The sequence below is a fragment of the Felis catus genome, chromosome A3, assembly GCF_018350175.1.
Source record: "Felis catus isolate Fca126 chromosome A3, F.catus_Fca126_mat1.0, whole genome shotgun sequence".
NCBI classification, from domain to species: domain Eukaryota; kingdom Metazoa; phylum Chordata; class Mammalia; order Carnivora; family Felidae; genus Felis; species Felis catus.
Window position 1 is genome coordinate 74989488 of NC_058370.1, and position 72089 is coordinate 75061576.

At 38.9% G+C, this 72089-nt stretch overlaps 1 long non-coding RNA gene across 1 annotated transcript; it reads right to left on the minus strand.

Annotated features, from left to right (window-relative positions):
• Positions 1 to 7208: 7208 nt before the first annotated feature.
• On the minus strand, positions 7209 to 15245 carry LOC123384216. The gene is made up of 4 exons (XR_006594944.1): positions 15213 to 15245; positions 10353 to 10472; positions 10075 to 10133; positions 7209 to 7781 (listed from the first exon to the last, which is right to left on the minus strand). It is a non-coding gene; the product is annotated as an uncharacterized LOC123384216 (long non-coding RNA).
• Positions 15246 to 72089: the final 56844 nt, after the last annotated feature.

Genomic DNA, 72089 nt, shown 5'->3' on the forward strand with positions numbered 1-72089 from the left:
TGTGGCCATTTTAAGTCTTTTATCATTTACAGATGGTTATACTTTCACTGAGATGCTTTACAACAGCTTCCTACAAATATGTTTCCTCTTCAGTGAGACTTATAGAAAGAACTCCAAGTACAGGTTTGTGATAACCTTTAGATCATAAAACTAAAGTAGGTAAGAATTTCTAAAACTAGTGAAACAGTTAAACTCAAGCAGAACAAGAATTAGTAACATGAGTAACATCCTCCAAGGAGGAGGATAGTTTTTATAACATTTTTGTTTGAAATACTGCTTATTTTTTTAATGTTTTGGTTTTCCAGATTTAAGAAAACTTTTTCTCTTAACTACGACTTACAGCAATTTGATAAAATATACCTTTGTGAATAGGTATATTCACAACTGATCTCTCCAAAATTCAGAAACTCTCCATGAATATTCTTGTATTGTCATGACAATATATTTATTATATTTCAGTAAAAATCTGTTCTCCTTATGATTGGACACAATTGAAAACATTCATTATATTATCAAGGCTTTGACATGAATGCCATATTTGAGGAGATATGACTAGACAGTTTTTAGGAACTAAGGTTGACTGTATGGAATCAATCAATCCTCTTGGAAAAACAACCTTATACCTTGCTTACAAGTGTTGGGGAGGAAGAACTCCCTTTACCCTTCAAGGTCCTTCTAGCTGGATAAAGAATCAAATTGACATGAGACAGATTAGCAGGAGAAAATCAAATTTAAGAGTGGACATATTGGGGAATCCACACATACATGGAAATTCCAAAGACAGTGAAGCAACATGATCCTATGTGAGCTAAAGAGAGGGGTATGGGTTTGAGGATACAGAGAGGAGAAAGACCCTTAGCAACAGAGGAAAGGAGATGTTTGGAAAACAAAGTTACTCTATTATGCAGAGAAGTTTCTTAGGTCATGAGGACTCTGTTAATAGCTCTTTTCCTGGTACAAGCAGGCAGTTGAGGGGGAGGTAAAGAGATTTCCTGATTCTGCTCCATTTGGATGCTTTTAACTCAAAATAATGTTCAAGCCAAAGTAGCCCATCTTAGGGTGGTCTGCCTTTGGTCCCTACACAGGGTTTCCTGGAACTTTATCAGAAGTATAAAGGAGGTCTCTGCCTAGCAGGTGCAAGAACTTCAGGATATCTGGGGGACCTGAGAAGAAAGGAATTCATCCAAATCTATCTGAAGCTGTTTCAAGCCCGACATCTAAAAATCTTCCTGACTGGCTAATGCTCAGAACTCCAAAACTGGTTTTTAAATTTAATCCAACTATTAACCATTGGTTTTCTTTTGTTTCCGTAGAAATACCTCTTATTTAATACCTGATTATTTGAACCACAAGCCTAAATTTGAGAACACACTTGTATCACCACTTCCTGATGAATTTAATGGAATTTACCTATTGTGAGAACTAAAAGAATGGTTCAATGAGACAGAACAATCTACCAACTCAAACCTCCAGGAAAGTTGGGGCCAAAGGCAGGCCACCTAAAACGTGCTACTTTGGTGTATTATTTGAAGTAAAAGTACTTAAGATACAGTCTGTGCAGGAAGGACATCAGACCCTTCTCTATACACCCTGAAAACAGAAAATAAGTTTCCCTCTCTGTACCAGGAGGTAAAGAGACATCCTTATCACCAAACAAAAGGAATTCAGGGTCCAGAAGGCTGTATAAGCAATACTTGTTACTTTTTACTAATTTACTGCCACAGCCCAAATTCTGTTTAGAATTTCTTAGCAATTGAAGCTCCTAACATTAAATTCTTTGTCCTGTTGATTCTTCAAAGGTTTATTGCCACTGTCTAAAAAAGTATAAAAACTGTCTCATTTCTTTAGGTCTCAGTTTCATTATTGGACATCTATATGCACACAGTAAACCTTTGGGTTTTTCTCCTGTTAATCAGTCTCATTTAAATTTAATTTTTCATCCATCTGGAAGACTTTGAAGGGTAAAGAAAGACTATTTTCCTCCTTACACACACTTTGGAGAAAAATCTTTTCTTGGCATGCTCCAGGGAGATGAAAACATCAGATTTTGTCAACTGAAAAGACATCACCACAAAGTTGCCTTATAACACTAATGGAAAGGACCCTACTGGGTACTCTTAACTAACCCTTATGCAGCTAAACTCAAAGGCATGGATTCATATTTCTCATTTAAAGAAAGCTCCATCCCTACACCGGGCATCAGAACCTATAACAGACCTAAAACTCAAACTGACCCAGAGTTGAAGCAGAGGACATGTTGGGAGACACCTTTCCCAAAACAATGGACCAGTCCTGTGTATTTCCATATTGTTTTTTAGAAGAATAACTTATTGTCTTTATAACCCTTCTTCCTTATCTTACTGGGAAAGCTCTTTAGTCAGCTTTTCTCTGAAGAAATAGGATGTCAATGGTTACATGTATTCTTGTACTCCTTTTAGACCTCTTTGCCTGAAATGAAGAATGCCAAGAATGGGTTTGTGCTTTGCATTTTAACTTGGAGAGCACCCTAAGATTCTTAGGGAAATCAGTCATTAACAACTGTTGATGGATCTGAGTTTGTCCTAATCAGTATCCTAATACTTTTTGCTACATTATACATATGAGGCCTCCTTAATTGATAAAGCCTTATAGTATTAGAAGAACTTACTACTTTCCTATTGGTTATTTGCCCCATAAACTGAATCTAATACTTTTTGTTGCTCTGTCCTGCCTGGAACTCCTCTTAGCCAACATATCTTTTTCCTCAAGTTTTTCTTACAAAGGCCTCTGTTGTTAGGACTAATTTTCGTCACTGGATTAACAATTTTTCATGTGACCCTCATTACTCATGGTTAAACCTTATTATATCCTTTTGTCCCTACCCTGCAAAAACTTTGATTTTACAAACCTAAATGTTGGATTTGTGCAAGAGAAAAATCATATTTATGAAACGCCTGAATAATAGGCTGGCCTCAATCCCTAGAGGGATGGAAAATTTAGCCATCAAAAATGTAAGATTCTCCTTTGCTGTTGTCAGAAGGATTTTCCCCCTTCAAGCTCCTTCTTATTGGACTAAGAATCAAATTGCCAGGAGACAGATTAACAGGAGAAAATAAAATTTAATACATATAGAGAATCCATACAGACATGGAAATTCCAAAGGCAGGCAAAATGAGGTAGGTCATTGTAAACTAAGGGGATAAGTGTCTGAGACTTTGAAGAGAAGGAATAAAATTTCCAGGCAATAAGAAAAGAAGATGTTGGGTAATTCGGTACTTGTCTTGCTATATAGATGGGTCACTCAGATAAAATTTGTCTCTGGTAATAATTATAATTCTGAGAAAGACCCCCAATGGGAACTCTTCTATGGAGTTAAGGGAGGGATACAAAGTTTCTCTTGAGACAGCAGAGTCCTCATTGCCTTTAATGAGCTCAAAATAATCCCAATGTCAAAGGTGGCCTACCCTGTGCCCCCACAGTTCCCTTCTATGAAACTTCCCTGAAGTTTCTCATATTAAAATTTAAGCCTTTTGGGATGAACACTGGGTGTTGTATGGAAACCAATTTGTCAATAAATTTCATATAAAAAAAAAAAAAGAAAAGTAAAAAAAAAAAAAAATTTAAGCCAGGAGTTTGGTTCAGTAAGATGAAACAGTGTTGACAATACTTCAGTTTAGTTTGATCTCCTTTCAGGTGTGTTTTCAAGCAATCAGGTATTAAATAAGATGTATTTCTATGGAAACAAAGCAATGGTTTATGATTGGCTCAAATTATAAACCAGTTTGAGTTCTCAGGGGAGCCAGTCAAGAAGCTTGTAGAGGTCAAGCCTGAAGCATCTTCAGCTACAGTGAGGGCAGGCAGTGGCAATCTGATCTTCCTTATTTATAGTTCAAGGTCTCTGGTGATCTTCGAGTGGCCTACAGAGCAATAAACCCAAAGATGGCCTATACTAAGCCATCGTAGTGATTTGTCTCAAGTTTATATTACTTAGTACTCATTTCGCAGGGCTTCAGAAAAAAAAGGGCAGTTTTAGTTCTCAGATGATTCCAAGTCAGTAATGTAGGAGAAAAAAAAATTTTTTTATATGAAATTTATTGACAAATTAGTTTCCATACAACACCCAGTGCTCATCCCAAAAGGTGCCCTCCTCAATACCCATCACCCACCCTCTCCTCCCTCCCACCCCCCATCAACCCTCAGTTTGTTCTCAGTTTTTAAGAGTCTCTTATGCTTTGGCTCTCTCCCACTCTAACCTGTTTTTTTTTTTCCTTCCCCTCCCCCATGGGTTCCTGTTAATTTCTCAGGGTCCACATAAGAGTGAAACCATATGGTATCTGTCTTTCTCTGTATGGCTTATTTCACTTAGCATCACACTCGTAGGAGAAAAATTTTAAACGTTAGTATTGAGAGTTGCAGCCAGGCATTGGAAAACACTAGAAGAAATTAGGATCCAGTCTAGTTTATAAGAAACAGTACTAGGGGCGCCTGGGTGGCCCAGTCGGTTAAGCGTCCGACTTCAGCCAGGTCACGATCTCGCCGTCCGTGAGTTCGAGCCCCGCATCGGGCTCTGGGCTGATGGCTCGGAGCCTGGAGCCTGTTTCCGATTCTGTGTCTCCCTCTCTCTCTGCCCCTCCCCCGTTCATGCTCTGTCTCTCTCTGTCCCAAAAATAAATAAACGTTGAAAAAATTAAAAAAAAAAAAAGAAACAGTACTAAAATGTAATACTGACAAAAGGTGTTACATTTTCTCCCTAAAATCATCCTCATTTCTACCCAAAATAGCCAGATTAATTGTTTGCAAAATAAGTCTAGTCTCAAAAGAAACACTTTGATTATTTGAGCCCAGCAAGAAGAGCAATTGATCGTATAGGCTCTTTCAAACCTGCTCTGCTGGAACTTTTCATAAGGAATCTCTAGACTGAACTTTTTAATAGCCTCTCAAGGCCAAAATCCAAGCCAAATACTTGCCATAAATTCATTTCGTCTCAAGGTCCCTCATATCTCGAGGTTCTTGCACCTGCCAGGAACTGACTTTCTTTACGCACCAAATAAGGCTGCTGGAAACCCTGTAAGAAAGGCATCAGACTGATATTTCCAAGAGGATTTATCAGCTTCATAAAGTGAACCTTAGTTCCTTCAAGCTGTCTGGCCATATCTGAGTCTATACAGGTCTCTCTCAATAGGACATTGTAATCAAAACTTTGATAATGTTTTCAGTTGTGTCCTGTCATAAAGAAAACCGATTCTTATTGAACTTATGCAAATATACTACCATAAAAATCTAAGAATATTCAGTTTCTGAATTCTGGAGGGCTCAGAATGATTTCAATTTATTCACAAAGGTGTATTTTAACCAAATTGCTTAGAAGAAGTTAGCTTAAAAGAAGATGTTCTTAAATCTGGAAAAACAAGTTTGTTTGTTTGTTTTTAAGTCTGCCAGGTTTCAAACAGCATAAAAACTAGAATTATCCTCCTTAGTTTATTAAGTCCCATGTTATTAATTCTTGTTTTGTTTGAATCCAGTTTTTCCACTACTTCTGGAAAATTTTTTTTTACTTAATTGAGTTTTATAATTTTAATGCTTATTTATTTTGAGAGAGAGAGAACATGCACAGAGGGAGGGATGTAGAGGTGGAGAGGGAAGGGGAGAGAGGTAGGGAGGGAGGCAGAGGGAGAGAGAATCAATCACAAGCAGACTGCTGTCAGTGCAGAGCCTGATGCAGGGATCAAACCCACAAACTGAAATCATGACCTGAGCTGAAATCAAGAGCCAGAAGATGCTTAATGGAGCCACCCAGGTGCCTCGAGTTTTATATTTTTAATGTTATCAGAAACCTGTGCTCAGTTTTTTTTCCTCCTTGAGTATCACTGAAGCACATTTGTAAAAAACTTTTATACAGCTTTCAGAGCATGTTTCATTTAGTTTCCCATGAAATTTTTAAAAAAAGTTTTATGTTCATTTATTTTTGAGAGAGAGACAGAGAATGAGCAGGAAAGGGGCTGAGAGAGAGGAGACACAGAATAAGAAGCAGGTTGCAAGCTCTGAGCTGTCAGCACAGAGTCAGACATGGGGCTTGAACTCAAACTGTGATATCATGACCTGAGCTCAAGTTGGAAACTTAACCAACTGAGCTACCTAGATGCCCCTATCATGAAATTTTTGAAATGTTTCATAGGCCCTTTGGAACACATTAGATTGTGGTCAAAAGACTTTTAGAATTTTGGAAAACAGTTAAAAATATTAGAAGTTATGGAACATTTGATTAAATTGATTACAGATTATGAAATAATTTTCCACTTAACCAAAGTGACAGTAAAAGATATCAAAGGCAAATACAGAAGGTTGCATAGTTGTAAGCAAACTTTAGTTCTTTTAATATTAAGACTCAGGTTTTGTTTGTTTGTTTGTTTTTTAAATAATCAAAGACCTGAAAACAGGAAGTTTTGGAAAAACATAGAATCCTTTTTTTTGTCAGATAACTTAAAAGGTAAAGAAAAATTTTTGTTTAGAATATCTTAAAAGCATATCAATAGTTCAAGGTTGTTCTTTTAACAAAAACAATTTTATACCAGTGTACTTTTGATATTAAAACTCATTTACTTAAATTTTTCCCAATCTTAGCCAGTACTAATCACATAGAAGATTTCTTTCAAAATATACTTTCTCCATAAACCTTCTAAAACTTTTTTTTACATTCAGATTTTGTTCTAAGTTTTCCTTCTTTAAATAATCAGTCTCATTTTAGGACCAAAATTTTTTTTTTTGATCCTCAAAAATATATTCCTCATACTTTCTTGCCATAAACTCTTAACTTTACTTGCATAGAGTTTTATTATTTTCAGTAATCTTAACTACATTTATTAGATTTCTTAATGCTTAGAGACTCTTATTTTCTAAAGAAAACCAAATAAACAATTGTGAACTATGTGTCATCAGAATTCTTTAGATTAGCAAATATACAAATATATTCACAACTGTAGAACCATGTGCTTTTTTCATAGTAAACCTGTTTTATGGGACATTGAAAGAATGTACTAGCAGACACAGATTTACCTTTAGTTTTTCTGTAGTAAGATGAAAGTAGATAAACTTATGTTGAGATAAAATAATGAAACATTAAGTCTTTATTTAGAAAGGAGATAGATATTTAGTGAATTTAACCTTACTGATTTTTAACTCAGCAAAACTTTACAGTTTGAATTTTGGAAGCCATTTAAAAGTTTGCCTATGAACCTTTTTGTTTTATTTGTTTGTTCTTAATGATGTTTACACTACCCACAAACCTATTGGACATTAAGTTTAACATTCTAAGTTTTTTCCTGACAAATTTTACAACAGAGATAACCTGAACTTGTTTGACTTTCTGTAAACATATGCTGAATAAGTTTTATATTTAATGCTGATAACCCTAAAACATGTCTATTTTAATTAAACCCACAACCTTCAATTAGCTTTAGTGCTGAGTTCTCAGATCACATGAACTTGAAAAACATTTAGGTTGTTTTCATCTTTCTGAATTTTAGAATACCCAAACTTCACAAGTAACCTTGCCCTCAAGCCAACTAAATAAAACTCTTTTCCAAATTAATTTTAGCAACACCATCTGGAGGTAGAGAAAAATCACACTTACAATGTATGTACATGGACACACATACAAATACACGGGCACAACGCTAACAAAATCTTAGAGCTTTTGTTTTAATTTGTGGAGATGACATTGCAGGCTCCATTTTCCAATACCGTTTTTTTTCCCCTGATGAAAAACTTCTAAATTTTGCATTTCAAGAAATGGTTCTTAGGTCCTAGAGAAGATAGGGGAGGGGTAGAAAATTTACATCACAAGGCACAGAGAGAGTATCTAAGTTTTCTCCAAGGTGCATAACTGGACAAATCTACCTCTTATCAGAGATGCTCCAGCCTGGGCACAAGAGCCCTTTTAGCAGTTTGTATTTTAATAAGGCCTCTTCCCACCTTTTTTTCTTCCATCAGCCTCAGGTAATTGTGGGCGATTTCAAAGGCGAGGTTTATAATTTCAAGGGACAGATAAAGAATGTAAAAAAAAAAAAAATCCCTCTAGGGAGTCAGGGTAATTTCTACTTAAAATTCATCCTTTTCCCCTTAAATAGGACAATTTTGTTCCAGTATCCTGATCTTTTATGATATCCGCAAACATTTTGAGAGGAATAGGTGAGATTTCGAGATTAGTAAAGATAGGTGGGCTTTGGATTAGTTTCTAGAGTTGTATTTCTGGTTGTGTAGGGATTTTTAAGAAAAAGACTGTTGTTTCTATTTCCCCAGAGACCTGGATTACAGCCTGAATATTAAGGGGCAGGTCTTTTTAAACTAAATCTGCTTCTTTATAGTGGGGGAGATTTTTTACCTAAAATGAGAATCAAAAAGATTTGTACCTTTGTCAGGTTTATATAAAGCATTTTAACAAAAGACATTTTTTTTTGGATACACAATTCAAACTTAGCTTCTTTTACCCCATGAATACTGGTCTTCCACTCATCATTTTTGTAGGAAGGCCCAAGAGAAATTTTGGTCACCTATTTCTGCTGTGAAGGGAAGATTGTGAATACAGTCAAATAATATCTCTGCAAATCTTGTAGGAAAAGGCAAGATGAGGCTAGGTTTTAAGAAGGGGATTTTACATTGGATATGGACATTTTTTATCTTAAGTTTAATTTCTGTTCTTTTATCTTGTCAAGGGAGTCCCTAAGGCTAGCTATAGTACTAATAAGACAATTTAGAGCTCTTTATAAAAATATATATTTTAAATACTGCCAATTTAAAGGATCCATCATTTGGCCATTGAAGAGTAGGATCTTATTAATTTCAATAGTAACTCAAACCATTAAGTCTTTTAATGACTTAACCAAAACCACAAGAAGTATCCAGAGAGAGCATAGATGATGCAGCCCCATGATCCAAAAGTTTACTTCCAAAATTAGTCTGTGTTAGAGGTAGTTACGTTCTCCCAGGACACCATGAAGCCGGCAAAGAAGAAGTCAGAGCCAGTCATTGGGAAAGTCAGAGGTCTGTCCTGGCAGCACTCTCAAACAGAGCCACAAGAAGCCAGATCAAACCACACAGGCACAAGATGGCTGACAAAGTAGTCCAGAAATCCCTGACCAAATAAGGGGGGGAAAGGCATGAAACCCTGCTTCTAAGAAATTACCACCCCAAGTAGTGAATATTCCATCCCCTAGTTAACAACTGTCAATAAAAGATAGAAACTCAAAACCCAGGGCATGGAGGTTGTTCTCTCTCTTGCTCTCACGCTCTCAGGATGTGAGAATAGGCAAGGTTGAGAGAGTGTACTTTTCATTTTAATAAACTTTCCTGCTGGTGTTATTTATCCATTGTGTTTTGTTGGTCCCTGAATTCTTTGTCTTGATGATTCCAAGGGCTTTTGCCAACATCTTTGGGATGGGCTACGTTGAGGCCTCAGGGCCAAAGATATCCCCAGTTCACATGGCAACATATGAAAAGCAAAGGCCCTTTTTGTACAGGCAGTAAGGATGATGCAGTGAAAATGGAGGTCTGGTCTGTGAAAATGTCAGACACCTTCAGTCTCACCCACCTGCTAATGTTGTACACCAGGCAAGTGATATTTTCCAGCACTAACAGGCAATGAAAGTTCCTAAGGGCTGGGACTTCTCATGACAGTCTCCTGATAACTAGTATGGCTAGACTCAGACCTCCATTCTATTCAACTGGCCACCAAGGTACACCCCAGTAAGTACCCTCTCCAGATGGTGCAGACTAGAGAGATTATTTTCAGTAGTCACAAAACCAAGCTCTTAGAACATGAGCAAGACAAAAAGAAAAATCTTATCATCTGGTATATACACACTAACAGCTTTATCGAAGCCTTGCATCTCTCAGAGCTAAACCAATACCGAGAAGGATGTCCTGTGGGGTTGGGGATTGTGTGTTGCTTCACAGTGTATTTCTATGCATGAAAGTTTTCTTAAGGTTGGCAGATGACCTAGTGTCAATCTAATCCATTCCATGTCCAATTTACCCTAACTAAACTGGAATTGGTTGGCAAGTTCTCTAACACCTTTTAAGTGTTCAACCAGTGCTCACCAGTTTTGTGGCTTTGGTTTCCAAGAGGTCCATTATCTCCTATGCACATTATCACAGACCTAGAAGACACAAAGAAAAACGAAGACCATCTCTGGAAGAAAATGGATCAGTGGCCAGAGAGTACTCTACCATATTTAACCATAGTCTTTAAGCCCGAGGAACTAGTTCCACAAATATTTTCTCCTGCTAACCTAACTTTAGTGAAAAAGACTCTCAACACTGTCACTCCATCAAACTCCACACAGATTGAGGGACACTGACTTGGTAAGAAATCTTACCTTCTGCTAGCTGTATGTCAGATGCCCCAAGGATCTCTCAGTTGTGGCAGTGTCTAGTGGGTTAAAGTATCTTAACAGTCAGGAAGAATTTCCTGTCCCCTTCTAGGTCCTTCTACTGGACTAAGAATAAAATTGGCATAAGACAATTAACAGGAGAAAATCTAATTTCCCATGTACAGGGAATCCACACGGACATGGAGATTCCAAAGATAGTCAGGCAAAATGAAATATACATACGTCATCCTGAACTAAGGAAAGGGAGTAGGAGTCTAGGACTTTGAAGGTAAGGAATACAACTCTCAGATGATAAGAAAAACAGATGTGTGGTAACTAGGTGTTTGTTCTGCCATACAAATGGGTAATCCATAAAATTTATCTCTGGTAATAGCCACTATTCTGTGGAATACCCCCAATTTAGATTCTTCTTCTATGTAGTTAAGAGGGGACAAAAAGTTTCTCTTGGGCCTACAGAGTGAATCGCCTTCAACTCAAAATAATCTTCACGTCAAAGTGGCTCATCTTGGAGTGGCCTGTCCTTGTCCCCTAGTCTTTGAAAATACTTACCAACTTCTGTCTGGAAAACATGCCTCAGATATAATTGCCTTCCACTGGGTTACCCTTGCTTATAAGAGTACCTCTCAAATCTGGACATTGACTAATGATCTTTCCTCATGTTTTAAAAATAAAAATGGCATTGGTAGCACATTAGGTTATCTTCCCTTGAACAGTTGGTTTTTATAGAATTCAGATGATCATGAATTCACTCCACATCGAAGTCTACACAACTGCTATGTAGTTTCTTTTAATGTATCCTTATGGTGGAGAAATGAAATTTATAAACGAACTAGATATTGGGAAGCAGATGTGCTCCCCTTAATGGACAATAGGGAGAATTAATTAGAAATCTGAAAAATGGTAGCAGCTTAATTACACTTAACTTTTTCCTGGAAACAGCCCATATCTTAACCCAAATCTGACTCCCAAGAATCAAACTCATTTATTACTTCAAGTACACAGAAATAGAAGATGCTCCTACAATCACTCACATGATTCTAATAAATCTTATTATGTACTATGAAGATGATTACATTTTTGATCATGACATTTCTTTCTTTGAAACTGATATAAGAGTGGTCAGAAGAACCCACTTATGCCTTGTTCCCCAAAGGTTCTGGTATTTCTATTGGGATTTCTGTGCACCAATATTTACTCCAATCTTTCTATTATATGGAAAAAGTGTGTTGGGGTTGCCCTTGATGCCATCATTAGACTCTTCCTTCTACTGCTCATATACAAAAGAGGAGATCCTTCTCTTATTAATCCAAAAGGCTTTGAAAAAGCTGCAAAGGTTATACTTTTGGATGGATGTCAACCAATAACCCAACTGTAGACAGAAAGGGCCTTGGTCATGCCCCTGCCCAAGACTTCTCTCCTTGGATTGGAGTATCAAACTTGGAAAACGCAATATACAACCTATCCATAATTATGGCTGCCACATTTAGTGTTTCTGTTCAACCATTTGAGTAACAAAAAACTCAAATTGATATCATGGCAGAAGTTGTCTTATAAAATTTGTCTTAAAAAATAGAAGTGCACTTGTTATCATAATGGCCCAACAAAGATATACTTGTGCCCCTTTAGAAGAATTCTGTTTTGGGCCACTCAGGTGGCTCAGTTGATTAGGTTTCTGACTCCTGATTTGGCTCAGGTCATGATCTTACCATTTGTGGGATCAAGCCCCACATGGGTCTCTATGCTGACAGCATGGAGCCTGCTTGGCATTCTCTCTCTCCCTCTCTCTGCCACTCCCCTGCTCTTTCTCTCTCTCAAAGTAAATAAACTTTAAAAAAATGTTGTTTTTAATGTTAATCTGGCAAAATAACACAAGAACTAAAAAATATAACGGATATTATCAACCTATTAGCTGTGGCAAAGCACATGCCAGGATTTGGAGATTATTTCTACCTTTTTAGTTGATTATCATCAGGAATAGGATCATGGTTAAGAAGGATGGCACAAACTGGTTTATTACTATTAATCTTTTTTTTAATGTTTATTTATTTTAAACCCAATGTGGGGCTCAATCCACAAACTGTGAGATCATGACCGGAGCTGAAATCAACAGACACAACAGACTGAGCCAGCCAGGAGTCCCTACTACTATTAATCTTAATATGTATTGTTAGGTTAATAAAAGGCTTACTAAAAGTTGTAATTACTGCTGTAACTCCCCCAACTGCACAGCTTATGTTTACACAGATGACCAAATTAAACGCTTTTCATCAGGATGGATATGAACCAAAAGAATTGAAGGAATTAGCAGTTGGCTTTTTCCCCCAAGACTCTCCCTGCCCCACCCCTGACCCCCACCAAGGGACTAAATGGACTGGAGCTGGTAAGGAAACCATTCTGGCCTCAAAGAATTGAGGTGTTCTCCAGGAAATCATAAGCAAAGAGGAAAAATATGTGAAAAGAGTTGCCAATGACTCCATTTTTTACTTTGGGCCGAATCTTATTAAAATGCAAAGTATGAATTTGTACTGGCTTCGCCAACTTGCCAGCAATTGACACGACGTTTTACTTCCTTAGATTTGCTCTATCACACTGAAATCTACTGAGTCTTTAGATATTTAATAATCAAACATTCTTAACACCCTAGATTGATGCCTGTTGTCCGCAGTGTTTTTAGATTATTGCTAATTGCTCTCATGTTCATCACCTTGCTAAGAAAGATCTGATTATGGTCACTCCATGATTTGATTCACCTAAACCTCCAGGCACCTTAACGAAGCCCCAGATGAGGACACTTCCAAAGAACCATTTTCTGACTACCACCTTGTTGCTCAATGTGGTCTGACTCTAATGACAGTGACTCTTTAAAACAAACCATTCAACGTTTAAAAATCTTCCTGATGTGGGATAGGACTTCCTTGGACAGGTCCATTCCAGTGACATGGGACTAAATAAGTAGTTGATCAGACATTTTCCAAGAAAGATCTTGATCAAACGGGGGAGATGTGAAAGGTGATAGTTTGGGGTCATTTATGTCATGGGGTTTTAAAATGGAGCCAGGACTGAGGGTTGCTGGAAGGGAGGTAGGTGGGCAGATGGGCATTAAGGAGGTCACTTGTTGGAATGAGGGCTGGTTGTTATATATAAGTAATGAATCACTGGGTTCTACTCCTGAAACCAACACAGCACTGTATGTTAACTAACTTGAATTTAAATATTTTTTAAATGGAGCTAGAAGACCACTAATAAGATGAGCTTTATGCACATCCTCACCAGAGGAACCATGGTCTTTCAAACCGAGCCAAACTGCAAATATTCCAAGGACACAGCCTAAACACAAAGCAACTTGCTACAGTAGGAGACTTTGCTTAGTGATAGTCTTAGCAACCAATTATATTCAATCAAGATTAGTTTTCTGCCACCAATACCAATCAAAATTCTTTGTAAATAACATACAACATAGCATTCCCTTTTGTCTTTAAGAACCCTTGACTTTTTTTCCCCCAGCGTGAGGCAGGGGGAGGATTATTTGGATTATTGTCCAAAATCTGTGTTCCCTGAATTACAATTCTGAGACCCCAAAATAAATGCTTTATTATAGCTCTGCCTCTTTTCTTGGTCAACAAATTACAGCTTCTGGAACAATGCACATCTTATCCAACCTAATGACTCCCCAAAACGTGAAGATAGTGCCTGGGCATTGAATTTTCTGTGGGTTCAATGCCCACCCCCTTCCTCACATATATTTCCAGCAAAAGGCCAGGTTGTGTATCCAGGTTTGGTTTGTGTGGCTATGGGATATTGGGTGGAAAATGGGCTTTCTCTGACAGTGTAGAAGGACAAGAAAATGACCACACATCCTTCCTGAAGGCAGTGTCTGCAGGGTGCTGGGGTGAGGAGAGGGGAGTTCAAGGTACTCATTCCTTATGGATTGGATTATTCTAGCCTGTAGAGAAGTTTGACCCTTGAAGGGGAACTCTCTGGGCATGTGAGATCCTGGCCTTTTCCTGGAACTTGGCTTCTGTATCCTTAAGTTCAGCAGGCATATATTCTCTCATCACGAATGGTGTCTGCATTGGGGGTTGCCTGCTAGCTGGGGTTGTTATTGTTGCTGCTCTTGCTTTCCTTTGCATCAGGGATGGGACAGCATGTCACATTTTATCTGTTTCACCATCAACACAACATCCTCCTGTTCACTCTCCTCACTTTCCCAGGGGCTCCACCTCTCTGCATCCCAATCAGTCTTTGTCACAAGCACTCAGACCTTAATCTGGGGCAGCTTGAGCACCCTCCTCGTTCTATAAAATGGCATGCGAAGGTCTCCAAGTTATCCTGCTCTCCTACCTTGTCTAGTAGCCCCAAAGGAAAGTAGCGGACGTATGCAAGTCCTTCACTAACCTCAGCTCTTCTTCTAGCTTTCCAACCCAAGCTTCAGCCTCCTGCCCACAGGAAAGCCCAGCTCGCTGCAGCTTCCCTTAGTTTCCAGCCCAGCTCTCTTAGTTTCCCTTCCCTGCACAGTACTCTCTCTGCTTTCCTCACACTAGCACATTAGACCAGCTGGCATTTTTGAGACGTTCCTCTACTCATGTGGGGATCCATAAGCATCTAACGTACCAGCCACCCCTCCCTAGACAGAGGTCAAAACCAAACTCAGGATTTCCCTCCAAGACCCCTTTTTCCCCAAGACCCATTCCTCTGATTTCTTTGCCAGGTCCCTAGTTGTTTATCTGCAGTCTCTGAAAATCCCTGAGTGAAATCTGAAACTGGCTTCACACACAGAAAGACAGAAGAAAGGGGCAGGACACTTCAAACTGTTAAGTGGCAATTTTAATAAGCAAGAGAACTTACAAGACTTGTCCTGGGTGGCTGCAGACTAGGTAGATCTTCACACCTGCCTGCTCGACTCTTAGGATTTTATAAAGAGGCCTTAATTGGGCGAGTCACGTGTTCCATCCAGATGCTCTCAATAGCACATTTCTCTCTCAAAGCTACAGTACTTGAAAATGGATCCAACTGTGGGAACAGTGCTGGGGGGCTGCAGAGGAGCCTCCAATTGCCAGGTTCAGCTCTGGGATCAACCAGAGGTCACATCCTCTCCTTGACCTCCTCCAATACTCACTGTATTATTTAAAATTGCGGCATCTTCCTTATATCTTGATATCTTGTTTTTCTTCAATTTTGACTCTCTTCTATAGGAGTTTTAGAGGTTAATTTATCAACATTTATAAGTAATCCTGCTTCAGAGTTTGATTGGAATTGAGTTGGATTGATCTAGCCATCTAAAATAGAGCATTAAGTTTCCCCACCCATGACTCCTTGATTTCATTTAGATTTGTTTATATCTTTTCATAATGCTTTGCAGTTTTATTCATGAAGGTCTTACACATCTTTTGTTGCATCTATTCCTAGATGCCCTACAGTTTTTGTTGATTTTATGGATGAGATGTTCATTTCTATTACATTTTTTCTAGGTGGTTATTACAGAGGTATGAGAGCACCGTTTATTTTCCTCTGTTGATCTTTTAGAAAGTAGCCCTGGAGAATGCTTAATTTGTGTATCCTGTTGAATTTCCATTGTAGACAGTCATGTGATTATATGATAAGTATTACATGATAAGTGTGTTTTTCCCATTCTAATTCTTATAGCTGTTCTTTTTAAACATAGTGGTTAAGAGCACAGTCTTGAAATTACACTGCCTGAGCTCTAACTCCTTATTAGCCTTAGTGACCTTGAGCTTCCTACTTCAGTATTTTCACCTGTATAATGGAGATAATAATGTCTGATTCATGTATTTTTTTTGAAGATTACATGAGTTATTTGTAAAATGCTGGAAACTATGCTCCACAAGTAAGTTTGCAATAAATAATGCTATTATCATTACTATTCTTGTTGTTATAGCTAAAGCATACAGGATCATGTAGAAATGGAAGATGCTATCACTGGCGTCACTGTAGTTTCTGAAAAAGAAAAAGTGCTGTAAGCTAACATCATGTCTTGCAAAGTAAGAGCATCAAAGTCCATGGCTTATTTAAGTATTGGATGAGATCTAAAATCTTTTCCTAACAAGACTTATTGGTTTTCTAACAAAAGCTCACCTGTGGGCATCACTTAATCACATAATCAAAAGACAAATGGTAGGTTGTCCACCAGTAGCTATAAGAAAAGATCAGTTTATCCACCTGCTCATTTGGTTTCCAAAAAATGGGGAGCTTTCTTCAATGCACAGTCAGTATAGAAATTTGCTTTTCAATCACTAGTCAGTATAATCAAACTTTTCTCTCATCTAGCTCTAAACAAAAGCCTGGCTGAGAAAATTTACACTTAAGAAAAATAAAATATTCTCTATTTTTGGTAATTTTAAACTGTTAGTAAGACAAATTAGATCACCAGAACTTGCCATATATGCTTGGTTCATAGAATCACCTTCACTCCATTGCATTAAATAACCAAGTATGGCTTTGTGAAATGACAATGTGTTAGCTATAAAAATGTTACCAACCATAATGTCCACTGATCAAATAGGATCTCTTATATACAATTTCAGATGAAAAATTCAGTCTAAAATTTATAATTGGAAGATGCTTCTGTCTCATATAATGAATTAGTTAAAGATTTTTTCCCCCTCTCTTATTTGGTGTGTTTAAACTTACCTTTTGTCTGCCTGTCAAGAAGTCTAGATCCAAGTTTAGAAGTTCAGTCATATAACATTAACCACTACTGTTAGCATCTTTGAATTCTTATTTTTTTCTCATCCTTATTTTCCTCTCCTGATTTATTAATGTCTATTAACCTTTCCAGTGTCTTCTTTTTTAAGCTCATTGACTATTTTTGACAGAACTGTAGTATAAATTCAAGAATTTAAAAACTTAAACATCAGGCTGCCTTTATCAAATGACCATCAAGCCACAGGAGCAGCATTAAGGAACTTCCAAATCAACCACAATGAAAGCAAATCAAAAATAGGACAGCACTGCTAAGAACTATAGGATTTTATTTCCTTTTTACATTTGCTTCTGCGAACAAACATTTCATCTGAAGTTTGGAACACGCAAATTATATATTTTTAATACAATTAATTTGCATTTATACTTGAATAAAGATTTGATTACTGAGTTAAAAATTAACTGAGTTGTCTTTTCTTTTAGTGGGTAAAGTCAAGCATAGTCTTCATCTTTTCTCAGCTGGATAGCTATTTCTAAAATGTTAGCGTGAGGCTTTTATAAAGAATATATCCTCACAGACAATATACAATGACTTTTTCCTCCCTAATACTGTTCAACTTGCAGCAGGGACCCTAATTTCTTTTATCTTAGCAAAGTTTCTTTGGCTTCCAAAGGAAGATGGTGCAAGTTGGAGCCAAGATCCCATGATTAATGAATACATCTTTTTCCATGTGACAGCTCAAAAATGGCATTTATATTGCATGAAGTGTATTCATTTCACAGAGGAGGAAGAGGACTTGAAAAAAGATTTAAAAAACAAAGAATTCAAATTGGCTTAGTTTAGTAGTTGAAATTCTAGACAGACTAGTGGAGAGAACTGACTGTGATTTTTTTTTTCCATGTGTCCTTCTCTTCTGTATTCTTTGCCTTAAAATTATTCAGGAAACCCACTTGCAGCAATATGGTATCATTAAATGACTGAGAACACACACCAAGAGATTGTCAGGTCCTTTTCTGTCCAATGAAGAGCTCCCTGTGTGTCAGTTAATGTACAGGTTTTCTCTCCTGTATTTACTGCTCTAATGACCTGAACCATTTGCTGAGGCCTCGCTCAGCAGACATGAGCAGCAGCAGTGGTGACTTGGGGCTCTCACCATGTGTTATGTCTTGCTGATGTTGTTCAAATAATCAGATATTCTGAACATCCTTTAGTTTATTGTAGCTATAAGGATGGAACCTAAGGGGAAGAATGACTAGAATAACTTTGGTACCCAGTGTGATTGGGTAGCTGCTTGGCTCCTATCTTGATACTGTCTTCTCTTTTAAGGAAAGTGATCAGAATAGACAATATAAAGAATGCTGAGAAGGTTGAAAACTGACAAGCATATTCCTAAGGCCTTCTATTTTGCAGTAATAACTCTTGTGTGTCTATCTTATTTCACTGAATCTACTTTTTTAAAAGGGCATTGTTTCCTTTAAAAAACTTACATGTCATTAATTCTCATTAATTAATATTGACCCTCTTGGCTTGTTCATTCATTGTTCAGCATGTATTTGAATCTATGTGCTGCAAACTAGGTTAGACATAGGAATGCAGCAGTAGGGGCAACCCAGTCCCCCCTTTAAGCAGTTTGTACACTAGTAGAAAGATAGATTCTGACTAAGTGATTGCCTATGTGTTGAGTAATGTGAAGTAGAAGTGCAAAGTGCAATGAAAGCTTACAGCAAAATGTTTTAGGTTAAGCATCCCAGAAGCAGACTCTAAGCTAAGAATTGTTGTATAAGGGAAGTGCTCTGCAGGGTAACCAGGAATTAAATGAAGGAGGCATGAGAAGAAGGGAGAAGAAAACAAGCAAGGGCATAATTTCTGGAGGTACCTTTAGCCTAATGCTGCAGGGGAATTCTGGAGTATAAATCACACCTTAGAGTGTGTCCTGAGCCAAGGCAGGTAAGCTGGGCTTTCATCCTGCCACACCATGTGTCCCTTGTGAAGGAGCAGATATGGAGCAAGGGTGCAGGCATGGTGAGGGGGACAATGTAAAGTCCAGATACTTCTAGCTTTCTGCACAAGTGACGCTGGGAGCCCCAGGAGAGCAGGCCAAAGAAGTGTCACAGGTATAGCCCACTGGAGGTGAAATTGCATAAAAGCTGGAAGGTGGGCAGACAGAAATGATAAAGGGATCCAAACAGGATCTGGGTATAACATGAACAATTTCCATCAGTGTTGCATCCTCTGCATTGTTCTGATCATTTGCATCTAACATTTAAGTCACAGCTTTTTCGAGATGGTGGTCATCATAATTTCTAGGGAAAAATTTACAAGAATTAACAGAATGAGCTACCACCCTTATGGCTGCAGTAGGTCCCAAGACTGTGGTTGATTTTCATTATCTTTTTCCTCAATCACCTATTTTAAATTCCTCTCAATCTTAGCTAGTATTTCTGCTAGTCCAGGTGGCTTACCAGGTGATATGACCTGGATTTTCACCTTTCCTTTTCAGTTTTGGAAATTTTTATTGTCCTATTCTCAAGCACAGAGATTCTTTCCTCAGCTGTATCAAGTTTGCTAATGAACCCGTCAAAGGTATTCTTCATTTCTGTTACAGTGTTTTTGATAACTAGTATTTATTTTTTATTCTTTTATAGAATTCCATATCTCTGTGTTCACGTTATCCATCTTTTCTTGTATGTTTTCTACTTTTTGCATTAAATCCCTTAGCATGCTAATCATTGTTTGTTTTTTAATTCCTGGTCTAGTACTTCTAACATTCCTGTCCTTTCTGGCTGGTTCTAATGTTTGTTCAGTCTCTTCAAACTGTTGTTGTTGTTTTTCTTTTAGTATGTCTTGTAATTCTTTTTTTTGTTGTTGAAAGCTGAACATGATGTACTAGATAAAAAGCCTTTAGTAATGTAGTAGTGAGGTGTGAGGGGGAGGGTAAGCACCCTAAGGTCTATGAATAGGTCTCAGACTTACAGTGAGCCTGAGCCTTCGACTATCAATTTTACCAGCGCTTCTCAACATAGTTCTTCCCTTAGGTGAGACAGAATAGCTAGAGGGAGTAGTTGGGTATTCCCCTTCCTCCAATAGGCTGTGCTGTGATAAAACCCCAGCAGGTTAGGGTCTAGTGAAATAGTTTTCCCTAAAGGCAAGCCTTATTAAGAGCAGAATGCTCTGGTGTATTTAAAAATGTTCCCTTTCTCCTTCCCTGCTGAAAGCACAAAGGGATTTTTCTCTGATGTTTACTGTGAGGACCTGGTAAGTTCCTGGAAGTAAAACTCACACAAGTGTGTGGGTACCCCATGGCTGGGTCCCCTGACGTTTTAAACTCAAACTTGCCTGCCCTGAGGCTCCAGCAATTCATCAATTGCAGGTCAGGTTTTCTTACACTGGCACTGGTTCCCACGGTGCTTCTGCTCATGGATTTCTTCTCCAGTGAGTTGTGATTCTGTGTATTCATCTGTCTGTCTCCCCAATTTTGAGTGCATCTCTTTGCCCTGTGACCTTGCATCCCTAGTGGATATAAGAAGAGTTGTTGATTTTTCAGCTGGTTTAGCTTTTTACTTGTAATGGAGTGCTGATTTCTGAGCTTCTTACATGCCAGATAAGAAGCCAGAAGCCCAATCTCCACTTTTTATTAGACTTCTTGCTCCATTGAAATCTACTCTTTGGCTACGTGTTGTACATGTGATGACACCTCCATCCTGCTGGTTGCTTATGCCAAGACCCTCAGGCCTGTCTTTGACTTCTCTTTCTTTTTTCTTTGCCTCAACCTATCAGCAAATCCCATAGCATTACCTTTAAACGTATCTATTATCCCAGCACTTATTGTTTCCACAGCTACTTGTCTGATCTGTGCCACCATGTTCTCACACCTGAACGTGTCAGCAGCTTTCCATCTGACCTTCCTTGGAGCCTTGCCCTTTCTGTTGTCACCACAGAGCAGCCAGAGTGAAGCCATTATGACTTAAGTTAGATCATTTTTGCTTCAAAAATGTCCAAAGGCTTTCTGTCCTCCTAAGAGTAAAATCCAAACCACTTGTGGGGGCTTGCAAGTCCCCCCATTATCTTCTGACCCTTTCTTCTATTCCTTGTCCCCTCGCCCACTCCATTATAGGAACACCAGCCTTCTTTCTCTTCCTTGAGCTCCGGAGACATAATTCTACCTTAGGGCACTTGTACTAGATGTCTCCGAGAGTGCTCCTTTCTATGGCATTCCCCCTGCTAACTTCTTTGAGTCCTTTGATTCTTTCCTCAAAGGTCACCACGATGAGGCCTCTCCTCCCCACCCTGTGTACAATTGCAACTGCATCCACTCTTGTTCCACTTTTCTGTGCCCCATTTTATTACTTTGATCATAGCACTAATCATCTTTTTTGCATACTAACCTACCATTTACTTTTTATTTACTAGGTTGTATATAAAATATAAGCTCGAGAACTCAACAGTCTTTTCCTGTTTGTGTCCTGAGTGCCCAAAACAGTACCTGGAATGTGATAGGTGCCTAATAAGTGGGGTTTTTTGATGAACAAATTAATTATTGTGGTCTCCAAGTAGATTTTTTAAAATATCAACTGCAGGGGCGCCTGGGTGGCGCAGTCGGTTAAGCGTCCGACCTCAGCCAGGTCGCAATCTCGTGGTCCCTGAGTTCGAGCCCCGCGTCAGGCTCTGGGCTGATGGCTCGGAGCCTGGAGCCTGTTTCCGATTCTGTGTCTCCCTCTCTCTCTGCCCCTCCCCCATTCATGCTCTGTCTCTCTCTGTCCCAAAAATAAATAAAAAACGTTGAAAAAAAATTAAAAAAAAAAAATATCAACTGCAAAATAACAGTTAAAATTAACATAGCAGACAAAAGAGCAAGGTGTGTCCAAAAGAAGTCAATGGAACTGGAGTTAGATAAAACCTTTCCAGTGGCCAAAAGCAAAGAAACTAAACTGATAAGAACAGAAACAAAATCCTATATAACCAATAAACAACAACAACAAGGGACAACAAAACTCCATCCATCGTCGTGCTGCCATAGTGTTTTATCACTATAGCTGTTGATTTACATTGTAAATTCTCCTATAGAAAATATTTCCATGGCAAGATGTTCACTTTCTAGCTTATGATATAAACCTATAAAAACAACATCAGAACTACTCCCAGACCACAGAAAAACATAACAAATAAAATTTTGTAGCCTACAGGTGATTATATATATATATATATATATATATATATATATATATTACTATAAAAAAGAAAGTAATCTATATACAGCTATACATTCTACTCATTTTAAACTTAAGCCATTTAGGGGCACCTGGGTGGCTCAGTTAGTTAAGCGTCCAACTTTGGCTCAGGTCACGATCTCACAACTCGTGAGTTCGAGCCCCGTATGGGGCTCTGTGCTGACAGCTCAGAGCCTGGAGCCTGCTTCTGATTCTGTGTTTCCCTCTCTCTCTGTCCCTCCCCAACTTGCGCTCTGTCTCTCAGTCTCTCTCTCTCTAAAAAAGAAATAAACATTAAAAAAAGAAAATACATTAAAATTAAATAATTTATAGCAAAGAAGGAACAAATTAGTAAGTACTAATGCTTTTAAAAATGCTATAATCGGGGCACCTGGGTGGCTCAGTTAGGCGTCCAACTTCAGCTCAGGTCATGATCTCACAGCCTGTGAGTTCAAGCCGCATCATGGTCTGTGCTGACGGCTCAGAGCCTGGAGCCTGCTTCAGATTCTGTGTCTCCCTCTCTCTCTGCCCCTCCCCTGTTCATGCTCTGTCTCTGTCTCAAAAATAAATAAAAACATGAAAAAAATTTTTAAATGCTACAATCTATTTTTTCTATCAGCATTTGAAATTAAATACTCATAGCATACTGACACTTTATATGCACATGTTAACTGATTATGTCGGTTCTGATTTCCTACAGAAAGATTTCAATCCTGAGTGAAAGATCAATGGCATCCAGCAGGGATTGTCTTTAATTATCATTTCTTTCACAGTCTAAAGGGACTGTTCTGACTACAGAAGTAACTAACATTTTATTTTGACAGTTATTCAAATTATAATAAAGAATACGAGGCTCTTACATGATACATTCACGGCTTTAGAGAAGCAATCCATTGAGAAATGCATTTTGTGTAGCTTCATTCGAATTCAGAGGGTCCTCTACAAAAGAGGAAAAAGGGGGAGTTATTAGAAGATACGCAAGTCTTTTTATTTTTAAAGTGGTGCTTTTGGTCTTTGATCATATTGGATAACAGTTATATCATTCATCTCTTCACATAGCAGTCTTCTTACCTGGAATGAACCACTTCTTTTTTCACAGCTAAGTCAAGCCTTCTTCATTTTCAATTCCCCTTCCAAAGTTGTGCAAACAGCAAATAATATTATTATTATTTCTGGTGTGTGTATACACATGTGTGTGTGTGTGTTGTGACTATTGTGAAGGCTCTTGTGTCTCTCTCCTTCTATAGGACCAACTCTGAAATTTTTCCTGGAAGTCTAGCAGATCACGCCAGTTATTTCATGATGAAAAACCCCAATACCACTTCTTAAATTTCTCATTTAATGTACCAAAGCTCTGTGGGGTTTAGGATTAAATGAGGTAGGCTTTGGAACTCTCATGTGTGTGGTTTTCTCTGTTACACAAAAGTAGCTTGTGTTAAATCCCAATTCCTTATAAGGGTTTACTCTTTCCCCCTTTTCCCCCCTTTCAACAGTCACTACCATGGAATTGGAGTGGATCGCAGCTGGGGCTGCAGACAAAATTGAGTAGGAGATACCACACTATGCTTAAGATTTGCTTAATGTGTAAAGCTTGCCTTTTTCCCTTAGAAATGACAGTCTTTTTTTTAAGTTCGTTTATTTATTTTGAGAGAGAGATAGAGAGAGAGCACATGAGCAGGGGAGGGTCAGAGAGAGAGGGAGAGAGACAGAATCCCAAACAGCTCTGCACCGGCAGCATAGAGCCTGTCGTGTGCTCAAACTCAGGAACCATGAGATCATGACCTGAGCTGAAAACGAGTCTGATGCTTAACCAATTAAGCCACCCAGGTGCCCCTAGAACTGACATTCTTTTTTTTTTTTAATTTTTTAACGTTTATTTATTTTTGAGACAGAGAGATACAGAGCATGAATAGGGGAGGGTCAGAGAGAGGGAGACACAGAATCTGAAACAGGCTCCAGGCTCTGAGCTGTCAGCACAGAGCCCGACGCGGGGCTCGAACTCACGGACCATGAGATCATGACCTGAGCCGAAGTCGGACGCTTAACCGACCAAGCCACCCAGGCGCCCCGAACTGACATTCTTAAACTAAGTCTGTGGGCCCTGCCTGGGTCTGAACACATTGCAGTGGATATCTGAGCCTTGTGAATTTGTAAAAAGCATTTTGTGAATTTAACGTGGGGCTTTTCAAAATCCCCCAAGAGTCAATAATCATAGCAAATTAGCTTTCTGTCATCTATGTCTAGAGTGCCCATCCCACCAGTTTGGACATGCTGGGGAATATCCTAATTCTGTAATTTTTGGTTCAAACTGGAACAATTCTCCTCTTCTACTTCCACTCCTCATACCACATCAGGACAAAGGAGTCGGTAGGCGGCTAGTTGCAGCAGGAGGTAACATCTGATGATGTTCCAGAGTACTGCTTTGGAGAGAGGCAGAGCTGGACTTAAGTCCCACCTCTATCACTTTCTGACTGACTAGCCTTGGGCAAGTCACATAGCATATCTAAGCCTGAGTTATGAAATGGATGTAAGACATATACCTATCTTATAGGGTGATTGTGAAAAATGTGGGGCAAAAAGTATGTACTTCAGAGTAAAAACAAGTACTTAAAAATATATTGATGGAAGATGGTCTGAATTACCCCTTATATCTCTTCCTTGACTTTTACATATCCTCAGTAAAGCTCAAAGGCTGAGAGAAACAAGGAAATAATAGCTAAAGACTGGATCCAGATACAAAATGTCCCCAGTACCTATACATGTTTCCATCCCTCCCACACAAAGAAGATACTAAGAACTGAACACTAGATAGTTAGAAACACATATTTATGCTTTATGTGCCTTTAACAAACTCAGATCCCCTTAGATTGGGTTCCTCTTTCATTTTACCAGTTTGTATGTGTAAAATATTATTAGTAGTAGCTTGTAAACACATTTAGGGCAAACAGAGTTTTGTTCATCTTTTTTGCCACCAAACGCATTATCTTATAGTAAAATTTAAAAAACACCTACTGAGTTCTGATATTGCGGGAGGCACACGTAAGTATTAAATATTATTGAGTATGAATAAATGTTAAAATATTTCTAGAACAAAAGTGAATGAAATCATTTTCATGGTTAACAGTCACTGCCTTTTAAAGACAAGATTTTCTTTAAATGTCTGCGTTATTGGGGAGCCACGTGTCTCCATGTTAAAAAGAATAGGAAAGAGACGATACTTTCCAGCTGGATGGTCCTGGCTTCAATATTCAGCTGTTTAATAGATGACTCTTCAGGCCAAGTACTAAAAATCCCTGTGCCGGTGCCAGTGACAGGTGCCTCACCCTAGCCACAGAATTCCACTGCACCCTCAGATCTGAGAAAACGTGATTGCAGATAGTTAGCTTAGAGCAAAATGACTAGTCTTGTCTTTAAGGAAGAACATTACTTTCCAACTGGAAAAGAATGGGAGCCTTTCTTCCACCTGACTGATGCCATCAGCATGCTACGGATAATTGGATCCTCTAAGTTGGCTCCCTTGTTGCCATCAACTTCTCTCTGAGTTTATATATTTGTCTTCCCCAGATCCTCACAAATGTCTCTACAGGCAAACATACGTATGAGCTCTATCTCAGGTGGAATTCCTGACTGAGGGAGGAAATACATCAGTCCTTATCCCACTTGGGACAGGTGATAAGCCTTAACTACTTGAGTCATGTGACTCTGTAGCAATCAGATGCAGAGCTTCATAACACGCATTTGAACCTATCCCATAGGGCACACTTGTATTCAGATGTATTGTACATATGTAAAATTGAGCAAGTCAGTTCACTTTTCTCTTTTTTTTATTATTTAAAAAAACTTTTTTTTCAACGTTTGTTTATTTTTGGGACAGAGAGAGACAGAGCATGAACGAGGGAGGGGCAGAGAGAGAGAGAGAGGGAGACACAGAATCGGAAACAGGCTCCAGGCTCTGAGCCATCAGCCCAGAGCCTGACGCGGGGCTCGAACTCCCGGACCGCGAGATCGTGACCTGGCTGAAGTCGGACGCTTAACCGACTGCGCCACCCAGGCGCCCCTTTTTTTTATTATTTAAAAAAAATTTTTTTTTAACATTTATTTATTTTTGAGACAGAGCATGAACGGGGGAGGGGCAGAGAGAGAGGGAGACACAGAATCAGAAGCAGGCTCCGAGCCATCAGCCCAGAGCCCGACGCGGGGCTCAAACTCACGGACTGCGAGATGGTGATCTGAGCCGAAGTTCGGGGCTCAACCGACTGAGCCACCCAGGCGCCCCAGTCAGTTCACTTTTCTGAGTCCTAGTTTCTTCGTATGTAAAATTAGAGGGTTGGTCCAGATAATTATAGGTTCTTTAAAATCCCGTGTTTGTGTGCGAATGTCTTCTTTTAATAAATTTTTCTGAGCATCTCAAAGAAAGTAAGGTTACTAATATTCCTACATTATTGCCATGTCATTGTCATCATCATCATTTTCTTCCCCAAAGAGGAAGTTGTATAGTGCTCCTGAGGTCAAGAAAGTGAGCTCCCAGCTGGTAGGGTAGCAAAATCTTTATCTGTTTTAGATTTAGCAAATCTCCCTCACCTGTTTGACATTTTCTCCCCATAGTCCCATTTGGTAGCATATATTTTATTTCTGTTCTGGATTTGGTTACCATAATCCTATGTGTTCAGAAGGTAGCAGAATATAGTAGGGGACAGGATAGTATAATTCCTAAACATGCAGACTTTGGGACCAGAAAGACCAGATATAGATTGCTGTTTCTGAAACTTATTGGCTATTTAAATGACTAAAGCCCTCTAAATTCAATTGCCTCATTTATAAATAGGTATAATGATGGTAACTACTTGGTGAGCTGTTATGAGACTTAAATGAGATAATGCTTGTGAACAATTTAGTGCAATGCTCGACATGTAGCAAGAACTCAATAAGTACTAGTTTTTTGTTTATGCCAGAGGTTCTTGACTCTGACTGTACAGTAGAATCACTTGGGAAGTTTTTATCACATTGAAATGTTTGTGTTCCACCTAAGACTAATTAAATCAGTACTTCTGAGGTTGGAGTCAGGGCATAGGTATATTTTGACAGCTTCCCAGGTGATTCTGTATGTGGCAATGGTTGGGAACCTCTGGTATTTGCCAAGTGTCACATAGAAATCAGAGAGGAAATGATTTTTTTGGCCTCCCTTGTACATATGACTATTAGACATGATCAACACAGCTGATATAGACCTCCCCAGAGACACAGCAGAGAGACCTTTGGTAATCACTATAGCGTCAAGCCTTAACTAGTCCCTGGCTTGTGCTCCAGAGGCCAAGGTCATTATGTAGTAGCAAGAAAACAAGATATGTATTGAAAAGTCTATTTTAGCCTGTGGACTCTAACATAGTGTTCTGAATTTTGTGCTCTCTGGTTTTGAGGGAGATTTTGCACAATCTTCTTGGTCCGATTTCTATTAAAAAACACAGAACAACAAAAAATAATCTAGTAAATCTGTGAGAGCTATGTAAGGAAGACATTTTCCTGAATGCGAGGGAAGATGAATTTGGGTTACTAGGGGGTTCAGTATTGTTTTTCCCTGGCTGCTGATTCCCTGGTCCAGCTCGGAGCACAGAATAGGCCCAGTGAAGTTGATTAAATTCTGGGGGACCTTCCCTTGAGTGAAGGCCATGAGAGGCCACTCTGGCAGCCCTAGACTGGGGGAAAGCTCTGTTTCCAGGCTCTGGCCTCCACTCCTGTGACCCTAAGGGATTTTTCAGTTTGAGTTTGTCTGAATAGGTAAAGCAAATGCCAGACTTCTCTAGAAGCTTTCTAAGACATGTGGCTATACTTAGCCAGGGCTCACCTCAGGTTCCTGAAGCTCTAACATGAATTTAAATAAATGAAATGACACCTTTTGCTTGGAATGGGCTGAATCAGCACATATTCACTGAGGTAAGACAACTGCATCCATAATGTACTCTGACTTGCTCTGACTCTCCCTTTCACCACAGGAGGCTCCAAACATTTCTGTCACAGGCTCCAAATGTATGCATTCGATCCTTACTGGAGGGTGGGCTTTGAAGCCTACAGTTGAAGTATGGAGTGGAGGGAAATAGGGTGCCTGTGGATTGAAGGAGGGCTGAAGGCAGTGTTGGGCAGTGAGAGGACCATGCATGCCTAAAGGGCAGGTGGAGAAGGAATGCAGTGGGAAGCCATAAAGTTGGTGTTCTACCTTCCTAGCAGCCCTGCCTCTTCTGGCTCCAAAATCAGGTAGTGCTAGTGGACCTGTCTGAGGTACAGAAGTAACTCAAGGAGGCACTATCAGCATTTTTTTTTAGGGGATTAATGTCAACGGTAAAACCCAGGGGCATCTGGGTGGCTCAGTCAGTTAAGTGTCCAACTTCAGCTCAGGTCATGATCTCACCGTATGGGTTCAATCCCCACGTCAGTCTCTGGGCTGACAGTTCAGAGTGGGCAGCCTGCTTCAGATTCTGTGTCTCCCTCTCTCTCTGCCCCTCACCCACTCACACTCTGTCTCTCTCTCTCAAAAATAAACATTAGAAAAGAAATTAAAAAACCAACAACAGTGAATTCCAGATGCTGATGGTGACCATCTACCACAAGTTGAGGGTATGCCTTAACATGAAACAAACATGGAGGTAAGGAGGAGAAAAGGGGAGGGAGAGACCTGAGGGTTCCTCTGTGCCTGAACCTGGCCCTGTCCTTGGTCTTCCCAATACCGTGAGCCATTCGGTTCCCTTTTTAGACCAAGCGAGGTGAATAGAGTTTCCGACACAGAAAGCTCCAATACAATTCATTTGACAATTTGACAAGAATTGGCCCTCCACAGGGCAGTAACAATAGAATTTTTTCCTCAGAGTTTCCTTGAATAGGCTGCCTCTCCTAACAGGAATGCCCTTGAGTAGTACAGTTCACAGAACTATTGCCTTTGTAGGCAGTTTTCTATGGTCTGTTCCTCACATTTATTCTGCTCTAATGGATTGAAACTCCTCAGTTGCATTCCAGATTTAGACCCAGAACACCTAAATTCAGGTCCTGATAGAGGCCTTGTTCCTACCCACTTTCATTCTTTTCAGCTGAGGCAGCTTCCCAGTTAAGTGCTATCTTGTAACTGGCCCTTGCAGGTAGTACCTCCAATGAGTAGAAGCCCCCAGACCTGTCCTCTTTCCTTTTCACAGGAACCCAGGCTGACATTGTTTGGATCCAGAAACTAAAATAATCCATCAGGGGTTTATTTCTCTGGGGGTAGAAAGGGGTCTTTAGGAAAAGACATACTACAAATTATTGTGGTTAAATAGAGCTATGTAGAGCTCATTAGATGCTTTTGAAGATGAGCACTGAAAACAGGTTTTAAAGGCATTTAGCCTGCCCCTCACCAGCAGCCTGTTTCTGGGGTGGGTGTGTACTGTTGCTTAGATTGATTTAGAGAGGTGCCATGTATAAGAAGCAGCTTTCTAAACATTCCAGGCTGGGGAGAACCTTAGAATAAATGTCAGGCTGAGAAGCAATTCTTAACCCAGAGTGATTTACCCCTGAGGGGACATACGCAATGTCTGGAGACATTTTGGTTGTCACAACTGGGGAGGGGGTTGCTACTGCCATCAGTGAGTAGAGGACAGAGATGCAACTAAGCATTTTACAGTGCACAGGGCAGTTTCCCAAATTATGTGGTCCTAAATGTTAAAAGTGCTGCAGTAGAGAAACTGGGCTAATGCCATTAGGGACACCTGGGAGACATGGGGAGCTCAAGACACCCTTTCCAGAGAGTCAGAGGTAGGATTAATGCCAGGACCAACTGAGATTTTGTAGTTGAGGGAAGAAAGTGTTAAAAGGAGTACAGGTCAGGCACACAGGTCCTATGATAGCAGTGAGGTGTCTGTGTCGATTGGTCTTGTGTGGGAAGGTTGAGCTTACTTAAGGGTCCAGAGTAGATTTTATTTCATTGTTTTTATTCATAGATAACATGCTAAGGTAATTCACTAAAGTATTTCAGTAAAGGAAAAAAATTTCAAGCACCACTTTTTCTTTCTGTATTCTCAGTGCCTTGCACAGACTAAACTCGCTAACAGCTGTTCATTGAATAGAAATGAACAGACTGATATACTACTTCTGCAAAACATACATGTATTTTTACATACAAATATAAGAATATTTACATACAGACATGCATATATATTGTTTTGCACACATTGGAGGCATAAAATGAGTATTTATTAACTGTACATTTATTACCTGAGACCTACAGTAAGTCACTTAAACTTTATAATTTTAGACTTCTCAAAAATGTACAAAAGATAATATAATACTAATATATATATCACAAGGGTTTTCTTTAAACTTTAAAAAACTGAAATATATTCAAATGCTGTAGATTTACCTTTTTAAAATGTACAATTCAGTTGTTTTTGATATGTTGAAAAATTTGTGCAGTCATCTTCACTATCTAGTTCAAGTACATTTTCATCTCCCAAAGGAAACTCTGGTCCTATTAATGTTCCCTGTTTCCCCCATCCCTTGGCAACTACTAATCTACTTCCTTTCTCTATAGATTGCTCTATTTTGAACATTTCATATAAACATAGTTATATGATATATGGCCTTTGGCATCTGGCTTCTTTCATTTAGCATAACATTTTCAAGGTCCATTGATTACAGAATATATCAAAAATTCATTCTTTTTTAAAAATGTTTTTAAAGTTTATTTATTTTGAGAAAGAGAGAGCACAAGTTGGGGAGGGTTAGAGAGAAGTAGAGACAGAATCCCAAGCAGGCTCTGCACCATGAGTGCAGAGCCTGATGTGAGGCCTAAACTCACAAACCATGAGATCATGACCTGAGCAGAGATGAGTTGGACACCCACCCGACTGAGCCACCCAGGTGCCCCCATTCTTTTTTTTAATGCTGAATAACAGTCTATTGAATACACCACCTTTTATTTTATCAGTTGGTGGATATTAGGATTATTTTCACTTTTTGGCTGTTATGAATGATGCTGTTATGAACATTTGCATGAAGGTTTTTGTGTGTATATATGTTTTTTATCCTTTTTTGTTCAACTAGGAATGGGATTAATAGGCCATATGATAACCCCAGATTTCACCTTCAAAGCAACTGCAAACTGTTGCCCAAAGTAGCTGTACCTTTTTACATTCTTGCCAACAATGTATGGAGGTTCCAGTCCCCCCAGATTCCTGGCAACACTTATTATTGTCCATCATTTTCATTATAGCCATCCTAGTGAGGATGAAATAGTGTCTCATTGTGGTTTCAATTTGTATTTGCCTAATGACAAATGATGGGCATCTTTTCACGCGCTTGTTAGTCATTTGTAAATCTTTTGGAGAAACGACTATTCAAGTCTTTTGCCCATTTCATAATTGGCTTGTTTGTATATTGGTTGTTGAATTATTACATGTATTTTGGAGAAATTTATACAAAAAAAAAGAATGGTTGGCTTATACATTGTGATGTAGGAGTGACTCCAGTTGGATACAAATTAGAAGAGGTGGCATGTGGCCAAGGACACTGTATAGTATAGTGTTTTCCTCTTGGTCAGAGGTCACCAGCCATCCTATAGATGGCTGCTCTTTGGGTCAGGGGCTGAGTCTGGTCCAAAGAGCTGTGATATTAGAGTCTAAAGCATGGAAATCTACATAAGAAATTAACTAGCTAATATGTCTGAAGAGATGTTTAGAGATGGTGGGCACTCAGGGTTTAGGTACAGTCCAATAATGATAGTTTTTTGAGTTTTGATTTGCCATATGAAAAGAATGGTACTCAGAGATATGAAGGATTTTGCTCAAAGTTATATGTATAGATAATACCCAGACCACCTGACTTCCCAGTTCAGTGTTCATGCTATATTGTCACACAATTTCTACCTCTTTCAAGAAGATTTGATAAAACAGCATTCTAGATCATACAAGGAGGTAATGATAGATCTAAGAAAGAGACTTTTTATAGTGTTGGTATTTGGGACTAAATGTGATGGAAAGAGAATTTCATCAATGTCATGAACAAAATAGTTACACTCCGACCAAAGGGAAGTGTTTTTAATCTGCTAATGGCTCTATGACTGGATTCTCACTGGAACTCAGGTATATCTTCAGGTCACCATTTTGTCCTTAACTCATTACTACCCAATCTGGGACCTTCACGGCCCATCCTTCATGAGCTCTACTGTTGTCTCAGCTGCAGAGGTTGCAGATGTGAAGCTATCTTCCTCTGCCTTTGGCTGCAAAACTGTCAGGGGCTATGTCCACTAAAAGAGAGCTAGGATTGGATTGCCTCAAGAATAAGGATTTGTAATTTAACATCCTCATCGCAGGCTTCATGGCCTTACTTCTTTTAGTCTGTTTAAAAATTAGAGCTCAAGACCTGACTTTATCAGATCTGAGAGTGCATGTGCTATAAAAGAAAGGAGCTAAAGTCAGTTCTGCTACCTACTGTCTGGGTATCCTTTGGGATGTTATTTTGCACCTCTGAATCTTTACAATGGGATAATAATATCTAGAATATTGTGAGGATTAAACTAGATAATATATGTCCTCAACCTAGAAATATGTTTGATTTGTCTGTGTAATGCTGTATTTTTCCTTCTATCCTTGTAAAACATCAATTTGTGGAAATTAATTCTCTCACCCATTTTCAAATACAAAGTAAAGAAGCAGTTTAAGTGTTCCCAAACCACTCAGAATGGAAACATTTTCATTAGATTTGTTCTTCAGTAATGATATGTTGACTCAGTATTGTCCTGGTTATGTAGGTGGTTTTTTAGCTGACATCAGAGCTGAGCTAAGACCAGAGAATAATGGGAAGAAAAGACCAAGCAGCTTAAATATATGAATAAAACTGGGATCACAGAGAAATAAGAGAAGGCTCAGGGCTCAGGACCAAATACAACATTCCGTTACTCCTTTAGTAATTATTTATTGAGCACTTCCTATGAGCTAAACACTGGGTGGGCTTGGCACTGGAGCTATAGTCACAAGCAAGTCATGGTTTGTGGTAGATTAGTTGTTAAATTGACCCCATTTTCCACTCTGCCCTATATCCACACTTTTTGAAATGGGACCTTGAAGCTGGTCCCTTCCTGAAGCAGAGAATACTTTTCCATCTCTTGAATCTGATTTGGACTTGGGACTTATTTAGGTCAACAGAATGCAGCAAAAGTGATGATATGCTAGTTAGTCCCAAAGTAGGTCTCAAGAGGCCATGAACCTATTCCCTGCACTCTTGGGATCCTATCTGGGTGTTCTGTGCTGAGGGATGAGAGAGCACACAGGGAGAAACAAAGGACCCCAGCCCATAGCCAGTGAACTTCCAGAGCAAGGCTGTTGATTGCAACTCCACAAAGGAGCCAAGCTGAGATCAGAAGAATTATCAGGTGGCTTGTAGAATCATGGACTGTTGTTTTAAGCTTCTATGTCTTGATATGGTTTATTACGCAGTAAGAGCGAACTGATCTAGAGTTCCTGACCTCAAGAATCTTAGAATCCTATAGTTACAGAAGCCAAACTCAGGTTTGCAGGGAAAAAACACATTATAATACCTTAGAAGACAAAATAAAGCCATAGTACTTCCCTGAGTAATGTTCAAGGGACAGACTGTTAGGTGTGACCAAAACCGAGGAAGCATGTACAAGTTGAGTAAAGATTTACTCCTTTTTACAGGGACAGGCAAAGAAATGCACAACAAAAAGAAACATTAGAGTAATGTCACATTATTAAATGTCATTTAGTGTGCATTTGGTAATATTCTTGTAACCAGGTGATACTCATGGGCATGATTTCAGAACTGTGGCCCAGGTTTCTTGAGCCTAGAAGTTTCATGAAGTGGATCCTGCTCTCTCCAGTTTATATTAGGTCTCAAGATCTGGAGACTTTCTTCATGAGCTTGCTTTAAGAGTTTTAAGTGTTTCAGCAAGTTATTTTTTTAAAGAAGATAAAACAGTTCAAATTAATCCGTGAGGTAGCATATTTTGATCCTTATGATGGTTCAGCATAAACCCCAAGTTTATTCCAAATATGGCTCAATTTCCTAGTAATATGGCAGATACTGTGGCTTCCAATTCATGGAACTGGGTCAAGTAGACTTCCAGGAAGTATTATCCCAAACCTCTTGTAACACTACAGCCCCACTGTGATAAGCAAAATTCAGACAATAAGCAAGTAACTGATTGAGGCTTGAGAACTTCCTTTTATGGAGATTTTCATTTTTAATAATGTTTTTTGTTAAAGGAGTTGGCCAAAATACCAAGTTCAAGGCTCAAATTTCTCTTTCACCTGAATATGAAATTGCTTTACACTGTCTTCAAATATTATGACTGCTACTGCTGCTATTACTACCACTATCACACACACACCTGCTCTTTAACACTATTAAATGCCTTGCACTGTGCTATATATACGCTATCTCACTTTCCTTATAAACTTTTGAGGTTGATATAGTATTATTACTGCCATTTTGCAAATGAGGAAATTGAGGTCAAGAACCACTTAGGAAGCTGCTTAGAATTACATAGATAATGAGGGTGTAACCCTATATGTGAAGTCAGGATTCCTGAGTCCAAATCCAGTTTTCTTTCCACTGTTCTTCCGCCTTCTCTGTAAAATAGAGATGGAATGTCTCTCCTACCATCCTCGTAAGATAGAAGGAAGAATCATACATGTTTTAAAATATAATTTGAATATAATGTATTAAGTGCACCTGACAAGTGACTTTGAAGACACCATCGAGGAAAGAGCAGAGATGGAGAAAGAGAAAAGAAGGAGATACTGATAATGCAAACAATAGGAAGATACCAAACATCCATTCATTCATTCACTCATTCAGTGTGTATTAAATGAACACTTATTATGCACCATGCACTCTTCTAGGCACTGAGAATACAGTGAGGACAAAAAGGACAGGGTCCCTGCTCTTGTGGAACTAAATTCTAAGTAGAAGATCCATACTATAAACAATTAAATGGGGTATTTAACAGCTGTGACAAATTATTTGGATATAATGAGTATGGTGATGTGATAGAGCCCAACTAAAGGGACTAACAGTTAATGGTCAGATGACTGCTTGGAGGAGGGGACATGTAAGCCCCCATACCAATGTTTCTTTCATAATAAGAATAAGGATGGTGGCATTTGCTACCATCTTCTTCTTGATGTCCTCTCCACTCCTTTTTTGATTTCCTAGTTCCACGCTTACTTGAATTTCCTTCTATTTCAGCCCCCTTAGCTGGTTTCTCTTCTTCCACCCCACTTCTAAATGATGAACTTCAGGAACACATCCAGAATGGAACTCTTTACTTCCGCCCTCAAAACTGTTCCTTCCCCCATAGTCTTCCAGTTTGGGGGAAATGGCAGGGGAGCCCACCCTCTCAAACCATCATTCTTGATACTCTCTCTCTTTCATATCCAATCTATCATCATATCCAGCCAATTTCAACCACTCAGATGATCTCCATGCTCTCCTCTGCTCTGGACTCTCTAGATGACAGTGACATATCTCTTTCCTGGACTTCTGTACAGTTTCCTAAAATAGTTCCCTGCTTCCCTTCTTGCCCTCCTCCATTCACTTAGCAGCCCTTTTAAAAGTATAAATGCCATCATATGACTCCTCTGTTTAAAGTCATTTAAATATTTTCCTTTGCAGTAGGAACAAAATCAACCTCCTCATGATGGTTTCAACAATCCTGTATCAACTAGCTCCTGCCTGTCCCTCCAACTGGATCTTCTGTTACTTTCTCCCTTGCTAATCATACTCCAGCCAGTTACCAAGCTTCCTTTCAAGGAAAAGTATGCACACATTCTTTCTTGTGCTCCTGCTCTTTATATGCCTGAGTGCTCTTTATCCTTCAGAAGGATGTTGTCTCCTTAGAGAAGCCTTACCTGAATGTTTTCTCTAATTAGGCCCCTCTTTTAGTCTGAATTTCAGCACTATCTGTTTTCTCAGAGAATATCTTATGACCTCTGACTGACTTGTTCAATTCCTTGTATACTTCCTTGCTTCTCTATCAGTTACAAAATTCATGAGAACGGACACCACAACTCTTATTCACTGGTTTCTCCCTAACATTGGCCCCAGTGTCTGGTACACAGGTGTGCCCCTAGCTGTATGTTGAATGAATTAAAGAATGAAATGCTTTCTGTATGTCAGCCATGATCTCAAGCACTTCATATTATCTTTCTCGATCCTCTAAAATTTCAGTGAGGTAGCTACCGATATGACTCCCAGTTCGTAGATGAGGGAACAGAGTAAAGCAGCTTGAGTGACTTCTTCAATGACACATCGCTAGTAAGTAACAAAGATAAAACCTCAGTCCTGGTCTTTTTAATTCCAGGGCTCAGAATCTTTACCATTTTATTGCTTTCACCGCCGGCCAACTTGGGAGACATTTCTTTGCATTAGTTATACTTTCTTGACTTTGCTTTTCTCTTTAGATTTTGAAATTCTTGAAAGCTCTCTTCCTATATTATTCAAGATAATTGCCCCAAGCAGCCAGTACATGTGGATGGTAGTAAAAGGTCTTGGAAATTTTTTTGCAAGTAACCAACTCAGAAGTTTACCCTTTTAATCTGAGCTTCTTTTTGAAGACCTCTCTTAGGAGCATGTGTTACTGAAGAGGACTGACCAAAAACACAGCACTGTATATGTTATTCTGTGAAAGTCTAGTAGATTCGAGTCATGGAAACAGGGCACTTTACTTACATTATTTATAATCCTCACTCCGACTTTAATGGGGTGGTTATTTTCATTTCCATTTCATAGTTGAGAAATCAGACTCAGAGAGGCTAAGTGATGTGTTTAAAGTTACATAGGTAGTACTAAAACTAGGTTTTACTCCCAGTTCTTGTCAATATCCAAAGTTGGCATTCTTTCTAATATTGTTATGTATTTTCCCTTGCTTCTCTCTATCTGCCCAAGTTTTCTAAAAATTTAGAACTTAATAGTTATCTGTGTAAATGTTATGCTAAAAATATATAGACTTTTTTTTACCTCATTTTTAAGCTGAAATATTTTGAAGGATATTTTATCCACATGTTTTTATTTTCTGTTTCTTTATGCCTAATTACAAATAGGCAAATTTTTCTGTAAAGGGCCAGATAGTAAATATTTCATGCTTTGTGGACCATATATTTCTGTCACAACAACTCGGTTCTGCTGCTGTGGTGTGAAAGCCTTCATAGATAATATTCAAACAAATAAGCCTTCTGTGTTCCAGTAGAATTTTACTGACACCAGAATTTCCATTTTATACATTATCATGTGTCATGTGTCAATCTTTGTTTTTTACCTATATATTTAAAATTAAAATCATAAATACAATAATATATATGTAATAATAAATATTTAAAACTAAAAGTAAAAAGTAAAAGTTACCCTTAGCTTGCGGGTTGTACAAAGTAGGCAGTAGGCTCAATTTGGTCTGTGAATCCCAGTTTTTGATCCCTGAACCAGATCAATATTCTGTAGGTTCCAGGATGGTTTGGCTTTTCTTAATTTTTCTTAAAATTCTAAATTTCTTAAAATTCTTAAAACATTCTTAGATGTGTTTTGAAATGTGTAACTCACCAATTAAGCAAATCTGAATTAAAGACACACGATTTCTCTTAAACACAAATATTTTATTTGCTCTTCAGTCGCAAAAAGGGAAAAAGGCATTAGGGGAAAATATTTCAATGATTAAAATTCAATTATAGTACCATTTTCAATGCCACCTACTGCTTAGAGGAGTCAAATCAATGAATTCACACCATTTATATAAAGCCCTTCCTGCAGAGTCCTTTTACCTTTTTAATAACACCTTTGAATATGAAATAAATGTCAACAAAAGTGAGTGGAATACAGAGTGAGACGATTATGTAAAACAGAAATTGTCCACAATGAAATCAGGAGACATTGGCCAAGTAAACTAGGTCTCACACGTTCTTCACTTTTTATCGCCAGCAAGAATTTGGTACTTGAACCAAAGCCCTTTTCTCCAGATTTTTTAATCCACATAATGTATACATTTGACTTTAACGAGATAGGTATTTTAACTCTTGATGAGAAGGGCTGTCACTGAATGTAAGCCAAGTTCAGTCTGCCGCTGTCTGATGACCTAGAGCTTTAGCAGTGCTCAGGGTACTCTGCAGGAGCTGGTCAGTTTGGCAGGCAGGTGGAAAAGGACCTGGCTGGAAGGAGTGTCATGCCTGGGAAAGTGGAAGGGGTTGGGAGCTGCCTCTCTCAGTGCAAGAACTCCTTAAATCTACATCTGAGCCTTAACAAGAGCACATTTTCTTCCGCATTTGTGCAAAACATGCCATGATTCAGCCCCTTGAGGCTTGAAGTGAAGACAGCGTGGTTTACCACACGGAAGGTCTTTCAACAAGGGGAACACCAAGAAACTGCGGGTAGGGAAGCTGCAGAGCCAAAACTCTGTCCTCCAGTAGCTCTGAGGACAGAAAGAAGAAGAGAAAGACTGCAGGGTGAGCAGACTTCAGAGTGAGCCCGTGTTGGGACACTCGAGTCTCCCAGAAGTTATCAGGTAAGAATACAGAGGTACCCCCATTGTGTATGCAGGGAGGAAGAGTCAGGTACACTGAGTGGAAATACCTGATGGGACTTCATCTAATTCCATCGGCTGGAATGGAGCTTGCTGGGTTCAAAGCAGATGAGGAAGCCCAAAACAGGAATAGGTTTTGTGCTAGGTAGTAGAAAACTTTCAAATGAAAAAGACAAATGTTTTTCTAGAGGATTTACATTTAAGAAGACTGGAAATGGTTAGATTTGAGCTTTCTGCAATTCCATTTCTTCATTTTTGAAGTTGGACGATAATAGCAGTTAATTTTCAGAGTTTTAGGAAAATTAAATTACATCATCCCTATGACGAGCTAAGCATAATTCCTGGACTTAGAGAGGTTCAGTTAAAGCCAATTTTTCTTTTTACTATTTACTATTATTAACATTAGTAATGAGATTTTTGCCTCTATAGTTCAAACTGACTCTCGGAAGATAGCTAGACCTCCTGTCGAAACCTTGTCCACAGGCAGTTTGGAGACATTGGTTCCAGGAAGAGTCTGTTGAAAAGAAAAAAATGTGGCTCAGGTGAGTGTTGGATTCTTGATTTAAAGGCAATTTTATGGAATCAGACATTCTCAACCCCAGGCTTTTTGTTGGGCACATTATTTTCAGATTGTTTTGGTTCAGTATGAATGCTCATGACATTGCTTACCTCCCATGTCCCTTCAATTATTGCCTTTAAACTATTCACGTGAGACCCAGGTAGAGAAGAGGATTTAGAAGAACCACAATTTTCCAAAGAGAGAAGTTGAACAAGGAAAAGCTAAGTAAAGTACGACATCCATAAAATGACCAGAATAAATTTCTAGGAGGCAGCCAGGCCAGCAGGCAGCTTTAAGAGCTGACAGAGTGCTATCACTTCCTCTTGGACACTATGAACATACCTGTTGCTTTTGGGTAATTGCCCAGAAACTAGCCTCCACGCATCACTTGTTGAGGATGTACATCTTCCTTTCTAATGATTTGTCTTCATTTCCAGTTATATTGGAAAGTTTATACCATTCTGGGAATTTAGTTTTAACTGTTTTCAAAATTATTTTTTTTTATTTTCACAATATGTTCATTATAGAAAACTTGGAAAACTGCACAAAAGCAAAAAAAAAAAAAAAACCTTCCATAATCCCGACCTCAACAATGAAAACTGTTATCACTGTCTTGCATTTTCAATCTATTTTCCATATGAAACATTATTATTACATGTAATGTATCTTTCTTTACAAAGTGGTATCATGTGTACATATTTTCCTTTCCTTGGATGTTATTTTCCTTCTGTAATATGTAATGAGCCACAAAATTTCCACACCATTTAATATTCTTCTACAGCATTATTTTTCATGGCTACATGAAATGCACCATAATTTATTAACCAGTTCCCTATTTTTTGACATTGAGGTTGTTCCAAATTTTTCACTCTAATGACTAATGCTTGGATGAATACTTCTATAAATAAACACTTACACACATCCTTGATTATTTCCTTATAATAAACTTCAGGAAGTAAATGTTTTGGAAGGAAGAGAATGTACACATTTAAGGTTTTATTTCAAAAATGTTTTATAGGAAGATTGGATCAATATACATTCACTTCAGCACCACATAAAAGCATTTACTTCCTAACACCCTGGCTAACACTAGTAACTGTGTGTGTGTGTGTGTGTGTGTGTGTGTGTGTGTGTTTAATTATCCATTTGACAGGCAGTAAATGGCATTTTATTTTTTATACGATTTTCACATTTACTTTGGTTACTGATAAAATAGGTTTTTTTTCATATGATTAAACAGTCATTTGCATTTCTTCCTTTGTGTATTGCTAGTCTGGATCCTCTGATCATTTTCCTATTCTTTTATTAATTATTAATCTATGTGAGCTTTTATATTTTAAACTTATTAGCCACTGTTTATTATGTACTATACAATAAAATACATATATTTTATTTCCCCATAATACTCCATTTTAATTTTCCTTGTGGTTTTTAGCTATATAGAAGTTTTGAAATGTATATGGTAAATATATCATGCTCCTTTTGGACTTCCTTCTTTGCTTTTGATCTTTCAAAGCCTTTGGCTGGGGAGCCTGGATGGCTCAGTCAGTTGAGTGTTTAACTTCAGCTCAGGTCATGATCTCACTGGGCCCTGTGTCTGGCTGTCTGCTGTCAGCAAAGAGCCCACTTTGGATCTTCTGTCTTCCCCTCTCTCTGCCCCTCCCCTCCTGGTTCTTTCTCTCTCTCTCTCTCTCAAAATAAATAAGCAAACTTTAAAAAAAGTTAAAAAGCCTTTTGTCAACTTCTCAGAAGATAAACATCACTTATATTTTACCTGTTATTTTATTAGGTACATTTCCCCACTATTTGGCTCTTAAATCTATAATGTTATTTTATAACACTGGATTGCCTCTTATTTTTATATAAGTAGGTTGTGTTTGGGTCTACTCCATCTTCAATATCTTTCTTTTGTGTCTGTGTGCTGTCTGTCAATGCTGTGAGGATAGGCTGGTGTTGCACTATTTTCCATATTCCTGAATTGTCACGACTTTTCCTTATTTATCAAATTGACTGGCTTCTTTCAAATCCCCTAAAGTTGCAATCTCGAAAGTGTAATCCTACATCATTTCTCCTGCATTTTTCTCTGCCTGGCAGAGTGTCTTGTGGAGTTGTTTTATTGATGCCTCTGCATCCATTCTGTGGAGTTATAGAGTTGGTGTGGATGCCAGTTGTCTTTGGGAGCATGAGTTTCCTGGAGCATCCCCTATCCATCCCCTTGACATGCATGTCTATAGGCTTCAGAGTATCCAATATTCTCATCCCTTTTTTAAGAGTTATGTCTGTAAGGCTTTTATCATAGGAAGATAATTTTGGAGGATGTTTAGGTCCAGATATCTACTGTAGGGAGAATTCTAAAAATGAACCATCCCCAAGATTTTTGGCCTTAATCCCTGTGATTGTAAGTATGGTAAAGAAATCACACCCAGAATATGGTATTTTAATATGTCAAGAGGACTTTGAAGATATAATTAAGATCAATAATTAATTGACCTCAAGAAAGGGAGATTTTCCTAGATTATCTGGTTGGGCCTAATCTCATTCCCCGAAGCCCTTTAAAAGTGGAGAGTTTTCTCTGGCAAGCAGCAGAAGGAGAAGCAGAGATTAGAAGCATGAAGGACATTTGATGCACAATTGCTGACTTTGAAGTGGGAGGGGAAGAATCCTTTAGGAACTGAAAGTTAGGCAAAGGAAGCAAAGTTAGGCAAAGGAAGGCAAAGAATCCTTTAGGAACTGAAAGTTACCTGCAACTGACTCTAGCAAGGGAATGTGACCTCAACTTTACAACCGCAAGGAACGGAATTCTGCCAATCATCTAAATGAGCCTGGACGTGGCTTCTTCCCCAGAGCCTCCTGTCAAGAGCCCAGCTTGTCCGACACCTTAATTTTGGCCTTGTGAGACCCTATGCAGAGAACCAAGCCACACTGTGCTGTACCACACTGTGCTGACCTATAGAAACCGTGAGGAAATAGGTGGGTGTTGTTTTAAGCCACTGGATTTGTGATAATTTATTTTTCTTAGTAATAGAAACTTCACACAATGCCCACAGTAGGGCTCTTATTTACACAAGGGCACCGATAACATATCACTGTGGGTGAAGGTGTGGACTATGGAGTCAGAGCCCATGTCTTCACCAAAGGAGAGCCACCTAGTCACTGCAGTACAGAGAGGTGACTCTGACCAATGTGACCAATGGCAGTCCTTCTTCAGATTTTTATTGCTTTAATCATCAGCCCTGCAATCTACACAGAGGGAGGCCATCTTCTGGAAATACAGACACTTTGCCACTTGGATGCAGTACTGACCTTTGAAGGCTAAAAGAGTTTGTACCACACACCACCAGTAGCTTGCTTGGCAATCCTGAGAAATGTCTTTGCCTGCATTTAGCACAGAGAGAATGTCCATGTGAATAAAACAGACTATGGCATTCCCTTGGAACTATGACTTCAGAGAACAGACTTGAACTTCAGCTCCAGGTGCTACCCTCTGAAACCCATCACAGCTTTCACACCCATGCCATGCTTCCCGCGTTGTTCCCAGCCAGTAACTGAGTGTGGTAGGAATAGTCAGGCAGGTGCACCCTTGGGAGAGGGTGTTCTTTGACAGAAGACTACCTTAAGCTTGTCCCAGTGGCCTTATCCTGGCTTTCCTTAGAACTGCCCTGTTGTGTAAGACACTTCCGACCAACCTTCTTTCTTCCCCTTGCTCCTTGCTTGGAGTCAGACCTACACTGCTGTCCGAAAGTTCTTCTGGCCTCTCCTGATCTCTCTCCATTTTCTCTCCCACTAATCACTCTCCCCATTTTCCTTCCACTAATAACTTTCTCTCATATGAAGTCCTGTCTCAATATCTCTTTGTTTCTTGGAGGACCCAGACTAACATACAAGGTAGGAGTGCAACAACCCTTTGGGAATGAGCTCTAGCTTCCTTTGACCCACCAAGGATCACACAGGTCACACAGACACAAAGCAGCTTTTAGGTCTGGGTAGAGAGGCCCCAGACATGAACTCCAAGCTTTACAGGGCTCTGAAGAACACAAACACTGACAATATAGTGGCTGGATCTTCATTTGTGCCTTTGTTCCAGGCTCCACAAATGTCACAGGCAGCCTGCACAGGCATGTGATAAGTCTGACCCATCTCATACCCAATTATACATTCCCATCATATAAAAAGAAAGTAAAAAACCATTATTTTGGTAGCTATGTGTCGTTGGGCTCTAGAAACTTCATTTGTTGGTTTCCTCCAAGAACACTCCAGCTTGGGGGTTAGCCTTTGATTTCTGGGTATCAGAGAAAGTCTGGGAAGCCAAATTAACTTAATGAGATTAATTAGTGTTTGTCAGACTTCCTTAACTAGGCAGAGAATAGTTGCTTAAGCTGACCATGGGGTAATGCTTTCCAGAGGGTATTACTGTATAGTTTGTGACATTGTAGATTTGTAGCATCTGAGATACTCAGCCAGCTCTCATTCTGGTAATGAAGGATACAGTTAGGAGACCATATTGATTTTTCTTATGAAGGACATACCACAGCCTCACAGAACCTTTGCGCTAAAATAGAGATAATTTTACACGTGTGGAAACAGAGTCTCAGAGAGGCTAATTGATGTGGGATAGGTCACACAGCTGCTTCCTGATATAGCAGGGACTGAAGGCCACTGTCCATCAGATAATGATTCACTGAGTATTCTCCCACGCTTTGGGTTGAAGACATATTTGGTTAGAGACAACACGAACAAATGAGCTGTAGGTCAGAGGCGATGTGGAAGGGAGTGTTATTTAGAGTCTGGTGTCACTTTCCACGCGATTACTTCAGCTCTGTCACTTGGGTCGCCCATAAAACCATCCTCTGATTTACTCTGGGCTCCTGGCTCTGTCTCATAAAGGCATCTTTGTAATTCTCACCAGAGATCATCCTCTGGGATGACAAATAACATCGATCATTAAAAATGACATCCGTAATTTTGCAGCCAGGGAAGACGATCTTTTAAAGCTGTCAGTGAAACAAAAGGGATTTTAGGAGATGCTGATGCAATCTCTTTAACATCTTTGGATGTTAAAGCATGAAGATGAACTGTCCGTTATGGAATTGGAGGATTTATCGTGCGCTAAGGCATGCCCTACACCCCCCCTGCTGTCAGTGGAGGTGAGGTTTGAGGTAAGCAGGGTTCCCTGCGGCTCAATCATTAACTTGCTGAATGGCCTAGGAGTCAAAGGAGTTAATGGGCTTCATCCAGAGCTGGAGGAATGGAGGCAGGCAGGGAGACTCAGGGAAAACTCACTGTCTGTTGAGGAAGAGGATGTGAGGAGCAAAGACACATTGAGAGGCAAGGGAGACCCAGACACTCTAGAGAACCACCATTTAAGCAATCAAATGAAACTTGCACTGCAGAACCTCAATTTTACAGAAGCTGAAGTCCTCTTAACAAATAGTATTGTCTCCCTCTCCTCTTCATTAAATTTTCCGTACATCGAAATTGCTGAATCGTCAGCCATGTCAATCAATATAGTTCTGTAAAAAAAAAAACAATAAGGGGCGCCTGGGTGGCGCAGTCGGTTAAGCGTCCGACTTCAGCCAGGTCACGATCTCGCGGTCCGGGAGTTCGAGCCCCGCGTCGGGCTCTGGGCTGATGGCTCAGAGCCTGGAGCCTGTTTAGGATTCTGTGTCTCCCTCTCTCTCTGCCCCTCCCCCGTTCATGCTCTGTCTCTCTCTGTCCCAAAAATAAATAAACGTTGAAAAAAAATTAAAAAAAAAAAAAAACAATAAAAGGGGAGAAAAGAAAAGAAATTAGATGTCCATTTTCCAAAAAAGGGAGAGGGAAGAAAAGAGGAGTGAGCCTGGGCCTCATGCCCTTTTCTCACCAGAGGCAAGGAGCTAATTAGTCTAAATAAGCAGAAGCTCAGAGCACCAAGACTAATGAACAGAATTGCTCTCTCCAAGTGGAAAGTAGGAATCTGGCGAACAGCTGCCAGTGCAGAAGGGCTAGAGCTGAGGGGTGAGGTGGCCTCTCCCAGGAGGGGTGATGGTGCATCTGAGGGAGAGGTCTTCACTTGGATTCCACATAGCTGAGTGAACATTCTAGGTGGCTAGGACAGCAATGTGGTCTAGAGACTCAGTGTGGTCTTTATACTCCATCCACAGCACTTTTGCTTCTCCGTGCCTGTTCCGAATATGCTACTTTATTTATCCCAGTGGTTGTGTTTTAGAGGAAACTTTCACTGCAGCAATTATTGCACAGGGGTCTACGTAGCTAATGATCTATATTGTTAGTGGCACTTGGTTTCTTTAAAGCTTTCACGATTTTGTTACCTGACATGATGTATTCTCAGTCTGCAGTGAACTGTGGGCTTGCTTGCTGCTGACCCCCTGCCGTCCCCAGGATTCCCAGGCTGGGGGGCAGGGAGGTGTGCAGTCAGCATGTCTGACTCTGGGGTGGAAGTCAGTACAAGGGGGTGGAATAATTTTCCTATGCCACTGCCTGCTGACTTGGCATTTAGTGTAAATACCTCCTGCTTCCAAGATATCTCTTCCATAATTACCAAGCATGATTCTATTTTCAGTGCAATAGCTGAGAGGGTGTAATTGGAAGACTCAGAGGCAGATTATTTTCTTTCTTTAAGGGGCTTTTTGCTATCATCCTATAATCTTTTCCTCCCACTCACTTGTACCAGGTATTTCTCATGCCAAATAAGAACATGTACTGGCTCTGAGATTCTTTCTGCTCATCGGTTATTTTGCTTAAAACCTGCAAAAGTGGTGAATCACCGATTGACCAAGAGGGCCTTAACATTCCCCTCAGCTTTACTAAACTTCAGACAGGTAGCTTCCTGACTATAGGCCACCTGACCACTGTTTTCTTAGAGCATTTACTTTCAAACACTTGCAATGATAAATTCTTTCTCTGCCCCTTCGAGATGTAAATCTTCTACAACCCAGGGATATCTTTCTTGGGGTAGAAGGTGTCTGGGAGTCAGCCTTTTGAAATGTAATCAAGACACACCTGTCCCTGTTTCCCAGTCTTTGCTGGGAGGTAAGAACTTAACCTTGATCAGTGACAATTGGCAAACACTGATGGATGATCACATTGAACATCCTCCCCTCTCTAGTACCTTCCCACTAGCTCACTGTAGTACTTAAAAGTTTTCCTGACTTTTGTTTTAACAGATTTGAGTCCAGTCTTTCCCCTTTTGAATTAATCCTGACCTCTACTGAAATATCCTTGAATACTCTTCCTTGCCTATTTAACTTGGACTTTAGCTGAATTCTGTACTGAAATATCTGTCTCCTACTGCAGTAGCTTGAATAAAATCTGTTTTTGCCATTTTAACATGTATCGAATACAATTTCTCTTTAACATGATGCACCTGGAATGTCACATTTTCTTTCTGCACAACGGCACAGCTTAGAAATTATTTGTTCATTTATGGAGCTAGCCCTTGGCTAAATCATCCAACTGCCATGAGTTAGGGACATTTATTTCTGATTTAAAAAAATGATTTCCTCAAAAAATACCTCCTGAATTTTGCAATGGTGAGCAAAAATTAATATGATTTCTGTTCTCTTAGGATTTATTGAATGAGTGGGAAACAAAGATTAATTGAAGAATCACATAATTAAATATTAAGTTGCAAATGTGAAAAAGAAAAGTGCTCTGAAGAGAAAGTAGAGGTGTGGAGGTTTCCTCTGAGAATTTTGAGAAGGAAATTTGAGAAGGAAAGCCAGTGAGGCTGGAGTAAAGACTCTGTGTCAATGATGATTGATATTATCTGGTCTTGTCAGTGATCAAATGTACACCCTCCCCAACAGCTTCCTTCCCACTGATGTGTGCGGTTCCTTGGGGACTTTCTCCAGGCCCTGCCTCTCCTCTATTTGATCAGTTCTTGACCCAATGCTTTAGAGTCAGCTCTTGTTCTCCACTCATCTCTAATGATATAACATTTTTCAGCCCTGATGTTTTGATTTTTTAGATGATGTGCTGGTTACTTTCCATTTGACCTCTCATTCTTCCTACCTCTATTCTATTTTCTATCCTTTGTCACCCTGTTCTGGATCCCAAGCTAATTTTCCAAGTCTGCGTCACCTAGGCTTTTTTACTGTTGGCTCATGGAGTTTAGCCAAGGGGAGGCACATGATGGAAGTAGACAAGCAAGAGGAGAGAGAGGTCAGGGTCAGTGTTTGCTTTGGGCCAAGTTTCTAGAAGTAACTGTATCATTTCATCAGTACAGTTCATATACTATAGGGGAGGGTCCAGTTCCAGTGAGCTTCCAGAGCATTGTTTCTTCTTTTTTGCTCCTTTGTATCTTAGTCAGTAATGTCTTCTAGCTATTCATAGCCTCTGAGTGCCTCAACATCCTTTGGTTTTTAGTGGTGCCATAATGTCTATGAATATTCCTTTCATTACAGTTTCTCATGCCATCTGAGTTGGATTTTTTTTCCTTCTGGGATCTTGACTGATATAAATGATCTCACTAAAGCTGTCTCTATTTATAATGGTAACCTAGTTCTCTCTTGCTCCACGTATAAGCTGATAATCAGTCCTGTCCCTCGGCCTTGGGCATCCCAACCTAGGTTTCATCCCCAAGCGTTACCTCAACCAGAAGGGGAGATTGGGTAGTTTCATGATGTTCTCTAATATGGTGAGACAACTCTGAAGAATTTGTTCTAGAAGAGATTGCTTCTAACATCTTCATGCTCCTCTTAAAATGCCTAAATCCATTTTTTTTTCTGGGCCCAGGAATATCCCCAGCTGTCCTAAGAGAGAGTTTCAGTGTTGTCTTGAGGTAAGTTTGCTGACCACTTTATTTGTGGTTGCTTAGTGTTGGTGTCTCTCATGCTTAGACATATTTTTTGCTTCTGTCCACTCCTCAACAATGGGCCATCAAATGAAGGCTAGTAGTATACTTTATAGGATGAAAAAGGACCAAAACCACAACTCTGGTTTCCATGAGTTGGGGACATGTGCCTTGTCCCAGATCCCAAAACTCTTATTGACTTGAAAATTGAATAATCCAGTTAGGTTCCAAAATTCAGTTTTGTTTTTCAGGGCAATGCCTCAGTTTTAGATTTACTTATTAATTTTTTATTTCCCTCTTGCCTGCAAACAAAAAACTTACTATCTCAATTCCATTCCTAAAGAGTCTTCAGCTAGGTATCAAACTAGAAACGTGCTAGATCAATTCAGATGAAGTTGTTGAGAGCTATTGTTCTCGACACTTGGATGCAACAGATGGGACACTTTTGTATGTAACAGATGGGGGAAAATGCCCTAGTTTCTAATGTGTAAAATTTTTGGCATTGAAACAGGCTAGTAGAAGTAATAACAGAAAGGAAGGAGTAAGAGTTGATATAAGAGTTGATATAAGAGTTGCTTGGTAAAGCAGATGAAATGCCTACTCTACCTATTTGGAAAAATACTTACGGTTACAGAGTCAGAGGGAGACTAGGATGTTTCGGCCTTGCCCTAGATTCTTTGTTCTCAGGAATCCTCCACTTCAGAATCCCAGCTAAAACATAATAATAATTTTTTTAAGTAGTAGAAATTTTACATAGAATACCGACTTCCTATTTTTGTCAGTTGTGACGGTGCTGATATAATTTGAAATTTAATATTTGATAATACAAAAATATATGTAATAAATCAATGATATATATTTTCATCCACAAACCTATCACTCTCCCCAAGGACGTGAACATTACTAACATTTTGTAACTTTCCCTGTGCTTTTCTCTCATCCTAGTGCTCCTTTTCCACCATAAGTAACCACATGTCCTCTATAGCCTACAGCTTTGTCCCTGGATCCGGCCATTCTCAAATTCCTTCATCTTTAATACTCCCATCCTGTCCTGTATGTCTTCTCTTCCTAATGCAAATAGAGGTGACACAGATAAAAATGACACAGATATAGGATAATGAAAATAGAGGTGACCATTTTTATGGAATTGCAATAAAGGTATCTAGTTTCTGTTAAGAGTATCCTTTATCTGCCAATCTAATCAATCCTTTTGTTAAAAAAAAAATTATGTTGATTTTTGAGAGAGAGAGAGAGAGAGAGAGAGAGAGAGAGAGAGAGAGAGAGAGTGCAAGCAGGGGAGGGGCAGAGAGAGAGAGAGGGAGAGAGAGAGACACTGAATCTGAAGCAGGCTCCAAACTCTGAGCTATCAGCACAGAGCCAGACATGGGGCTCAACGTGGTGATCGAATTCACAAACTGCAAGATCATGACCTGAGCTGAAACTGGACACTTAACCAACTGAGCCACGCAGGCACCTCTCTAATTAATCATTCTTAATGTAACATCTGAAAAAAAGTCCTTTCTTTGCATTGTTTGAGAAGGTTTTTGTCATCCAGTGTCATTTCATTTCCTGGGGTGTAGCCTTGCTGCTTCTATGATAAATTGTGCATGACTGAACTCACTCAAAACTATTAGCTGTTAGTGTTTGCTTGTCACAGGGAACAGAGGTCAAAGAAAAAGTAACATTAAAATATGTCCTGAATCAAATGTTGTATATAACTTTGAGCTAAGATATTTTCAAGAAATTAAAAACAAATCAAGTTTATAAGTCCAGGTGGTTATAGGATGAAGGCATAATCAGTCTAATTATTTTATACAATAGGATTTATCTGGATTTGAGGATAAGAGGAGAGATGAAGAAGGTATCTGACTGAATTATTAATCCAAGTGACTCTTTGGAATGCAATAGAGTTACCCACTCCATATTGTCTGTCTCTGTAATTTCAAAGAAAAAAAAAGAGGAAAAGAACACACCACTAAGCTTAAAACACAGGAGAATTAATGATGGAACAATAGACTCCTACAATGACTTATTACCAATTTACTCTTCACCCATTAATGTCCTTGAATAAAATTAAGAATAAAAAAAGTTTAGGAGGAAAGGTTTATCTGCAGAGAACTATATATGGCTCTGGTGAGTTTCCAAGGTATGTGGCCAGATGGAATAAGTTTTTTTAGTGTCTGTTTTTCATAGCTTATCATTTAAATGGTCCGTGTGTGTATGTCTGTATTATATGTGTGTGTGTGTGTGTGTGTGTGTGTGTGTGTGTGTGTATGATGGATTTATCAGTTTATCAGCAAAGGGACATAGTAAACAACGAACTGAGGAGGCTACGTATTCTGATTCCACAAATGAGTTGATTCAGTGAATGAGTAAGCACAGGCATCCCTTCCCCCCTTCTCATGCACATGTACACTTATCCATATGCACACTCCATTCCATTTTCATGCCTCAAAAATGAGGACAATGCTTGCCTGACTCCTGAGGATTGTATCAGGGTTAAATAAATAATTGAGTGATTGGAGAAGAAGGGCTATGAAAGTATGAGAGTGTGAAATTAGACTGTAAAGCAATACATGCCTGTGAAGGCAAGAGGCAGATTTAAGTGCTGAGTGAAATACTGCCACACAAACTGGAACCTATTAGTTCATAAAATGCTCTTGAAATTCCAGGAGAACCCAAGGGTCTAAGGGACGTGATCTGAGACTCCCTTTCCCAGTGAAACTATCTATGTTTCAAGAAGCAGCACTAATATTTATAAAGAGAGATTGCTTTGTTCTTGAGGAGATGGAATTTCAGGGGATGATGAAGTTCTTTTTGTGGGTGCAGACTTGCCAGGAAAATCAGAAGCAGCTATAACTGCTTAGCACATGGCAGAGAAAAAAGAGAAATCCAATGTAATCAAGGGTATCCTGTAGCTTAAGAGATGCAGAGCTAACAGGCTGGTACTGAGAGACCCTCAAGAGTTTTCCGGCCAGTGGGTAGCTTTTACACATATTTGCAGTGTGAGAGGCCATGCTCTGGAATGTGATTCTCTGCAGATAATGCTCTTCTTGCCACATAAACCCATCCCAAATTGGCTCAGCAACCCTCTGCAGGCCCTGGAAATAGGGAACATGTTTACCCAACCTACACTGATGGATGCTCCAGAGTTTTGAGAACCCTTAGACCATGGCGCAGTCCTCAGGTATGGCCTTGGGATGGAGAGGGATGTCACGGTTACCCAGGACCCCACCATGCTGTGCCTGCTGCTTCTCTTTGCTGTTCTCCAAAGGGAAAAAGTATGAGGTGATCTATTTTAAACTTGTCAAACATATGCCCTTCCTGACATGGAAGGGAAACAATACACATTTCTTTAGTGGGGGAAATGTCCAGGTTTTCCTGAACTCAAATCCATTTACAAGCTGCTTTGATTTTGTCAGTTTTGAAAATGGTGATAAAGTTTTGCTGCGTATTTCATGCTTGATCTTAATCAATACAACTTGATACCTGCTTTTGCTCCTATGCATCAGAAAATAAGACAGGAAATCATTGCAAAGTTTTCCATGGCTACTTTGTGTTGAAAAATCTATTATTTTGCCTCTGTGGGAAGGAAGAGTGGAGCTTGCAGGGAGAGTGCAATGACTCTAGAATCACTTCCCACTATAAACAAGCAACCAAGATCATGTGTTTTTCGCAAGTAGTTTTTTGAGAAACAAAATCCCCTTCTGAGGAAGTGAAGTTATAGCAAAAACTGGGAACAACAATAGAACATTTATTTGTTGGGATAACAGTGCTGGGCATAGCAGTCTACCTCCACACTGTGGGATTAATTCTAGCTTTTGTTTATACTTTGAAACTTCTTTTCAATATTTATTTATTTTGACAGAGAGAGCACTTGAGGGCTGGGGTGCGTCAGAGAAAGAGGGAGAGAGAGAATCCCAGGCAGGCTCGGTGATGTCCCATGACTGTGAGATCACCACCTGAGCTGACAACAAGTGTCGGTCGTTCAACCAACTGAGCCACACAGGTGCCCCTACAGTTTAAAATTCTTAATAGAGCCTTCTTTACCTCAGGAAACTCTTTGAGGCATCAAGGAGGCCTACAAATGATTATCTATAGAATTATTCTACATAGCAATTCCTGCATCATGAGAGCACCCCAGATTCACAACAGGATAATAGCCAATTTCCCCCTTTCTTCTGTAAGATGACATCAGAACTCTACTTTCCTCATATCTTTCTACTAAAAAAAATGACAAAAGCATAAAGCATCTTTCAAAAGTCCAAGTGGCAGTTTTGCTTGGAAGTTTCTAAAATCAGAGCATTTCCATTACTTCCTGACTGCATGCCCTGCTAGTTGTGAGACTCTGGCAAAGTCACCTCAGGCTCACCCTTCCCTTGCTCCATTTATATTTTCACAGGACCAGGGCCCGAGTGGGATGCCAATGCTGCTGAGCCTCTTAAATCTCCACAATGGCTCAAACCAAGTCACTAGATCTTCAGTAGCCACGATTCCCATTCTTAACATATTGAGCAACCCCCTATAGGTCTTTCTACTCAGAGAAATCACCAGTAAGTTCTCTCCAGAGAATTGGGCCCTTTTTCTGCAAGCATCCACAACAAAGCAATCTTTTCATTGGCCTACAGCAAACATTAAATTCTTTGCTTCAAGGGGAGCTGAAGTATAGAAAATCTGAGTTTATTACAATCAAATTATGATGGTCCCCTAACATGTCCTCTAGATGAGCATTTGCTAATAGGTTTTTTGTACCAGAACTTACAGTGCGTTTTTTCTTACGAGTGTAAACTTGCTATCTTCTCCTCCCAGCAGCCATGTAACCATGATATTAATAACAATGACAATAGCTAAACTTTAGTAGACACTTATAATACTTGAGGACCTCTATAATTAACATAAATAATTATAATTAATCCTCTCAACAGTCCTATGAGGAAGATACTATCACTTCAGTTACACGGGCAAAGAAACTAAAAATCAGAGAAATAAATTCTCCACACAGGGCTTTCCACCACCAGGCAGTTTTGTCTCATGAAAGTCTTCCAGCTTCCCGAAGTAAGAGTCTGAGATTCTTTTCTGTAAACTAATCCCACCTGAAGGGCAAGTTTCAGTGATAGGTAGATGCCACTCCTCCTCCAACCTGCCAAGGAGTTACGGTAGGTACCATTGTTCCCATTTTATAGAGGGCAAATAGAATTGTGTAAAAAGATGAGTCTTATGCTTATATATTTTCCCTAGGCCCTCAAAGGATTAGGATTCCATTTATAGAAAGATAGAGTAAAAACTCAGATTCAGCTTTAAATTGGGAAACTCCAAATAAGGCTGCAACTACTTTTTCCAAAAATGAAAAAAACCTGGCAACCACAAAATTAAATTGGTCAGGTCCCAGAAATAGCACCTTGGTTATGAGTATGGCTAGCCATGAAGGCTCATAAATTAAATGGAAGACGTCCAGGCACCACCCCCTCCATACACACACACACACACACACACACACACACACACACGATTTATTTCTAGTAGCTGTAGTGGGAATGCATTACAACTGCTATCCCTGGGGCTCCTGGGTGGCTCAGTGGTTTAAGCATCCTACTTCGGCTCAGGTCATGGTATCATGTCTCATGGGTTTGAGCCGCACTGCAGGCTCTGTGTTGACAGCTCAAAGCCTGGAGCCTGCTTCGGATTCTGTCTCCCTTTCTTTCTGCCCCCACCCCCACTCACACTCTGTCTCTCTCTCTCCCAAAAATAAATAAAACATTAAAAAATTTTTTAAAAACCTGCTATGACTGCCAGCAGGGGTTTATAAGCCAAGGGACTTCTGTGACATTCCCTGCCTCAATGGCTGAGGTGTCCCACCCACTTTCTGGTGCTAGTGAGGGGGGATCAGGGTGAGACTGTCCGGGGGAAGCTCAATTTCACCATGAATCATTTGACTATGTTATTCATCCTTACCTGTGAGGTGTTAAAAATCCTGGGAAGAATTTTCCTTACAGCTGTATAAAGAAACTGTGGGGAGGAGATGAGTGAACAGTTGCACTTTCTCTTCTTTCTCCTTTTCTAAGCCTGTGTTCCTTTCAATTTCCAAAGGGTGGCTGTGTCATGGAGTGGGGAATGTCTACTACACCTTACCGATCAATCCCATTCTCCCTCCCTAAAATCTATCACCTCAGAGTAATCTGTTTAGTTTGAGTTCTGCTCCCAACCAGCCATGTGTCCTTGGATAAGTCACTGAACCTCTTTCAATGGCTCAATTTCCCCTGTATAATGCAAATGCAAAGAACACTGGACTTGCTGTCATAAGATCTGAGTTCCTGCCCCAGTCTTACTCCTTACTATCTCTCTAAAATTAGATAATTTGAGCCCTACCTTTATTTACCTCTTTGAGCCCTACCTTTGTTATCTGTGCAGTAAGGAATATAGATTACTATTTCTAAGCTTCCAAGAGTTTCTATTGTTTTTTTTTTTAATTTTTTTTTCAACGTTTTATTTATTTTTGGGACAGAGAGAGACAGAGCATGAATGGGGGAGGGGCAGAGAGAGAGGGAGACACAGAATTGGAAACAGGCTCCAGGCTCTGAGCCATCAGCCCAGAGCCTGATGTGGGGCTCGAACTCCCGGACCGCGAGATCGTGACCTGGCTGAAGTCGGACGCTTAACCGAGTGCGCCACCCAGGCGCCCCTGTTTTTTTATCATATATATGTACAATCACACATACACACACGTATATACATACATACATACACACACACATTTATACATACATACATATATATGCACACATGTATATACATACACATATATATAAATATGTCTCTATCTATATGTATGTGTGTGCATATATATAGAGAGAGTGTTCTTTGTGCACTGTAAATACAGTCCCATATAGATATAAAAGATTGATATCACCTTTGTTGATTGCAGACTTAGTGATATCTAGTCTGGAAGGCAGAATGAGCTCTCCCGTTTGCTCCTACCCACTCCTTTATTATAGCACTACACTAAAGCTGGTGAAGATGGATGGGGAGCCAAACTCCCTGGCTTCCCATTAAGTCAACAACCACCAGTTTTATTCCTTTCTCAGCTGTTTCTCTTCTCATGGGATTCCTGTAGGACAGAGGCATTAATATGACATAGATGATTGTAAAAATGGCCTGCCCAGACCTCATAAAGGAATCCATGCTGGGACCACCCCCCTGCAAGCTGAGTTCCCAAAGCTGAGGTCAGGACTTCTAAGTTTAACTTGTACCCAGAAAATGTGTTTTCATGAACAGAAGTGAGGAGTCTTTCTTGAAAGTAACAATGGATTCTTAGAAGGAAAATAAACTAGAAATTAAATTAAGTATAGGGGTTTTTCTTCCATCATGGCTTGTAGTAAGTGGCACTGACTTTCAACAGCAGACACTAGGGAAGAAACCTTAGCTCCTCCTTGTTTGCATTCTTTTCTCTCCTTGCCTTTCCTTTTTTTCCTCTCTCAAATGCCTCTGTACTTATTAGGAAGGGGAGAAACTTTACAACTTTGCTGAGGCAAATTCATCCTACATTTTGATCCTGGCCAGCATCTCCCGCTTGGATGCTTTCACAGTTAAGGAAAAAAGCAAAATCACGGTAAAGCTGCAAGGTCACCAAGTTATCTATGGGGCATGAATCTTCATATACTTCCTTAGAACATTTTTCTCTGTCTCTGTCTCTGTCTCTCTCTTCCCTTATTAACTGGGCTTCTAGTTTACACATAGTGTGACTCAGCAACCTACCAATCACAGATCTGAAGGGAAGGGGCCAAGACAAGAATCAGCATCTCCAGTGGTGTCAACTCATCCCAAGAAGACACATCTGAGACAAGAATGGAGCAGACTCTGATGCAAGCTTCTGCAGCCTGAGACACCTGGCCTTTGCCACCCACTGTCTTGTTTTCCTGGGAAAGTGAGGAAAGGTCTGCTGGCCATACTTCCTTCTGAGGAATATAGTGGAGCCATACGACATATAGCAACACTGAACACAGCCTGTGCAGCTATGTGACAGTCGTTGCCATCCTCTGCACCCCAGCCAAATCCTTGTGAAAGTACTTTGATCTGTGTCTGGAACTGTACTGCCTCCTCCTTAACCTTCAAGAGTAATATGTTTATTTGGCATATGATTTGAGTGTTTCAAAGAGATTCTAGTGAGGCTGCTGGCGGCCAAACTATAAGTTAAAGCAGACCCACAAATACAAACATCCTACAGTGGTTCATATCCAAAGAGCTGGGCTGGGGCACCATACACATGTATGAATAGTGGCCTCAGGTGGGTGCCATTGCTCCTGCCATTGCCACTGGAATCTCCCTGTAGCTGAGATAGCAGCATAGGGATTTCCCACATGAAATGCCTCCTGACAGGAAACTTAGTGGATGAGGAAAAACCCCAGAGCAATTCAGGGAATGGATTCCAGTCAGCCTGAAAACTTGTGTTTTTGTCTTTTGGTGTTTGTCAAGACAATACTATTTGTTTTAAGAGCTCTGTCACTGGTCTACAAATAAAATATGTATCACCCGGTCTCCATTCTCCATATGGGCCTGATATTGTAACAAACCATACTTGTGTTCGTGTATAAAGAGAACGTGAACCTTGTGGCACCATTTCTTCTGGGCGTGGGTTTGTGATGTAGACACACTGATGATTTGTGATTTGCAGGGCTTAAGAAGAAAATCTGAACTTGACCTATTTGGGTGTGTATGAAAACACTCATGTGTATAGATGGACATGAAGTTATGATATTCCTGTGCCAGGACTGTGAGCAAGTCTGGGTGTGGAATCAGGTGCACACACATGGAATGTGTGCCTGCAATATATCCTAGACAGTCTATATATGTCATGTCATTTAGACCCAATTTTATAGACTTGAAGCCTAGACTTATAAAGATTAATAGATGTACCTAAAGTTAAAGGTAATAAAAAGTAGCAAAACTAGGATTTGGATCTAGGTTCATACACTCCAAAACCCATGCTCTTCCTCCAATTCAACACTGGATTGAATCAAGTTGTTGTTACTTTTTGTAATGCATTCAGAGTTGGTGATGATTTGAGGGCAGCAGGTGGTATCTTTGTGTCCTATCCTCACCACTCAGCAGCTGTGGTGCATAGGCTGTAATTCATGGATGGACTTGTCAAAAGGGCATCAAAAGTTGTCCTGGGAAGCTGGGCCTGATAGTGAACCACTGGCCTGTTTTTCTCTTGATGGGAATCTTCTAATGTCCCTTCAGCACATTCTGACTTTTCTGGGTTGTGTCTTTATGCAAAACATGAATTACTAGAGAGTTCTTGCTTCTTGCCATGTATGTTATAAAGATAAGATATTATTAACCATGACTCATAATCTAGGAAAGACACCGAGTTCTAGAGACAAGGGCTCAGCATAGAGCTTTGACCCTGACCACGTGGCACCCAGCCTTCACCTCTTGCCCTTCTACAAGGATGAAATAAGTATAAAGTATTTTGAAGACCAGGTTCTTTGGCCCTGTGGTCTTGAGATTTCAGTGTCTGTTGATTTTCTTGGGGGAAGGATTCTTGCAAAGGTAAGAAAAGAGGTGGAACAGATTTGGGTTTAATAAATCATGTCCTTTGAAGAAAGGTTCTGTTTAATTCAAAGAATTAAAGCTTGATGCTGAGACATTGTACTTTAAGTTGATTGGAAACAATGGACTGAAAATAATGCCTTTTAGATTAAAGGAATTTGGATAAAAGGATAAAGGAACAAAATTTATAATGTGAAATTATCACCCTTAAAATATAAAACTTTTCCAGTGATTTGTCTATGGCTTTTCTCTTAAGAGACAGATGTGTTTTGGGCTTTGATTCTTAGTGTTTAGGATAAAATGTTCACAGACATTCTTATTCACTGAGAAGGAAACCAATAATGCCTTTCTACATTCTCATTTTAAAAGAAACTTCTCTGTTTAACTTGAGTCACTTTTAGCTGTGCTTACAGGTCTCAAAGGAACTATTCACTCAGAAGAGAAAAAGTGTAAATGTGTCTGAAAACGGTCACTGGTCTGATTAATTTCCCATTGTGTACCATGACTCCTGAGGGGGCTGGTGTGATCACATTATCTTGATATGGGCTTTACTGGTTGATTGGAGTGCAATGATCTCCCCAAGTTCAGGCTGATTATAAAAGGTAGGCAGAAATATGGCAGGAAATACCCTGTGGCAAATCTATAATTCCAAGAAGAAAGTGAGGCATTTTAAAAAATATCTATATATTTCATATAAGGTAGGTAAACAGTTCTACTCTCACTTACTAGATGAGGCCTTTGTGAAGACACTTAGGCCTTTCACTTACTTTGCCCTCAACTACCATAGATGGATTGAAACCTTTAGATTTGAGAGCTCTATTTCTTTCCTTACAGTGATTATCCAGAGTGACCCCAAGTGCTTTCAAAGTCCTGATCTAAAACTGGGTATGTGACAGAAGCAAATCATGGATGCAAAGAGATCTTGCCAGGAATGGAATGAGGCCGTAGTAGATTCATTTTAACATGTTTGTGATTGCTTCATTCATTCATTTGATATCCATAGTTATATTTTTCCATAGTCACTATATGCCTTAGATTTTGATTCTGTTACAGATAAGATGATGAATTAGACACTGATCCTAACTTCACAAGGTTAAGTTACTATGCCGCATGATTCATTTTTGAAAGAATTGTTTACACTGTGCTTAAGGAGTACTGAAGAGGAGGTGAGCACAGATGGTGACTGAGTTGGATCTTTGTTAAGATTTTATTAAAACATGGGGCGCTGGGTGGCTCAGTCAGTTGGACGTCCAACTTCAGCTCATGTCAGTATCTCGCAGTTCACAAGTTTGAGGCCCGCGTCGGGCTCTGTGCTGACAACTCAGAGCCTGGAGCCTGCTTCGAATTCTGTGTCTCCCTCTCTCTCTGCCCCTCCCCTGCTCATTCTCTCTCTCTCTCAGAAATAAACATTAAAAGAAGATTTTATTAAAATATAAATGAAATAGAACCTGTTACATACAATTACAGAACATATTCCCTCTTCTCATTCTCAGTCGTCTCTCTATGTAGAGGAAAATGAGTCTTGAAGGACAATTTAAAGTTAGTCAAATGCACCAATGGGACCAAGTATTATGGTCTGAGGAAATGAGATATATCAGGCGTGGAAGCATGAGGCTCACCTAAGAAATGCTACTTAGGTCAATATGGCTACCCAGTGTGGCAGTATGATGGGGAGGTGGAGGCAGTATGATGGGGAAATGGATAATGAAGAATATCCATGTTTGGGATATGTGGGGAGCCATAGGAACATAATAAAACTAAGGACATGTCACAAACAGATTTTTATTTTAGAAAGATTACTATAGCAGCAGGATAATGGAGGAAGTGGAGAGAAGCACTGTTACATTCTGAATATCAAGGCTCTCAAATAGTGGTTCTTTACTCTGGTTACATATTTATATTTCCTAGGGAGCTTTTCAAATCCTGATGCTCACCCAAGACCAGATGGTTTTACTGGTAAATTCTACCAAACATTTAAATACAAAACATTTACTGGTAAATTCTACCAATTCTTCTTTAAAGAAGAATTAATTTTGGGGTTCCAGGGGGGCTCAGTGGTTAAGTGTCCAGCTCTTGGTTTTGGCTCAGGTCATGATTTCATGGTTTTGTGAGTTCATGCTCCATGTTGGACTCTGCACTGAAAGTGCAGGGCCTGCTTAGGATTCTCTCTCTCTCTCTCTCTCTCTCTCTTTCTCTCTCTCTCACTCTCTGCCTCTACCCCACTCGCACTGTCTCTGTTTCTCTCAAAAATGAATAAGTAAAACTAAAAATAAAAATAAATAATAAAAAAAGAAGAATTAATGCTAGTCCTTCTCAAACTCTTCCAAAAAAATTGGAGAGGAGGGAATACTCCCATACTTATTTTACTAGGCCAGCAGTACCCTGATGAAAAAGTCAAACAAGAAAACTATAGGCCAATATCCCTGATGAATATAGATGCAAAAATTCTCAACAAAATGCTACCAATCAAACAGTACATTAAAAGGATCAGGGGTGCTTGGGTGGCACAGTTGGTTGAGCATCTGACTCTTGATTTCGGCTTAAGTGATGATCCCAGGGTCATGAGATTAAGCCCCACATAAGATTCTCTCTCTCTCTCTGCTCCTAAGTTGCTAAGATAGTAGATCTTAAAAATTCTTACTACACACCCACACCCATTACCCTCCCCTCCCCCCCCCCACACACATCTATTCAACATAGCACTGGAAGTCCCAGGTAGAGCAATCAAGCAAAATAAAGAAATAAAAGGTGCACCTGGATGGCTCAGTCAGTTGAGCATCCAGCTTCTGCTCAGGTCATGATCTCGTGGTTCCTAAGTTCAAGCCCTGCCTCGGGTTCTGTGTTGACAGCTTGGAGCCTGGAGCCTGCTTCAGTTTCTGTGTCTTCCTCTCTCTCTGCCCCTCCTCTGCTCTCTCTCTCTCTCTCTCTCTCTCTCTCTCTCTCAAAAATAAACATTAAAAAAATAGAAAGTAAAGAACTAAAAGCCATCCAAATCAGAAAGAAAAAAGTAAAATTGTCTTTATTTGCAGTTATGTGTTTTTATATGTACAAAACATATATAAAGATAAGTTCCTGGATATTAAAACAACATAATAAAAATCAGTTGCATTTCTATACACTAACAACAAACAATGTGAAAAATATTGAAATAAAACAATTCTGTTTAACACTAAAAAACAATAAATAAATAAATAAATAAATAAATAAATAAATAAATAAATAAAATTTACACAAGGAATGCCAGATCTGTATAAGGCAAACTATAAGACTTTGATGAAAGAAATTGAAGAGACATAAACAAATGGAAAGACACCCTGTGTTCATAGATCAGAATAATTAATATTGTTAAAATGTCCATATTACTCAAGGCCATCTATAGATTCAATGTATCCAATGGCATTTTTCACAGAAATAGGAAAAACAACCCTAAAATTTGTATAAAACACAAAAGACTCCAAATAGACAAACCCTGAGAAAGAAGAACATAGCTGAGGCATCACACTTCTGATTTCAAATTATACTACAAAGCTATAGTAATCAAAACAGTATGATATTGGTATAAAAATAGACAGAGCAATGAAACAGAATAAATGCTCAGAAATAAACCCCCACCAGCATGGTCAACAAATATTTGACATGGGAGGTGAGAACAATCAATGGGGAAAGGATAGTTTCTTCAATAAATGGTGTTGGGAAAACCAGATATTCACATGCAAAAGAATAAAATTTGACTTCTATTTTATACCAGTCACAAAAATGAACTTGAAATAGGTTAAGGGCCTAAATATAAGACCTGTAACTATAAACCTCCTACTTTGGGAGAAAGCTTTCTGAAATTGGTCTTGGCAATAATTTTCTGAGTATGATGCTAAAAGTATTTGCAACAAAAGTAAAAATCAACAAGTGGGACTATATCAAACCAAAAAAGCTCTGCACAGCAAAAGAAACAATGAACAAAACAAAAAGACAACCTATCATATGGGAGGAAATATTTACAAAACCATGTATCTGATGAGGTTAATATCCAAAATATAGCAAGAATTCACATAACTCAGTAACAAAAATATCTGCTTTAAAAAATGGGCAGAACAAATGATTAGAAATTTTTCCAAAGACATACAAATGGCTAACAGGTACATGAAAAGATGCTCAACCTCATTAATCATCAGGGAAACACAAATCCAAACCATAATGAGATATCATTTCACACCTGTTAGAATGGCTATTATCAAAAAGACAAGAGATAATAAGTGTTGGTGAGGATGTGGATAAAGGGGGACACTTGTGCACTGTTGGTGAGCCTGAAAATTGGTGCAGCCACTCTGGAAACAGTAGAGGTTCTTCAAAAAACTAAAAATAAACTACCATATTATCAGGGCACCTGGGTGGCTCAGTTGGTTAAGCATCTAACTCTAGATTTCAGCTCAGGTTATGATCTCACAGTTTCGTGAGTTTGAGCCCCGCATCAGGGTCTGCTCTGACAGTGTGGAGACTGCTTGGGATGCTCTCTTTCCTCTCTCTATGCACCTCCCCTACTTGAGCTGTCCCTGGCTCTCTCGAAATAAATAAATAAACTTTAAAAAAAGAAAAAAACCTACCATATTACCCAGCAATCCCATTTATATCCAAAGGAAATAAAGAGGATATTGAAGAGATACCTGTACTCTTATGTTTATTGTGGCCTTAGTCACAATAGCCAAGAGATAGAAACAACCTAATTGTCCATCAATGGATGAATGGGTAAAGAAGATGTGGTTGTGTATATATAAACACAATGGAATATCATTCAGCCACAAGAAGGAAGAAAATCTTGCCATTTGCAAAAACATGGGTGAACTTTGAAGGCATTTGCTTGGTGATGTAAGTCGAAGAAAGATAAATACTGTATGATCTCTCTTATATGTGGAATCTAAAAAAGCTGAACTCTTAGAAATAGTGGGTTGGCGGTTACCAGTACAATATGTATGTATGTATGTATGTATGTATGTATGTATACCTAGTACTTATCCATTCATCTGTTGACAGGCACTTAGGTTGTTTCCTTGTCTTGGCTAAGAAGCACCATTTTCATGCTATTTCACTCAATTTGGAATATTCTAGATGAACTAATCCATCTCAAAACTTCTCCCTAAAGCACCGCAAGAAACTGGCTATTGGTGGCTGGAGGACAGAAACTTTTCTCAGGGGGCAGTCAGGCAGGCTGCAGACTGCATGGCAATTGGATTTATTTCCCAGTGATGCAGACAGGCTTGATCTGAGATGCTCCTCCAAAGAGCTATTGATCTGTTCTTTTGAATCTTGAATCTCATACTTTAAATGACCACCAAATAATATAAATGACACAAATATTCATACTCATACTAATACATACAAGCATTTATTGAGAAATCATTATGTGCCAGACTCTAGGATAAGCAGTTTACATACAAAGTCTCATTTAATCATAAAAATAACTATATGAAGAAGAGTATTGTATTACCACAATTTTATAGCTGAGCAAAGGGAGGTATTGAAAAGTTAGACAATTGCTCAAGGTCATAAAGTCGGGGAGCTAGGATTTAATCCAGTGTTATTTCAGAGTCTGATACTCTTAATTTACTGCCTTTGCAAACATTGTAGGGTTTTCTTTTCTTTCTTAGAAATCCAAATATCTGAGTTTACTTCCTTTTACTCTAGGTCAAAGTATTTAAGCCTACTTGACTAATGGCGCTTGGGACTGAGCTAATCATGCTAGGACTTCAGTGCAGACCTGCGGGCACCCACGCTAGCACTGAGACATGTCCTGGCTTCTCTTTAGTAGCTCCACATGTTCAAGTCAACAAAGATAACTTCAGAGCACCCCGGGAACTCCATGCTGTCAGGTTGGAGTTGCACTCAGGACCCATTAGGCCTTGAGTGGGCAGAGGGGTTGAACTTAACCTATCCTAGAATACCACATACCTTGAGGAGGTTTGTTTTAGTTGAAAGGCACAATGTTGCAAGGATATCCTCATTCTCAAGACTTTAGATGGTTTTATATCTTCTAAGTAGCTCAAACATGGTAATTTAAAGAGTCTTATAAAGCCTGGTAAAAGATCAATGAAGAAATGCATGGGTCAGTGTTAGTGTGTTTTGTGTTGTGACCACTCAAGTCAATCCCCAACATGAAGACCTGTTAGAGAGCTACAAAGTAGACTCTAGGTGATGACAGAGACCTTTAGACCTCCCCATGACACTTTTGACATTTTCCTTCTAACACCACATGAGTATTTCACTACCTCTTTCCTTCACTGCTGTTGAGAAGTCTGAGTTTTTTTGGGGAAACTGGGAATGCATACATGCTTAAAATAAAACTGCTCATCCACTTGGCTCATGCTTTCAAATTTGTCCAGCTTGAAGGGAGAAGAAGTAGGGGGGGAGAGGTTTAAGGATGAGGGAAATTCAGAATAAGGACGTTAGACTGGGAGCTCAGGAGTATAACATATTAACAATTTTGCTCATTCAAAGATAATGAACTTTGTGTTGATTTTTAAGTGTAGCTCTATTTTAATAGCCACAGAAGGTAAGTCTCTGAAAGAAATAAATATTACCATGTCTATTGTAGGTGCAAGAGAAGCATATATCAATGAATTGTTTAGAGTGAAAATAAAGCACTTTCCTTTTTATCAGAGTGAACCTACAGAACCCTTGGCAGTCATTTGCTTTGTACTGAATTGGGCACCTAGCAATGATCTAAGTGATGTGCTTTCTCTCCGCATTCCTTCTGTCATCTCTCCAAGTGATGGAGGTGATGTGAGGATGAGTAAACAGCACTGTAGGCAAAAACAGTGGAAGCAGCACTCAACCTTCAAACTTTGAGATATTATGTCACTAAGTTCATGACACTTAATTAATCACTTTTAATATGTATCTGAGCACATTGTAATAGCTTATCAGTGCCAATGGTGTAACTCATGAGAGTGAGTTAAAAATAGCACATAGGCAATTATGCAGCCTTCACTGGACTATGCATATTATCCTCAGATTGCCCTGACAGCATGCTGTCCTGGAACTGTTCCAGAGGAGTCATTTCTTCATACTCTTTGCCATCAGAACATCCCAGTAAAGCATAATTTCAGGTTCTGGTAACATGATGCCGCAACTATCATATAAAGCTCAGAATTGGTGGGACTTAGAGATAAGGTAATCGAAACAAACTCACAAAATGTATTAGGTTCATAAAAAGGTGAATCTGTCTAGAATATGCAAGGGATTTACTGTTACAATACTCAACTTCAAGGGAAAATATACTGAAAACACTTATGTCCATGTTATGGATGAATAATGGTATCAAGTGATTCAAGTATCTGTTTCCAATTTCATAAATTCAGAGAAGTTCTTAAGCCTCAAGTAGAATGAACTGATATTCACTCCAATTTTTCAGACCAGGGAGCTGGAGGCCACAAATAGCTCAGGATTCTCTCTAGCCCAGTGAGCTGCTTGCATTTAATAAAATGTTCAGTATTAAAAACATCCAAATGTGTGCTGATCTGAAACAAACCTAGAATGGCTGCTTCTAATCTTTGCCTTTTGCTTCTCACAGTGATTCTTTTCTTGGCTTTCTCTATCAGATAATGCTGGCACTGACCAAGATCTCATTGGAATGGGTTGACACACGAGGAATTCTCCCAGAGTCTTCCTCAGTTTCTTAATCTGTCAAAAGAAATATGCATTTGAATACAGGATTTTAACTAACAAAAGTCTAAAACCCCTAACTCTCTTTTCTCCACCCTTAAAAAATCACAAATTATGTTATGCATTGTCTTTTTAGTCTAAAAGGAATATTTATATATTTGAAGTCAATCAGTTGATTTTTAAATATCTTTACTGAGGAACAATTTGCATACCAAAGTATTCACCCATTTTAAGTGCACAATTCAATGACTCAGTAATATTACAGAGTTGTTCAGCCATCCCCACAATTTTAGAATATTTTCATTAACTCTAAAAAGATCTCTCAAGCCCATTTGAGTTGTTTTACCATTCTGGTAGGGAATCAGCTGCACATAAACGTAAAGGTTTATTTTTGGACTCCCAAGTGCATTCATTGATATAGAATATGACTATCCTCAGGCCACTGCCACAGATCTTGATTATAACAGCTTTGTAGTAAGTTTTGAAATCAGAAAGTATGAATTCCCCAACTTTGTTCTTCATTTTTAATGGCTATTCTGGGTTGCAATTTCATATGAATATCAGGGTCAGTTTGTCAATTTTGCAACAACAAAAAACCTGAGATTTTGAAAGAGATTACATTGAATTTACAGATCAGTGTGGAGAATGTTTTCATCTTAATAACAAATCTTCCATTCATGAATATTGGATGTCTTTTTACTTATTTAGATTTCTTTAGTTTTTTCTATCTATTTTATACTTTTCAGTGTATGTCTGATACTTCTTTTCTTAAATTTATTTCTAAATATTTTTGATGCTATTGTAAATGAGATTGACTTCTTGATATCATTGTCAGATTGTTTATTGCTAGTATATAGAAGAAATACAAATGTGTTTGTACATTGCTTTTATATCCTGCAGTTTGCTTAACTAATTTATTAGTTATAATATTGTTTGTGGATTTCTTATAATTTTCTATATAAAAGATTATGTCATCTGCAAATAGAGATATTTTTACTGCTCCCTTTCCAATCTAGATTACTTTTACTTCTTTTTCTTGCCTAATTGTCCTGGGTAGAACCTTTAGTTCTATGCTGGATAGAAATGGCAAGACTGGACATCTTTGTCTTATTCCTAATTTTAAGAGGAAAATCTTCAGTCTTTCACTGTTCAGGATGATTTTAACCGTAGTTATTTTGCAGATGTCCTTAATTAGGTTGAGGAAGTTTCTTTCTATTTCTAATTTTATAGTGTTTTTTTTTTAATGAAGGGGTGCTCGATTTTTGTCAAATGTTTTTTTCTGTATCTATCAAGATGATGATGTGGTTTTTGTCTTTTAGTCTATCGATATATTGTATTACATTGATTGATTTTTGTAAGTTAAATCAAACTTGAATTCCTGGAATAAATCCCATTTGGTTATGGTGTATAATCTTTTTATATATTGTTAGATTCAGTTTGCTAGTATTTTGTTAAAGATTTTGGCATCTATTTTCCTAAGAGTTATCAGTCTATGTTTTCTTTTATTCTAATGTCTTTAGTTTTGGTAATTCAGTCCTCATGTAATGCATGTTTCCTCCTTTTCTACTGTTTGGAAGAGTTTGTGAAGTATGATATTAATTCCTCTTTACGTTATTTGCTAGAATTCACCAGTGAAGGTTTATGGACCTGGGCTTTCTTTATGGTGAATTTTTAAATTAGATTTAATCTCCTTATTTATTATAGGTCTATTCAGATTTTGTTTTTCATTTTGAGTTAGTTTGGCAGTTTCTACCTTCCAAGGAATTTGTCCATTTTATTTAAGTTATCAAATTTGTTGGCATATAATTCTTGTAGTATTCCTTTCTAATCCTTTTTATTTCTGCAAGATATACTTATGTCCCTCTTTCATTCCTGACTTTAGTTATCTGGATTTTCTTTTTTTGTTTGTTTTTGTTTTTTTCTGGTCAGTTTTGGTAAAGTTTTTCATTTTTGTTGATTTTTTCAAAAACTAAATTTCTTGTTTCATTCTACATTATTTTTCTGTCTTATTTCCTTTCAATTTTATTTATTTATGCTCTAATCTTTGTTATTTACTTCCTTCTCATTGATTTAGGCTTAGTTTTCTTTTATTTTTCTAGTTCTTAAGACAGAAGCTTAGGTTATTGATTGAGATCTTTCTTCTACTTATAATACAGGTGTTTATAACTATCTATTTCCCTCTGAAAATTGCTTGAGTTGCATCTCATAAATTTAGTATGTTGCATTTCATTTTAATTCATTAAACTTTTTTTCCCCTAATTTCCCTTTTGTTTTCTTCTTTGATCCATTAGTTATTTAGGCTTGTGTTGTTTAATTTCCACAAATTTTTGAAATTCCCAAATTCCCTTGTTTTGATTTCTAATTTCGTTCCATTCTGGTTGAAGAACATATTTTGTGTGATTACAGTCCTTTTAAATTGACTGAAGCTTTTTTTTATTGCCTAGCATCCTATCAATCCTGGAGAATATTTCATGTGCACTTAAGACGTATGTGAATTCTGCTGTTTTGGGTGAATTGTTTTTTAGATGTCTGTTATGTCTTTAAAGCATTGCTTTTTGGGGTTAATCTAATGTATTTTAAAATCTAAAGTGTGCTTACTGTAGATGACATATTTTCTGGCATTTTTAAACAATCCAGTCTAACATTTTCTGCTTTTGATCAGATTGTTTAATTCATTCACATTTAACATTATTATTGTTGCAGTTGAATTTATATCTCTCATTTTGGTTTTTGTTTTCTAAATATTTCATCTTTTTATTTCCTCAATTCTTCCTTTACTATCTTCTTTTGCATTAAGTGAATATTTCCTAGTGTAATATTATGATTCCTCTAATGATTTGTTATTTGTAGTAAGTAAAATGAACCCCAAATAATGTCCATATCCAAATCCCTGGAACCTGTGAATATGTTTTACATAAAGCTTGAACTAGGGAAGTTATCCTGGCTGTCTGAGTGGGTCAGATGTAATCACAAGGGTTTTTGTTCTACCTTTCTTGTTTCTTCGTGTGTGTGTGTGTGTGTGTGTGTGTGTGTGTGTGTGTGTGTGTGTGACAGCGGGTTGGCTGTTAAGTTTACATTCCTTCTTTTGGTCCTGCAAACACGGGTTGAGTGCTGAGATCCTCCCATTTGATTTTCCTAGAGCAATGCCCTGAAATGCTCAAGTTTTTGAGTCTGTTATTCCCAATCCTGCAGAGTCAGGCTGGCTTTCTACACTTGCCCCCCAGCTATCTACAAATGTTCACACTTACTGTCTGCAGGAATGCACTCAGGGAGATGGCCATGGACCTTGGGTGGAATGTGAGGTGTGGTACAGAGCTTTGGGGGTGTCTATGGGCCAGTTGTGGGGTCCACAATTGAAGCATCCCCAGTAGCTCATGGGCACACTTCTTGGTGGAGTCTACAAAGCAGTAGTGGGATACATGGCCCTCCATTGTGTTCCAAGCTCTGGTTTCTGTATTTCTACTCTTCCCTGATCCTAACCTCTTCCAGCCACTCAACCATGCTGATCCCCTCAATATTCTGGGTAGGATGAGAAGGAGGTGAGTCACTCAGGCAGTGTCCCACACAACTGGGAAATCTGGGCACTCACTCAATATCCTCTCACGTTCTCCCTCGGGAGGGACTGCAGACTGAGAAGGTCTTTCTTGACACTCTGAGCTGTGCCATTTACCATTATAGGTAAAGTGAAACGGTTCCCTTTTCCTGCTTCATTGAGTCTGCTCTTTGGCTTTTTGCTCCAATAATGTGCTGGAACTTCTCTGCTGAACTTCTTCCATAAAGATACTCACATCCAGAGGTGCTTATCAAAATTGGTGCACTGTGAGGAGATGACAATATCAAATTCCTATTCTGCCATCTTGCTGACATTACCTATACTGGGTTTTAAGGATTTCACCAGACTTTAAGGTGCTAAACTATAGTCTTTGGAATTATTACTACATAACCCTAAGTTCAGCTTCCTTATCTCTTTTCAGATAATCTGTTAATATTTTTTACCTCTTCCTGCTATTTTAGTTCTTTATGTAGGAAGTTTAGCAGTTAAGTTTGATTTAATCTACAACCATGCCTGAAATTTGATAAAATAACATTTGCCTTTAAGCCAGGGATTCCTCTCCACCACCCAAAGAATGCCAAAGCTATAGCTTCTTCCAATTGCTCCTATTTGTGGAGGACAGTATAACTTCATAGGAGGTGTTACCAATTCTAAACATAGCGCTGAAGAATTTCATTTTATTCCTCTGTTGGGAGGTGCTGGTGGGGATAGGGAACCAATTAACAAGGAGAAAGGGGGTAATTATTAAGTGCATAAAAGTTTCCCAAATCAAATTAGCAGTTAAACACAGAGGCATGGACTTCTCATCTTTATACCTATCACATGTTCTCTTTTTTAAATGCTGCAATGTTGCTATATTGAGATTTAATTTGTAATTGCAGGTGATTCTCATTCTTACTAGAGAAGTAAAGCCCTATTAGTAAATTCAGTTGATTTGGTAAGTCTATTAAATTCATTCTTGGGAATTATCCTTTTTTTGTGTGTTTTCTCTCCTATTTTTTCTATTTGCATTTAAAAAATGTTTATAGTTTCTCCTCCTGGTTATTTCACTCTTTCTCTGGTTTTGGAAAATTCCTTCACAGGTTATTGTAACACAAACATAATAATTTCATCTTGAGCCATCATAATTGAGTTCCTTGAGAATTTTCCATCCTCCCTTAAATGTCTGCTTTTTGCTGGATGTTCCTTAAGCCTACATTACAGAGGAACTTCCCTACCCATTCCTTATTCCTTTTATTCTCCAGGTTACTTTGTTGTAGTTGGAAAATGCTTCCCAAATAATTGGTATAAGACTGTTCATAGTGCTGCAAATTTAATTAATCTCTGCTGTTGACATACTTTCTTCCATGCTTAAAGTTAATGACTTCCTGTTGGATTATAATAAACATATGACTAGATATGTATTTACTTCTTGAGTTTGGGAAAGTAAGGGTTCCCCTCTGTGTAGTTCACATATTTTCTGTGGACTTTTGAGCTATGTCAGTGACACAAAGCGAGGTTACCTAAAGTCTTGAAACATCAGGTCTTGAGATCCTGTTGTCTTTAGATGTTTAAGTTATCTTGGGCCAAGTGCTTTCATTTGCATATTTGTTTGTAATTTGACCATTTAATAGGGTTACACTTATGCCTTTTTTTCTTTCAGTCCTTGAGTTACCAATAATCTATGTCTATGTACCCCTGTAACAAAACTATCTGTAAAGAATATAGCTGCAAGGGGGACTTTTCTTACCAGCCTTCATCCACTCTACTGCTGCAGCTGCAAACTTGGTTCCAGTATTTGGAGAAACCCTATTAACCGAGGCTACAGCATACTGATTCCTGAACTAGTGCTATTCTCCTTTCCTTCCAATGCCAGTTTTTCCTAGGAAATCCCAGTGATTGAAAAGGGGAAAGTGAGGGATATATGATAAAGAGATATATACCACTAAGTATAACCTTCCTAGCTCCCATTGCTCCTCTTACCTGCCTCCAAGTGCCATTTGAAGGCTGAATTATCACCCATTATACTGTTCTCCTTCCCTACACCGTTCCTGGGCACCCCAACATAAGCTCCCACCCAGTTTCTTACACCCTTAGAGGCTTCTGTATTAGTTGGAAGTCATTCAACTGCAAATTAAATGACTCAGAGCAAAGTGAGGAACAAAACTGGGTACTTAATTACCTGTCACAGAACTGAAATCTTCAAAAGTAATGGCTTCAGGCCAGTTTGATCCAGGTGCTCACAGTCTGTCATTTAAATCTACCTCTCTCTAATTTTATGCTCTTCTTCCAGTACTCTTAAAATTTGACTGTAGAACTTGGCTAATCAGGCTGCTTTCCTCTTTTTAACACACAAAGGCAAAATAACTTAATTTCCCTTCAGTCATTGCCCTACAAGCTCATCTACCCTCACCTAAGAGCAAGAAAATCTCCATACTCACTACTTAAGAGATGGGAAAGAAATGTGTTTGGGGCATGACTAACTTGGATTTCCCAATGCATTTCCCCACAGAAATCTTTTACTTATTTATACTTAACTCCTGCCTTATTCCAAATATGATTTAAGGTGAAAAGGAAAGATTCGTAGTACATGGCAGTAAACTTCAAAGCGCTTCTGAAACTGAATTCAAGTACTTTTTTTTTTTACAGTTTAACAGATTTCTGTAGATGGGCTGGCCCACTATCCAATCAACATTTTTAATATATTTTTTAAGGGATATGCTTCCCAAGTGAACAATGATTTACAGATGGAATTTTTTTGAACACAATCTGGTCAGACTTGCAGGGGACTACCTTATTCCTTTTCATGTCAATAGCTAACTGAAATTCACTGGATATTCTTCTATGTTAGATTTTCTCATTATGTTTTTGTACAAATGCTTTATTGAATTAGCACTTGGTCCCATTTCTTTCAAGCTAGATCCTTAGTCTAGATGAATCATATTATTTAGTTTTCTAGCTAGCCTGCTACTTCAGTACTGAAATTTTTAACATGTGCAGCAGTATTGACTGCTAATATGTCTACGTGCTTTCTTCCCCCAAAATATAAAACACCTGAAATATGTACTGTCCAAATATCCCTGGGTTTCATTAGTCTGTGGACTAATTTATGCCCAAATTAGGATCTATGCCCAAATTCTGCTGAGACATTGTCCTATCTGCTCAAGCAGGAAGTCAGCATCCCAGAAAATTCCCTTACCACTGTCACCAAAATACCCCTGAAAGTA